The 67,946-nt window shown below is 33.0% G+C and overlaps 3 protein-coding genes across 3 annotated transcripts; 2 read left to right on the top strand and 1 right to left on the bottom strand.

The window, feature by feature from the left end:
• The first annotated feature begins 9,081 nt into the window (after window positions 1–9,081).
• Window positions 9,082–10,085, top strand: LOC132733939 (uncharacterized). The gene has a single exon (XM_060720634.1). The coding sequence runs from the start codon at window positions 9,115–9,117 to the stop codon at window positions 10,015–10,017; it is 903 nt and encodes a 300-aa protein (XP_060576617.1). The 5' UTR covers window positions 9,082–9,114; the 3' UTR covers window positions 10,018–10,085.
• Window positions 10,086–11,004: 919 nt separating this feature from the next.
• Window positions 11,005–17,204, bottom strand: LOC132733938 (uncharacterized). The gene is made up of 2 exons (XM_060720633.1): window positions 17,106–17,204; window positions 11,005–14,237 (listed from the first exon to the last, which is right to left on the bottom strand). The coding sequence occupies exon 2, from the start codon at window positions 14,234–14,236 to the stop codon at window positions 12,128–12,130; it is 2,109 nt and encodes a 702-aa protein (XP_060576616.1). The 5' UTR covers window position 14,237; window positions 17,106–17,204; the 3' UTR covers window positions 11,005–12,127.
• Window positions 17,205–31,235: 14,031 nt separating this feature from the next.
• Window positions 31,236–55,969, top strand: LOC132733937 (protein XRP2-like). The gene is given in 10 exon segments (XM_060720632.1): window positions 31,236–31,310; window positions 43,774–43,809; window positions 43,811–43,891; window positions 46,173–46,264; window positions 47,174–47,346; window positions 48,315–48,418; window positions 49,096–49,224; window positions 50,426–50,506; window positions 50,970–51,069; window positions 52,698–55,969. Coding segments are annotated over 10 exon segments (1,047 nt in total). The 3' UTR covers window positions 52,874–55,969.
• Window positions 55,970–67,946: the final 11,977 nt, after the last annotated feature.

Here is a 67,946-nt window from a genome sequence, read left to right on the forward strand (position 1 = left end):
CAGTTACAAATTATTTATCATTTAATGATTAACGTGTCGTTGCCCTGTCCTTTTTATGTTTGGGGTCCGCCTGGGCTCCTTGCCATTGGTTCTTGTTGCTGGGTCATATGGGGGTTGCGTTCATTGAACGCCGCCTTTCCTTGTTGATCTTGTTTTTCATATTTTCTCTCTTACTCTAGAAGTTCTTCGTGGAAGAAAAGGTGGAGCTTCCGGTCTTAACAAACTATTACCTGTACGTCTTGCAGGAATTACATACTTATCAGATTCCGCGGATACGACTGATGGATTGTCTGAAATAGAGGTTTTAATGGAAGTACTCGAAGACTCAGAAGATTTAGGTGCTGCTGTGTCTGAAAAGGAAAGAGAATTGACAGGAGAACTTTGTTGAAAATTACCATTACTGGGAGAGTGATGTGACAGTCGTTTCGGTTCCTGTAGCGGGAGACCCATGAACGAAAGTAGCATATTACGGTGAAGTAATTTTGGTGCATCATCACTATCTTCCGGCTTAACCTGAAATATAGGTAAATCTAGGTTAGGCTGATCAACTACAATGTAGATAGTTTTACTCCAACGATTAGCTAACTTACACTTGCCTTTTAAACCAACGTTTCTCACCAATACACGGTCACCTGGAACAAGGCGTACTTCCCGAACACGCAGATTGTAACGCTTCTTGTGTCGTTTCGCTTGACGTTTCGCCTCACGACTAGCAACTCTGTAAGCGAAATTCAAGCGCTTCCTTAAGCCTTCAACAAATTCAGCTGGCTTCTTGGTGTGAAAAGAAATGTCTGGGTCGATCCCGAGGAAAGCGTCTAATGCAAGGCGAGGATGGCGCCCAAACATAAGAAAATGTGGTGTCAGACCTGTCGTCTCATGCCGAGTTGAGTTGTATGCATGTACTAGAGCTGGTACATGAGCTTTCCAATTCAGCTTCTTTTTATCCTCCAAAGTACCTTGCATATTCAGAAGTGTCTGGTTGAATCTTTCAGGCATTCCGTTACCCTGGGGATGATAAGGCGTAGTCCTAGACTTAGTGATGTTAGCAAGCTGACATAACTCCTTAATAACCGCTCCATCAAAATTCCTGCCTTGATCACTATGTAGGCGACTGGGGAAACCATAATGACAAATGAAATTATCAAAAAGTGCTTTCGCCGTGGTGCGTGCCGTTTGGTTCCTAGTCGGTATGGCTTGTGCATAATGGGTAAAGTGATCAGTGATTACTAACACGTTCTCATATCCACCTGCTAACATCTCTAAGGTCAAAAAGTCCATGCAGACAAGCTCTAGAGGATAAGAAGAATGGATTGGAATAAGTCCTGCAGAAGTTGACAAAGGTGTTTTCCGCCGAATACAACGAGGACACTTCCGTACTCGAGTTTCAACAAAACCATCTAAACCTGGCCAAAAGAAACGAGATTTGATGAGGGAATTGGTTCTGTCAATACCTTGATGTCCGGCATTGTCATGGAGACCAGTGAAAAACCATATCCTTAAATGAGTCTGGCAGAAACAAGCTGATCTACGGGATGATTACATACCTGACCATGACGATAAAGTATACCATCCTTGATAAAAAGACTGGGCCACTCTCGAAGGTATTGACGAACAGATTCAGTTTCCCGTGAAGAAAGTCTTCTAGTTGGTTTATGACCAGTAGAAAAGATCTGTATAAACCTTGAAATTGTAGGATCTTTTGTCTGTTCCAGCTTCCAATCAACATCACTAAGGTAGTCTGATGAAACATCAGTAGTTATGTCAACAACTTTCTGACTCATAGAGATACATTCAACAGCAGGTAATTCCTTAATATACATACAACCTTGTATAATAGCCTTGACAGCGTCATTGAAAACCACAGTTTCAGATGAATTAGGAACTCTTGAAAGAAAGTCTGCATCTATGTTTGAACGTCCAGCACGATACTGTAAGGTGAAGTTGAAAGATGCTAACGCAGCTAACCATCTATGTGAAGTTGCATCTAGTTTGGCGGAAGAGAGCACATACGTTAATGGGTTGTTATCTGTACGAACTTTGAAGGAGTTACCATACAAATAATCGTTAAATTTGTCAACAACAGCCCATTTCAACGCAAGAAACTCTAACTTATGAGCAGGATAATTTCGCTCATTAATACGTAACCCTCTGCTGGCGTAGGCGATTACGCGTTCTTGACCGTCCTGCTCCTGATAGAGGATCGCTCCTAAACCGGAAGTACTTGCATCGATGTTCAAGATGAACGGCATTGTAAAATCGGCATAGCCAAGAATAGGAGGAGTAGTCAACTTCTCAATGAGTTGTTCATATGCCTCTTGTTGATCTGAATTCCAAGTCCAAGTAGCTGCATCCTTCTTACTCTTACCTTTAGTGTTTGTCGGGTGTCCAGCAAGGAGGTCATTCAAAGGCTTGGCTATACTAGCATAACCGGGAACAAAACGACGATAGTAGCCGGTAAAACCTAAAAAACTGCGAAGATCCTTAAGACACTTCGGAACGGGCCACTCCTTCAAAACTCTGGTCTTCTCCGGGTCAGTCTCCACTCCGTCAGCACTAACAACATGACCGAGATATGTGACACGAGGGAGGAAAAACTCACACTTGCTGCCTTTAAGCTTCAAACCAGCTTCCTTGAGGCGTTGAAAAACAGCATCAAGTCGTTTAAAGTGCTCATCTAACGTCTTGGAATAAACGATGACGTCATCCAAATAAATCAAACACTCCTTTAGATGAAGTTCCCCCATACATCTTTCCATCAGGCGCTGGAAGGTGGCGGGAGCGTTGGTTAGTCCGAATGCCATCCTTTCACACTCATAAAAACCAAGTGGGCCGACCGAAAAAGCAGTCTTGGGCTTGTCAGACTCCTTCATGGCAACTTGCCAGTAACCCGATCGTAGGTCAAGTTTGCTGAAGATTTTGGAACCTGCGAGGGAATCAATGGTTTCATCAATCCTTGGCAAAGAGTAGGCATCAGTAACTGTCCGACTATTCAACTTTCTGAAGTCTATGCAGAACCTGAGCGAATTGTCTTTCTTGCGAACAAGGACGACGTTACTTGAGAAAGGGCTTTTGGATTCCCTAATGGCTCCTGCAGCAAGCATATCTTGGAGATGTTCCCTAACCTCTTCATACATACCAGGAGGGATGCGACGATAGGGGTCCTTGAAAGGCTGTGGATCAGTCAAGTTGATCTCATGCTCAACAAGATTAGTGCAGCCAAGGTCTGTAATACCAGTAGAAAATATACCTTTCCATTTCTCGAGGAATTGTGTAGCGTCTCTAAGATGATCTTGTAATAAAGTGCTCTTGGATAAGTCTACTCCTAAATCTGCCAAAGACATATCTTTAGTACTGATATTAGACGATGTGGCTTCCAAAGGGTCAACTGATCGAACAACTTTCACATCTTGAAGAAGGCAGATTGAACTTTTAGGCATGATACGAACAGGTCTGACACTCATGTTACAAATGCGAACCGGAACTTTAGAGAAGGAACGGCTAGGGTCAACTTCAACAAGGCGAGGGCAAACATTGAAAGAGTGCAAGTTCTCATCATCCTCTGTAACACCATGTCTAATGGAATGACTTCCACGAACAATACCTGGAACAGTACAAACCTGAAAAGGCTGAATATACATAGGTCTGGTGATAAAAGCCTTCACCTGAACTGCAGTGTTATCCGGAATAGAAGAAAAGACTTCACCCCATGGAGATGGAACTGAATCTGGTGTGGTAATACATCTCTTGTAGTGGCTAGTAACATTAGTACCAATAATAAGAGGTATAGACTTGGAATAAGAAGTATCAGGTACTATCAACACAGGAACAGAGACAACAGAATCTGAAGAAAGACAAGGAACAGAAATATCCAGGATAGAGTAACCAATATAAGGAATAGATGAATCATTTGCTCCTTTGACACAGAAATCAGAAATACTCAACAGCTCTGGACAAGGATCTAAAGATGTAAAGTAAGAATGAGCAAGAGTTGTGACCATAGAACCAGAGTCTAAAAGTGCTGTAGCAGGGCATCCATTAACAAGAACATCTGTTTCATTGGAATGTCCAACCAAAGGGATACTTGGTGGGCCTCTCTGACTGGGCGGTCCTCCTACTGGCCCTTTGGTGGAGGAGCCTGCTGGTTTAAAGGCTTATCTGTCTTGGATGGGGTAGCAGAGTTAGAACTTGATGGTGGTTGCGGCTCTGTCTCTTGACTTCGGATGTCAGTACCTCTACCTCGCCATCGGTTCCCATCTGACCTATACCTATTCTTCTTGACATCATCAAGGTCTCTTTCAATGCGAGTGACTCTGCTGTTCAATGTCTTCAACTGAGCTGTAACATCCTGTAACTCCTGTAAAATTTTGGATTCAACAGAGGTGTTACACTGTCTTACATCCTGCACTTTGGACCTGTCTGAAGAATTAGAAGGAAAAGAAGAAGTAGAAGAAGTGGAAGATCTATCCCTGGTAAAGGTACCTGATGATTTAACTCCTTGTTGAGCCAACTTCATCTCCTCTTCAACAAGTCGCAACTCTCGCCTAAACCTTGTATAATCAAGTTCTGCCTCAAACTTGTACCTTGTGGCGTTCTTCAAATCCTGGTTCCTTAGTCCAGACCACAATCTGTTCCTCAACATGTCATCCCGTGTCTTTCTATCGAGTGTGATTTGGGAATCAACAAGAAGATGTTCCAATCGAAGACTATAGTCGACAATTGATTCACCCTCCCGTTGACTTGCAGAGTAGAATTGCTCTTTCAGCCTCTCTGTTGATGCCACATTACCATAAGTTGCATCCATTTCTCGAACGATTTCATCCACAGTCGCCCACTCCCCAAGATGTAACAAAACTGATCTGGCCTTCCCACGCAGACTGCGCCGAATCGATTCCAAAATGGAATGTTCAGAATACATACCGCTTTTGAGAATACAGTTGACTTCATACTTCCAAACAACAAATTCCACATCTTCTTTCTTCAATTCCCTGAAAACTGAGGTAATTTAGGAAGTCTCTGTGGTGGAAAATTGTAAGGACTGCTATAAGAATCATGCTGTGGGAGAGAAGCAGATCTGGGAAAGGATTGTGATAATTCTTCAAACTCAGGCCTAGAATAATAATCAGATTTTCTGGGCAAGCTTGAGCCAAGAGGGGTGGAATCGAAATCAGGACGAAAAGAAACACGACTCTGACGCCTATCAACAAAGGGTGACGGGGCACTTTCATGAATAGAATGCAACCTATGAGGAGATAACACAGGAGGAGAACGATCACGATGTCTATGTCGGGACTCCCTATTAGGTGTATGTGTATCAGGATCAGCATCAGTGGAGAGTGAACGTCTATCAGTTCTAGGTTGCACTGTATCAACAGTATAACCAGAACTCAAAACACGTCTCTAACAATATTCCAGATCTAACTCATCACGACTATCTTTTCCTCTAGGTGTGGTATCGTCATTATCCATATTGATAATAACTGACATAACGTGTCAACAAATCAACAACAACAACTTAGACTGATCAAAATAAATAAAATGAAGGGCACTTCTTACTTGAAATATTATTCCAAATAAAAACTTTCAAATGAAAATAGATAAACTCAACTAATACACAAAAATAAATTTTTGTTCACAAGATGGCATACATTGTACACCATACACAAATATTGCAATTGAAATTTGTAATGGTAATATGTATATCTAGCAGAATTTACACACCAGATGAATTTTATTTACCAAAGACAATTCAGGCCTTCAGTAAATGAATAATTAAAACACACAAAAATGATGTCCCATATTGTACACCATATAATTTTTTTTCTTTACAAACAAAATAAATATCACATAAATAAACTTTCAAATTTGCAGCTTTTATGTGCACCAATTAAATGTCTGTAAATGCAAGCACTATATTCAATGCTGGTAATTCCTTTACACTGTACTAACTTCTATAGTTTTCCAATGTGAGAATGTATGCAATATATAAATATCAAGTCCAGTACTGTATCCAACTTGTAATAAAATTGATTGGATTTCACCTACCAAACAATTCACAAGGGAAATTCAAATAACAATGAAGACAATATATGCACACACTACTTTCATATGACTGCTATTCCCAAATGTCTTCAATAATCACTTGATTTAATTCAAACTAGAGCACAATGTTTCATGTACTTTCCTGGCTAAACCAGTACTGTAAAATTCACAACAACAAGGATTCAATTGTACCACACTATAATACCTGGTCCAACTAGTTGCGGAAAATTACTTCAATTTCCAATCTTCTCCGGAAAACTGCATTCAAAAACCCGAGAAAAGTCTAAACAAAATACAATTGTCACTGCAAGTACACCGCAATTGTAAAATGTTTTGTTTTTATTTCAAAAACAGTTCAATTTTAAATAAATGGAACAATTTTATACACGGACTAGAATATTTAAATAATATAAGAGATTTTATCAAAGGAGTATCTAATCCCTGTGATAAAATGTCAATTATTTTATAGTATTTCTTGTATTTTGATATTTATTAGGCTTTCACTGTTATGACAGAAGTACCAACAAGTTGAACTAAACTATCATTACACTACAAGACTACATTACTGACTTTTTCATACTCAGGCACCTAATACAAAACATTTTCCAAAGACACATAAATTTTATGAAGTGTATGTGAGCCGCCAAAAGATTAATTAATTAATAAAGCTTCCAAAATTAAATTTCTTCCAAAGATGAAATTCTTTTTTTTTTTTTTTTTTTTTTTTTTTTTTTAAATCAGGTAATAGTACAAAAGTATGTCACAAGCTTTTCAATAAAGTGGACTGTTAAAGTGGGGATGTCTTACAGGAGTATAGTAAGAATAAGACAATACAGATGGTAAAATGGAAAGAAATGGCTTCTAAAGTATACATGTAGTATCAGGGACCAGAAGAAAGATATGAAATGGTTATCTCACCAATCACCAGTTACCAAAATGAAAATGTATTAATGCAATGAAATCTGTTATTCTGTTAATGTAGTGCTCAGTGCCAAGGTTGACTTCCACACAATACACACAACTTCAATGCCAAACAACCTGTCAAATATAAACAATAACTGTAGAAATCTATGACAGTGAAGAAAAATATACAATGAACAATTCTTAGATGGTAACTACAAAGGATTTTAAGAAATGTTATATAAATCAATATATCTAAAGGTTAAATCACTAATTAATGTCATTCAAGTCAATGTTTATCACTGTAATCTCCTTCCAATAAAAATGTAAACAAAATGTCCAGAGGTAGAATCCAACGTTGAAAAATAAAGAAATCCTGGTCTGTTGAGTTTATGCACTAGTGTTTCAATGTAGAGTACTGTATATTAATTAAAGAGGCCTATATTTACTTTAGAAAGCTTTCATTTGATTGTTAAAACAAAATATAAAATTTTCGATACAACATGATGGACGGATTTCCTTGTTGACATTCACTATGTGACGTAAGCAGGGTTTCCCAATTCTCATTGGCTGATACAAGCGGGGAGAAAATCCACCCGAACTGAGTTCGTCCTCAACTGTTTCGCACCAAAACGTCCCAAATGTAACACTGGCCACCAAATGTCACGGATATACGTGAGTTCTCACTCGGGAGGATAGGGCGTTCAAAGAGGAACCTGTAAATATATTGTTGGCACACAATAAAATAGAATACGGAGTCAATGAAAAAAACAACAGCTCTCGCTAAAAGTTCTCATTTCTTGTGCTATTGATAATTCCAAGCGAAATACATACACATATCATAGTAATTCATGTTTACAATGTTTTATAACCTCAAATATACCTGTAAATATATTGTTGGCACACAATAAAATAGAATACGGAGTCAATGAAAAAAACAACAGCTCTCGCTAAAAGTTCTCATTTCTTGTGCGCATGCGTAAAGGTTAGCGTGACCGAATTCAAAAATGAAGTGAATGAGGCCCGTCAACGTGTTACAGGTCAAATGAAGTTATAAGTATGAAGTTGAATAATGATATGAATGATTGAAAAAGAGACGATAGGGGAATCATGGGAATGATATAGAGTATGGGTATGAATTACAGAGTATTCTAGCAAAGACAAAATGACCCTGTGACACAAGTCCTACACATCTATATATGTGCATGTATGGAGTAACAAAATTTGGCTCTCAAAAACATTTACTGAAAACTTTTACATCCACTGGTAATTATAAGAATATTAATATTACTGGAACGAACTTCACAGTTAAAAAACTAGAGCTCGTTTCAGATTCAGGTTTCACTGTAAAGGACATGGGTGCAATTGGAGAAAATGGGTGCACAGAGCATATAACAGTTGATCTTGGTCATGAACGCAGCGTCGGTACGATTCGAACACGCCACTGGGCCGGAAGTAATGCGGCAACAAAACTTGTACTTAAAACATCATCAAACGGACATATATGGAATATGGTTGCTGATTTAGACCCAAACGCTGTACACGCCGTCACTACACGTATTCAGCCAGCTGGTATTCGTTACATTACTTTAGAATACAAAGTCCATATGGTTAATCATAAAAAGGTTTATTGTTTTGAAGTGGATGCTTGGGACGAAAACGGCATATGGGGACCTGAAATATCCGCTAAACCACAGGTTAACACATTTCGAGAAATCCTCGAGGTGAACGGGATCTGGGGCTGGGGAACAAAAAGTTACAGTGACAAATTAGGACCTAACGAAGGACCTTTGTTATATAGTGAAGTTGCAAGTCACGCGCGTAATTATCATAATCTCGTCTGGGACGTGACTGATCCCGATCTTGACCCTGAATACGATGCAATGGCAGCCGGGCATGGAACACAAGCAATGTGGTGGTTGAACTGGGATACAGAATACCGTGCATGGAATGCAGCAAATTTAACCGTAGATATTTCCATACAATTCACAAATAAAACAGTACCGGAGAGTAAATGGAACACACCTGAGCAGTCTGCTTTTCACTACGGGCAACAGGTAGCAAAACATTTTGGTTCTGTTCAGTGTTCAGGGCAATGGTCTTGTTCAAGCAGTCGAGGTCGGCAACGAACCATGGGACTATAACGCTGCATTTTATGCCTCGGTCTTAAAAGGAATGGCAAGCGGTCTTAAAAGCATGGATAACAAATTGATTGTTATTCCTGGTACTTTCCAGGCCGAGGATAAAGACCACGAAAATACTTACATTGGTACCCGGGTTCTTCCGGAAGTAGCGGACAACATTGATGTTATTAACTGTCATACTTACAGTTTTATCAACGATGACGCAGGTATACGAAAAGGAACGTATCCAGAAAATAAACTGTCCACATTTAATAACATCCGACCAATAACAAGATGGCGGGACACAAACACACCGAAGAAACCCGTATGGGTTACAGAATGGGGATGGGATTCTGATGGTGTGGGAGAACAGTGTAGAGGAACAGAATGTGTAAGTGAGCGTGCACAAGCTGTGTACGCTGTACGAGGTCTTTTATTGCTGGCAAGGTCAACTATTGAAAGAGCCACGTGGTACTTCTACGCCAACACCGACTGTGATACTTTATTCTGCCGCAGTGGACTCACTTCGTCTAACAAGAATAATTTTCAGAAGAAAGCAGTATTTTACACATTTCAAAAATTCTTACAGTACGTTGGTAACACTTACTTTCTTGGTATTATCCAAGAAAATGACAACGGTTTTGTTTATGCTTTAAGTGACAAGCCACATGCATGTTTGGAAAATGCAAGCGTCTCTGACTTGCTCAAACATGCATCTCACGTAATTGGTTGGCTTCCAGTTGATATTAGCAATCAAAATTCAAGACAGACCACATTACAACTTCCGGCGGAAACACAAGTATCATTTGCATGGAGAATCACCGGAAGTTTAAATGATCGATTATCCAAGACGACAGATTATCAGCAAAGCGGCAATTTACTGGAAATGACTTTAAAAACTGAGCCTTTGGTTTTGAAATTTAACCACAAAACTATCACAAGTATTGTAGGGTGAAAGAAACTATTGTGCTCATCTATTTTTCCATTTATTTTGCTGGTCAAATTATTAAATATATGAACTTATTTTGATTGAGCGTTTTGTCCTTATACTTGTATACTTTTCCCTAAAATATCTCAGACAATCTAAACTCATTTAAAACTCTTGAACCTAAAGTCGTAATGATAAATGGAAAATGGCACCGTAATTTCTGATTTGAAAATAAAACACTTTGAATATTCGTTAATTTTATAAATTGTAATAATACAAATGTTGAAATATTGTTGTATATATATATTTCTACCAAACGACATTTTGTGAGTTATCACGCCTGAATATTATAGTACAATTGTATTGGAATCTTATGTCGATCTCAATAGTGTTCAGTGATGAAAACATTACTGTTCATTACATTACATTACATTACATTACATTACATTAGTTGTTGTTGTTTTTTAACACTGATAAAATTGAATATAAAATGGTTCTGAATATATGTATTAAAGTAAATATACTTCAGTTTACCTTCTTTGTCAAAAAATAAATTCATGCACGGGTTATTACACGTGGGTCTCTAAATTGAGCATCGGTAAAAATATACACGAATTTAAGCTGATCCAAATGTGCACTTTAACCCCCAGACAATATGTGAAACCAAATGAGTTCTGACGTGTCAAAAAAATTCATGCTTAAAAAATCAAACAAACTCCTTTTGAAACATTCATTAAGATTTTGCTTCAAACAACCAAATTGGCTATCAAATTACATCTCGGCTCCATATGTGCTGTAGAGATCCATAGGTGCATAATATAAAAATCATCAAAACAGTTACGGATACCTTTTCATAAACCATTCAATATTTTATTCGTTTTTGTGTCATTCTGAAATAGGAAGTAATATTTGGAAATAATATATATAATTTATTCAGTTGAAAGACGAAAAGATTTTTAACTAAAAACATGTCAACTAATAATTTAAGAAATTCCATATATAAGCGAACCTTTTTTTAATTTTATATTATAAGAAGGCACAAGTACATTTTTTAAGTTTAGGTATAAATATAGCAATACTAGTATTGTATCAGATATATAGATAACAGAGAATGGAAATAAGTCGTATTTTGCTTGAAAATACGTATAGATAATTCTTATGTTGTGTTTTCACTATGTAACTCGGTAAGTCCCTATGAAGAATTAAAACATAAGACTATGGAATTCATACACGAATATCTTTTTTCAGTTTACTTAAGACTGTCCTTATGACATATGATTTATAAACTACAAATATTGACATGACTTTTGTACTTATATATAAAATAAGATATGAATTTCATATTTCATCTCTTCTTTCTTTTCACAATATCTTTGCACAAATATACAATGTTTATTTATTACAAATTGCGGCAAAAGAATTGGACCAATATTATTTTATACATTCAGAAATATTTGAATTCCTATTATATTTATATCATCGTACAATTGGGAAATATTTTCCATAAATGGCTAACTCCTAAATAAATGGAAAATTTTAACTGAACATAGAATCTTTACAAGAATAAAAACATTTTTGAACAATTAAATGATGAAATCTTTCATTGATCATACACATTTGTTCCCAAAATAGAAGATCTAATTGAAAACCCATAACTTCAAACTAATTTATTTAAATATACAATTTTGCATGGCACGTTGACACGTTCGATAAAACTTAAGACAATCAAACAGTTGCATGTTTGCTTAATATTTTAAGATTGGTCATTGAAAGTCTCTGATACATAATTCTTTTCATGAAACTTTAAGACATGACTTTATATACCAGTTTTATCATATTATCATTAGCTAGTAAATTCTATTTTGTTAAAATTTACGTCAGAGAAAATTTTACATAATGCTTTCAAAATATTAAGTCTCCTCACAAGTCTGACAATCTAACTTCTGGTTCAATGCATCCAAATAACCATACACACCGTCTAGAAGTCACATATTTTTATCAAAGATAAAAAAAACTGTGACATTTGTTGCTGTTCCATTTTCAAATTGTATGACAAACTAGGCATTTCTATAAAGGGATCACATGTATTCCTATTTTCAGTTCGAAGTTACGAAGAGTAAATATTTCCACATTTATTTTAATGGAAGCCTTGACTCATAATTGAGCTTACAAGTCTACAGATATGAAACTTTGCAGCGTTATTTCTGCCTCGTATGTTCAGAGAAAGCAGGTAGCACTTAAAAGCAGCATCCATTCTTTTTTCCTGCTCCATACACTGACCTAGAAGGTTTAGTGCTGTTTCTTTATGTCCGAAATTTGGCTCCTCTACAATGCATTTAACAAGATTGGAAATTGCCGCATGTTTATCCGGATGTCTTCTAAGATGAGAATACGTCTTATACTGTAGAAAGTATAAATAGGGTAGAGAATCAATCACAGCTATATCCATCCATTCATCATATTCACCTCTATAAGGGAGGTCTTGTTGTGATGATCTGAACATTTCATGTTGGAGTTCTTGGGGACAACAGTTCATTTCACATTGTAGAAACTTGACACAATATGCAGTTATACTCTGCAGCAATGTATATTCATCATCTGCTTCATAACATAATTTATCAAATGCCCTTTTACATTTTTTATGTTCAAAATCGTAGCAATGGCATATTGGTTCAACTACATCGAGATCATAACTTTCTTCAATATTTTTCAAAATAAGTTCCACCCTCTCAATTTCTCCTGTACAATAGAAAATTGATGCTAGTTTCAGTTTACTCGATATAAGGTCAACGTTCAGACATAACGACATCAAAACGATAGATTCTCGGCATAAACCAACTTGACTATGTACGTTAATTGAAGCTAGAGCGGAACCTAAATGCATGCTTAGAAATTTAGCCAATGCACAACATGCTAATTTATTTTGCCCTTGATTCATATAATCAGTTAATTTCATCAGGTATTTATATAATGTCTGCAATAGAACTCTTATGTGGTTGATTTTATTCGTATCGTTGAGGAAAAAAATATGCATGGTACTGACGAAAATACCAATATTTCTGACGAGATAACCTGAAATCTCACAAGATATATCTTCTGGAACAATATCTACTAACCTCAAAAAAGTGTTTTGAATTCTGAAACCAAGATGATCACATTCTATTTCAAGTAATGCACTTCCATTACTGCTTATAATGTAAGAGAGTGTATCAAGTATGACTTGTTTTGTCACTGGAGTAAAACGTCTAGCCATTAAATTGTTCTCCGGGATGATAAAATGTGGACAGTTATCATTTAAAATACAATTGTAAAGAATTGTCAGACAATAATTCAGACAGATGAGCAAGGTGTTTTCGTTCCAAGCGTTATTGTCTGTACTTGAAATACAATGAAACATGACCGTTTTACACATAAAACTTGAAATGCTATCAGGGCATTGTGTATTTATAAATGATTTTGAAATCATTTTCATTAGAACATAGCATCTGATTTGTGTTATATTCAGATTAAACATTAAATATCGCTCGGCAAGGGAAGTGGATATTCTCCATTCAAGTTCTTCATTTTCACTGTCTTTGCCTCCAACTCCTACAACGAAACACTCCGTATCTTTAGAATATTGTTTCATATCATATGTAGGCCACTGACCTTCACCTTGCTGAATAATCCATTGTCTAGCTTGCAATGGCCACTTTTGACAAGTAATGGCAAAGACAATGTCAGAACTAAAGAAACCAGGTTTTTCATCCAATGATTGTGCTGGACCATGTCTTACAAATTCAGCACCAGCCCGGTAATTTACTATTGTATTCTTTAATAGTACTCTTCCTATTCTATCTCTATACATGTACTGATGGTACACATTATCTTCTGGAAGTGGAGCATCCTGTCTCAGTATCTGTAATAAGCAATATCCTGGTGATACAGTATCGTCCTGTATCATTAACAGTTTTCTGTTACCAGGTTCCCATTCACTCCAGTCTTGTATAACTTTGTACCTGGGATGTTTTAAAAGAATATCCAGGTCAGAGCGAAGTCCAAGGGTTGTAGTGCCTTCTACTCTACTACCTAAGAAATACACATTTACATCTTCATGTATGAATCGGTGTCCTATCGTATGCATTGATTCATTCATTAGCTCTAGTCGCCTTGTTTTTATCACCATTCTTTCGTTCACTCCTATTTCATCAAGTACTTTAGACAGTCTGAGTGACACATTGCGAGTGTAATCCGGAATTTCCGACATCCTGTAAATTTAATTAAAAATTATTATTATCATCATAAATACAAGTTACAATAACTAAAGAAAATGCATTTCTACAATTGACTTTGTAAATATCAAATCAAATTTTCTTCTGGAGATGAAAAATTTAACAGTTTCATACTTGTTAATGTTTCTGTTTTAATTGTTCAATTTTACTATGTTTATTGCAGCTTTAAGGAACCTTGAGGTTTAATCTGAAGCAAGAACAAAGTTGATTTCGTACGTAAGGTCTTATCTAATTCGATTTTTCTATTTTTATCAATATATATATATATATATAATAATCAATACTATCAATCGATATTGGAATCTTCGAATTGGAATTTGTAATTTGATAGAAACGGAACAACTGCAGAAGTAAAAGAGATAATTATCGTTCAAAGATAGTTTCATTATTACAGTTAAAATTAAAGACATAAAGGAACAAAAATAATATTAATTTCTAGGAAATGTTTGAAAAACAAATTTTGATTTTGCCACCATGTGTTTATTTATATGAATTGTACCTTGAGTAATTTACTTCGTTTCTTTACTTCCCTTCAGGAGGCATTAAAGGTCTTCTTTACCTTATAATTCACTTCAAAGGTGATTTTTAAGCATTTTCTTTATTAATCTTGATTGAAAGTTAATAAACCCTGACACGAATTTAGGTGTTCAAATGTCACAACTTAGGAGAGGGGGAAAATCAGAGGATATTCTGGTTACGCTTGATCGACGCAGTATCTTAACATAGTGAGATTACATGCCCATTAAAGATATGTAAATAGAGCGCAGAATAGTGTTTGATGGAGGATCACTCATCTTGTTGATCGTTAATAAGAAAATTACCATCCAGCAGCCGTCTACCTTTTGGATACGTTATTTCTGTTCACCAAAGGGAAATTATTTTATGATAGTTTTACCATTATTGATAAGTCAAGACTGCAGACTTTCCTTGTTGATCTTGTTTATCATAATTTTTGTGACAACATAGCTTGGTTTAATACATATTTATAGGAGAAATTGTGTAAGAATGTATATTTCTTTCCTCAAATGTAGTGTATATTGTTAACCAATATAACGGTTATTTTCATAATGAATTGTTAATATGAGTATTTTAACTTAGAAACTTCGTAATGTTGTTGTTGTTTTTATGATAGATAACATTAAAAATGAACTCACATAAAGAATGTTTAGACTGTAATATCTACTAGAATTAAGTTGTATTACTTTTTATTATATGATCTAAATATAGCTGCAATCTCATTGGTCCAAACAGTAGTCAACAGAACTTTTTATAAAATCATATTTACTGGGTTGGTATCATATTCACTGGCTGAATTGGATTTTCCCAGTCTAAAAATAGATTGAGACTCATATTCAATGACCATACACCTTTGACTGTTAATTACGCGTGTTAATTAAAAAAATATTGTTGCGTTTTGTTCTTTATGGCATATTTCTCGATTAAAATGTCATTACTTTACTATTTTACTTAAAGGCTACAGCGCAATGATGAGTATAAACTTGAATTACTTTTGTATGCGCAGCGTTCGAGTACTCGTTGCACGCCTAACACGTGCGTCTTTTTTCCCGCGCTTCAACGAGGCAAAATGTGTACATGTATATAAGGTTGTACTTTTTGTGATTTTTTTTTAATTCTTAGCCTATTCATATAATAAAACAATTATTGACTTGTGAGCCATTGAATATGATGTGATATTCACCGGCAGAAAGTCATATTGACCTCGGCTATCGCCTCGGTCAATATGTCATCTGCCGGTGAATATCACATCATATTCAATGGCTCACAAGTCAATAATTGTATAATAACTAACACTAGCCAACTAGTAAATAGCCTTCACATTGCATTGAAGTATGACATCCGAAACACCTTAATTATAGATTAATATTTTTAGAAAAAGAATAGCAGGTGACGAAGAATAAAGACATGCAGCTTAATTACTTTTATCATTATTAAAATATACATGATTCAGATCCTGCGTAAGATAATGTGAAACAAATCGAATAATATTGTATAATTTATGCTTGTAAACAGATGAAAATTTTGTAAACAATTGAAATAATTCTTCAACATCAAAGTCAAAACTCATCCGGTAAATGTTATTTATATAGATAATATTTCAGAGAAGAACAACCATGGTTATGTACTGGCACTTACTTACCTACGACTAAAACAATTATTTCAAGAAATAAACTTGAAAATTACTACTTGAGAAATAACCTATTTTCTTAAATATTATACCTGTTGGGGAATTTTCTGCCAAGTATAACAACGATTCAGTGATGAAAGAAATCACAAGATACACCATGTAATCTCTAGTTCAAAGTCTAAAATAATGAATGTCATACCACATCAAATCAACTAATTTCAATCAACCATCAAGTACATTCCTTCTTTTATTCATTTGACATTATTTTTTATCTTTGTCCTAATGTTTTGTTAATGTCTAATGTCAGTCTATTTCGCATGAATTAGGTCAAAGATAAAGAAAGTTAAAAGATATGATATATTAGGCATATTAGAAAAATTGGCGATTTACCAAATTTACGAAATTAAATGTTAAAAAACGGCGCATTTACGAAACTAACCATTTAAGTGTTTGAAACACTCGATTTACAAGCTGGACGATTTACCACAGTAAATGTTTTAACATTTATTTTTAAATGAAATCAAACATTTAAACATCTTTAACAGATAGTGTTGCTCCGACATCAATCCTTTTGAGCTGTTTAAATCGTTTACTTTTTAATAATTATTCATTCGTTTAAACATAGAGTACTTATCGCTAATTAATTAAGAATAAAAGAAGATATAAATACATGAAAAACAATAAATCAAGATAAATACCTGTTACTTAAAGCAACTTGAAAACTTGAACATAAATTGAAATAGAAACTTGGGGATTTCCAACTGTTGATAAAACTACGTATCTAGCAAACAGAACACCTCGATAATCAGTCAATCGTAACATGAATAATCAATATCCGGAGATTGACGTAAAAGGCCGAAGATTTGCGATTATGCTACATATATTAACTTCCTTTAAGAAATCTTGTGTTTTATAAATGATTTTATAGGCTATCTTGCCAATAAGTAGCGTTGTGTAAACTGTAATAGAACCAAATTTAAATAAAAAATATGAAACTAAATATACGCTTTTCTTTATTATAGAGTAATTAAACATTTTCGTAATAACATGTACAGAAAACTTCCGTTTATATAATATCTCATTTACAATACCCAAATGTTTAAATTATTAAGTTAAATATCATTTTATAAAATGACTTTTTTCACAAATTTGAATTATCAATATCCGGAGATTGACGTAAAAGGCCGAAAATTTGCGATTATGCTCCACATATCAACTTCCTTTTATTATACCTTGAAGAAATCTTGTGTTTTATAAATGACTTTATAATTATCTTATCAATAAGTAGCGTTGTATAATCTGTAATAGAACCAAATTCAAATAAAAAATATGAAACTAAATATATGCTTTTCTCTATTATAGAGTAATTAAGCATTTTCGTAATAACATGAACAGAAAACTTTCGTTTATATAATATTTCATTTACAATACCGAAATGGTTAAAATATTAAGTTAAATATCATTTGAGCCTCGTAACGACAAAACAATCTACCTCCGCGCAGTCTGATCAGTATCCATGCTGTTCGCTATCAGTTTCTCTACTTGTAATAGAGTTTGTAAGCGAACAGCATGGATCCTGGTCAGACTGCGTGGATGCGCAGGCTGGTCTGGATCCATGCTGGTCGCAAACGCATTACGTTGGTTTTGTCATGACCCGGCTCATTTTATAAATTGACTTCTTTTCACAAATTCAGATTCGTCCCAAGCCGTTGTTAGGATGATGAACATTTCCTGTCATATATATTTTACCTATCTAAACATTTGTTTAATTCAAATATGTTCCTGCCTCATTGAAACATGTCATATAGTCACATTAATTTAATTAACCATCATCAGATGCTATGTTTATAACTGGGAAGTTGTAGGTTTATAATAATGGCATGTTCCTTTCTTTTACACAATGTTCCTGACATGTAAATAAGTGTCATCCCTACAGATGTGTCCTGATAATAGAACAACAGAGCAATTGTGGTCCTAGAATGTTCAACTGAGATTTATTACAATAGATAAGGTAATGACTTCTCCCATTTCAGACAAAAACAATCTGAAAAAATAGGTGATCCCTAAGAGGCAAACAACAATATCAATGGAAATTACAGTCTCATTTTAAATCATATGTTAAAATGCATCACTCCTCACGCACCCCTTACAACGGCTAAGCGATATTCAATGTTCAACACTTAATCATAAATCTGGAGGGACCAGAAAAATAACATCAAAAAGTGAACTATGGGGCAACTTTGATATCTGCACACTGCACTTAACATTTACTGTTGTAATATATGAAAATTTGGAAAACAGGTGCTCCCGCCAAAGCAACGAAAACAACAATATTAGTTGACAATTACAGACTTTGTCTGATTGGGAATGATAAGAGATAATCTAAAGGTACATCAAGTAACACATTCTGTTACACCTAGAAAAATGTGTCATATTCAATTTCATTCAAACTCAAACTCTAAATTCATTCACCTAAATGGATATTGACCTACAATGGACCCATAATGCTAGCAAAAAGTTGCAACCATGTGTGAATCTGTGAATCGCAGACACAGAGCCTATACACACATCATATTGATAGGCTAGCCAAATGGTTGACATCAATGAAAACAGTATCCCTAAAAACCATCAGGTCAACTCTGCCCATTTTATACTGCTGTCATGCTGGTTATTTTATGTTTTTCAGGACATGTAATTTTATTTTATAACAAAATGAATCTTAATCATGTAAAGTACAATTAAATCAAATTTGATAATTGAAATGTTTTAAATTATATCACAATTACAATATTGTCAAGTTAATGCAACTTTCATTTTAAATGATTATATATAGAGGATATTACATGAGTGTAGTTAGATACTAAATTTATTGAACGAGTTGAATAAAATCATATAATGCGAGCCTCTGGCGAGCATAATATTGTTTTATTCAACGAGTTCAATAAATTTAGTATTGAATCTGCACAAATATAATATTCTTTTTATCACATATATAAAATAAGAACAGTTAACTGTTAAAATAAGTATGTTTTCAATGACGCGCCTATAGTGTAACGCTAACATTAGCGCGCTTTAACGCTATGTTTCTATATAGCGCAAATGACGTCATGTCAAAGTGTTATTACACTAGTGTAATATCGTTTTTATTAAATGGCTTTATTACACTCCTGCGCCGCGTTTTATGTGATAAATTGTGTTACGATATCAAGATCAGATAACTCTGTGCATAACGGGATTTCTTCCCTTTACTTGATATTCATTAATGCTTTATTATATATATGATCATGCCTCTCTGATACCTGGGCATTCTCACTTGAGCTCTGGTCTTTACAACATGGATTAAATGGTTATAATAGAGTAGTAGAATAGTTTGAATCTTGTCATCATCCATACAACATAACATATCGTAAACTAATATTTCAGTTAAAATAACGGGCTTTTTATGAAACCAATAAAAAGGAAATTGGAAATGTTCATTTTTATTTTTGTTCTTAAAAAATTGTGATGACACAGTGAAAAAGTAATTAATGTCCCATAAGCCCGTTCTACAAGTAACAATATTTTTTACATTTTACCAAAATAACAAAAACAATATTCATACTCGTATTCAATCAATCTATTTAATGTCTGATGAAGTATCTAGTTTTAAATCAAGACAGTATCTAGTTTTAAATCAAGACATTGAAAAAGGTCTCTATTTTAATTGTAATATTTGGTCACTTCATGGTCAATATGTTACGCATAATAACCTGCTTTCGTTGTCAGTTTTCTTTTAATTAAAATTTGTGGACATTATGATGTGTACATATTTTTTGTAATAGTTCAGAGACTTAGAATAACATGAATTCGTCTATATATAAAATAAGATAATAAGACTTACTTTTCACTGCAGATCAACTTTTCCCAAAAAGATAGAGATGTATAATTACGACATTTACTCATGGAAGATAAAAAAAACCTCAAATGTGTGAATGTTAAACAAATGAATAAAAAATCTAGAGTTTTTATAATTTGTTACCTTTATTTGATAATTCAACCATAAATTTAAGCATCGAAATATTTTCCTTAAAGCAAAATTTTCAAAAACTTTTTAATGAATGTAAATATATTACAATTACATTTACCAGTTAAATAACTGAATTCCATTTTTGAAAAAAAAAATTTGCTTTTCATAAAAAGTTACAACAATAACAAAACAACAACAACAACAAAAACACAAACAAATGTAAAACAACAGAAATACTTTGTTTAATCTAGCCATTTTTGTCAAAGCTATAATGCTGAAATTTCAATAAGTCATCTTCCTTATTTACTTATTTACTTCAAGCCATGTTTGTATTATTATTTTTTGTTTTGTTGATTGTTCACTCTTATGCCCTTAAGGGTCATGAGTTTGTTTTATAAATAAAAAAAAGAAAAACAAACAAATGCGAATATATACCTGTTAAAATCATTGACAAGTTTATTGAAATATGAAACAGGAACTTTGGGATTCCAACACGTATTTTGACGAATAAAATTAAGAAAAAAACAACAACATGGTTCACAATTATCTCCATTATAATGGACTAGTCTTAAGTGTACGTTAATTCCTACTGGCTTTCTAATTTGAAAGGCAAACAATCAACATTTTCATTAAATATATACATGATATACATTTTTTAATGATTTGATGCAGAACTAGAAGCTTTAAAACTGACTTTAATATGATTTAGAATCCTTAATACAAATTGACAAACTTACATATAGAATCTGGAAAAAAATGTTACAGTGAAAAATAATACTTTGCATAAATATTTAAAACACGATTCCCTCCCTTAAATCAGTATTTAATGAAATTTCAAAATGAATAAGATCTATATACTTTTAATCTAACTGTTTGCATGCATCAAATCGTTAATGCATTACAAAAGAAAAAAACCCAGTCAAATGCTGTCTCCCTTCTTATTATTTCTAAAAACGTCTTGAATAGGAGAACACATGGGGCTGGCCATTTCTTCTCGGCATTACAACGAGACAAAATAAGTTAATAAGGTTATGGATCGGTTGCTCCCTCGAAATGTTATCAGACAAGTAAGTATAATATAAACTGTTTAACACTAATGCTTAAGTTCATGTTTTGCTTTATATTACATTCATAACTTTCACTTTTTCCTTTGAAAATAGTTTATTTATTCTGCTTTCGTTTACATTACATTTTACATAAAACGTCTAAATTACAGAAGGTAACTTTTTATAGGACGATCTATTTATTTATTTATTTATTTAAATTCAAACACACGTATGTTAAGATATAGGGTTTAATTTTTTTTATAACGCATTTTACACATTTATGGTATATAAACTTACACTAAATTTTAATAAACATACACTATTTATAAAAGTTTCTTATTTACATGATTATATATACGTATTTAAATCAATATCAATCACACACCAACAACATTAAATATTTATGACTACATAATAATAAAGTATAGTTTAAACCCAAAAATAAAGTAAATAGTTCATACTGTATTGGTAGCTAATAGTAAGTGTAGTCGGACTTCCTTTCATTCTTTGCTGTATATATTTCGATTAAACTTCTCTCTGTCAATTATAAATCAATAACCAATCACTTCCGAGTAATCGATATATATCCGCCCTATTTTGAATATACATGTAAACAGCCATTTATGCTTTAAAATTATTATAATCCTTTTTGTAGTTATTTATTGATATATCTACTGGTAAATGTATCTATATGGTGTCTTAGATGTGTTTGTGTATTATATTTCCATTGATCTGAATTTGTATTGTTTATATTTTCCGTGTCTTATTATTGTTTATGTATGTCATTACAGGAGCGTACTTGCCTTGTCGAACCAACCCAGTGCAATATCAATCACAAAATATACAGGATCTTTAAGTTAAGGAACCAACGTATATTAATGATTACACTTGAGTTGACTGAAAACATTTTTTGTTATAAACTGAATACTTTAATACTTTATCAATCAAAAAGATTGTGAAAATATTAAAAAAAATCAGACTTTATTTGTATTTCTTTAAAGCAAATTAGTATTCTTATTCATAGATGTAGAACTTGGTAAATGTGATTAAACAACTACTTGCAAATCAGTTTGATAAAACTTTAATCTGACTTCAGCTTGTTAACAAACATCAAGTATACATACATCTTTCCTACTGTAGAAGACATTTTAAAAGTTTGACTTCATTTTATATTTACAATTATGTATTGATATAATGAAAAATATGAACGAAACTAGTCTAAAATATACACATTCAGAATAGAAAAATAATCTTTATTTAAACCACCGTAATAAGTAGAAAAATCTGGACACGAAGTAATCCCTCGGAAGCATTAATCTTAACAAAATTACATAAGAATTGCAGACTTGTTTGATTGAGTCTGTACATGAGGGATAATGAATAAGTGTAACATCCTTCATGTCCACCTAGCACCGGCTTGAGCGGTACTCAATTCTGAACACTTAATGTGCTGGCAACAATGATCCCGAAGGACCAGAAAAATATAATAACACTGAAGTGAAGTACGGGGCAACTTTGTACAGCTGCCACACTGCACTTGACACCTGCTGTTGTGAAGTATAAAAATCTTGAAACAAAGTGATCCCTCGGAAGCATTTATCACAACAAAATTACATAAGAATTGCAGATTCGGTTCTGTACATGAGGGGTAATGAATAAGTGCAATCACGCCAATACAACGTGTTTCAACCCGCCTTTAAGAATATCTAAAATATCACATTTCTATTTGCAATAATTATTTAACAATCTTGTAGATCATCAATATTTTCAAACGTTCTCCTTGATTTAATTTACGGGGTTCTGGTTCTTTTTAATTGATATGTTAATTGTTTAATTTCAACTTCGACTTCTTAGGGTGACGTTGGTAGCCGAAATAAGTCGTATTTTGCTTGATAATACGTATATATAATTTTTATGCTTATTTTTCACTATGTATTCGGTAAGTCCCTATGAAGACTTAAAATATAAGAGTATGGAATTCACACACGAATAACTTTTTTCAGTTTACTTAACACTGTCCTTATAACACAAGATTACTAAATTACTGATTGGTCATTGAAAATACTTAATACATTATCCTCTTTATACAACTACAAGGAATGACTTTACATACACGTATTATAATTATATTGTAATTTCTTTTTTGTTAAAATTTACGTTAAAGAAAACTTTACATCATACTTTCAATATTCTATGTCTCCTTACAAGTCTGACAATTGCATTACGTAACAATATAACTGCTGATTCAAAGCATGCTTATAACCATACACACCGCAAAAAAGTGACATATTTTTATCATAGATAAAAAAACTGTAACATATCTTGCTGTTCCATTTTCGAATTGTATGACAGGCTTGGTATTTCAATAAAGGGATCACATGTATTCATATTTTCAATTCGAAGTCACGAAAAGGAAATATTTCAACATTTATTTTAAGGGAAGCCTGAACCCACCACTGAGCTTACTAGTCTACAGATATGAAACTTTGCAGCGTTATTTCTGCCTCGTATTTTCAGTGATAACAGATAGCACTTTAAAGCAGCATTCATTCTGTTTTCTTGCTCCATACACTGACCTAGAAGGTTAAGTGCTGTTTCTCTGTGTCCAATATTTGACTCCTCTATTATGCATCTAACAAGATTAGAAATTGCCGCCTGTTTATCACGATGCCTTCTGAGATGAGAATATGTCTTATACTGTAGAAAGTATAAATACGACAGAGAATCTACCACAGCCATATCCATCCATTCATCATCTTCACTTCTATAAGAAAGGTCTTGTTGCGATGATCTGAACATTTCATGTTGTATTTCATGGGGACAACAGTTTATTTCACATCGTAGAAACCTAACACAAGATGCATTTATACTCTGTAGCAATGTATATTCATCATCTGCTTCATAACATAATTTATCAAATGCCCTGTTATTACTTTTATTTTGAAAAGCGTAGCATCCGCATATTGGTTCAACTACATTGTGATCATAACTTTCTACAATATTTGTCAAAATAAGTTCAGCCCTCTCAATTTCTCCTGTACAATAGAAAACTGATGCTAGTTTCATTTTACTCGAAAATAGGTCAACGTTTAGACATAACGACATCAAAACGGTAGATTCTCGGCATAAACCAACTTGACTATGTATGTTCATTGAAGCTAGAGCAGAACCTAAATGCATGCTTAGAAATTTAGCAAATGTACTACATGCTAATTTATTTTCCCCTTGATTCATATATTGAGTTAATTTTATAAGGTATTTATATAATGTCTGCAATAGAACTCTTATGTGATTGATTTTATTCGTATCGTTGAGGACACAAATATGCATGCCAATGACGAAAAGACCAATATCTCTTACGAGGGAGCCTGAAATCTCACAAGACATATCTTCAGGAACAATCTCTACAAACCTCAAAAAAATGTTTTGAATTCTAAAACCAAGTTGATCGCATTCTATTTCAAGTAATGCACTTCCGTTACTGCTTATAATGTAAGAGAGTGTATCTAGTATGACTTGTTTTGTCACTGGAGTAAAACGTCTAGCCATTAAATTGTTCTCCGGGATGATAAAATGTGGACAGTTATCATTTAAAACACAATTGTAAAGAATTGTCAGACAATAATTCAGACAGATGAGCAAGGTGTTTTCATTCCAAGCGTTGTTGTCTGTACTTGAAATACAATGAAACATGACCGTTTTACACATAAAACTTGAAATGCTATCAGGGCATTGTGTATTTATAAATGATTTTAAAATCATTTTCATTAGGACATAGCATCTGATTTGTGTTATATTCAGATTAAACATTAAATATCGCTCGGCAAGGGAAGTGGATATTCTCCATTCAAGTTCTTCATTTTCACTGTCTTTGCCTCCAACTCCTACAACGAAAGACCCCATATCTTTACAATATTGTTTCATATCGCATGTAGGCCATTGACCTTCACCTTGCTGAGCAATCCATTGTCTAGCTTGCAATGGCCACTGGTGACAAGAAATTCCTAGGACAAGGTCGGTACTACAGAAACCATGTCTTTCATCCACTGAGTGTGCTGGGCCATGTCTAACAAATTCAGCACCAGCACTGATATGGACTATTGCATTCTTTAATAGTACTCTTCCTATTCTATCTCTATACAAGTTATGATGGAACACATTATCTACTGGGAGTGGAGCATCCTGTCTCAGTATCTGTAATAAGCAATATCCTGGTGATACAGTATCATCCTGTATCATTAACAGGTTTTGTTTACCAGGTTCCCATTCACTCCAGTCTTGTATAACACTAAACCTGGGATTATTGAAAAGAATATCCAGGTCAGAATTAAGTCCAAGTGTTGTAGTTCCTTCTATTCTACTACCTAAAGAATACAAATTTATATCATCAAGTATTAATCGGTGTCCTATCGTACGTATTGATTCTTCCAATAGCCCTAGTCGCCTTCTTTTTAGTACCATTCTTTCGTTCACTCCTATCTCATCAAGTACTTTAGACAGTCTAAGTGACACATTGCGAGTGTATTCAGGAATTTCCGACATCCTGTAAATTTAATTTAATATTATTATTAGTTAAATCTGCAGCAAAAATAAAGTTGAAATCGTTAAGTCCTTATCTTATTCAATTTTTCTATCAATTTATATATATATATATCAATAAAATCAATCAAAATAAACTCTTCGAATTGGAATTTGTAATTTGATAGAAATGAAACTGCAGAAGTTAAAGAGATAATTATCGTTCAAATGTAGTTTCATAATCATAATTAACATTAAATACATAAAGGAACAAAAATGATATTAATTTCTAGGAAATGTTTGAAAAACAAATTTTGATTTTCAAACCATATAGATGTTAATTTATATGAATCTTAAGTAATTTAGTTGGTTCCTTTACTTCACTTCAAGAGGCATTAAACGTCTTCTTTACCTGATAATTCACTTCAAGGGTGATTTTAAAGTTTTGGTTTAGACATTTTCATTATTAATCTTGATTGAATTCTAACAAACCCTGACACGAATTTGACACAGTGATGTAATTAATTACTATTTCATTTGTTCCTTTTATGTAATACGTTTTAAAAGAATAAATAAAATGTAATTTTTAAAATAGAAAATGATAGACATGCATATTTGTTAAAAAGATAATGAAAATATTTCCTGCGAAAAGTGATTTATACACTAAATGCATATCGTGACTTGAAAATGAGTGGCAGATATTTTGGATATTTCTTTAGTAAGAAGAAAATAAATGCTCTTTCAATCAGAACAGAACAAATTTTGTGTTCAAAAGTCACAACAAAGGAGTGAGGGAAAATCAGAGGATTTTCTTGTCACGGTTTCAAATGTTACAACAAAGGAGAGAGGGAATACAGAGGATGTTCTGGTCACGGTTTCAAATGTCTCAACAAAGGAGAGAGGGAAAATTATAGGATGTTCTGGTCACGGTTTCAAATGTCACTACAAAGGCAAGAGGGAAAATCAAAGGATGTTCTGGTCATGATTTTATGTCACAACAAAGGAGAGAGGGAAAATCAGAGGATGTTCTTGTCACGGTTTCAAATGTTACAACAAAGGAGAGAGGGAATACAGAGGATGTTCTGGTCACGGTTTCAAATGTCACAACAAAGCAGAGAGGGAAAATCAGAGGATATTCTTGTCACGGTTTATCGACGCATAATCTTCACATTTTGAGATTACATGTCCATTCAAGATATGTAAATAGAGCGCCGAATTTGTGTTTGATGGAGGATCACTCATCCTGTTGGTCGTCAATAAGAAAATAACCATCCATCCCCCGTCTACTTGTTAGATACCTTATTTTTGTTCACCAAAGGGCAACTATCTTATGAAAATTTTACCATTATTGATTAGTCAAGACTGCAGACTTTCATTGTTGATCTTGTTTATCATATTTTTTGGGATAACATAGTTTTGTTTACTACATATTTATAGGAGAAATTGTCTAAGAATGGTTATCTCTCTCGTTATATCAATATAACGGTTATTTTCATAATGAATTTTGTTATTATGAGTATTTAAACTCAGAAACTTTGAAATTTTGTTGATGTTTTTTTTTACCATTACACACATAATATTAAAAATGAACTCACCTATAGAACGTTCTGACTGTAATATCTACTAAAATTTAGTTGTTATACTTTATAACAAACACTAGTCAACTAGTAGATAACGTGTACATTGCATGAAAGTATGACATCCGAAACACCTTAATTATAAAATTCTGGAAACAAAGTGATCCCTCGGAAGCATTAATCACAACAAAATAACATAAGAATTGCAGACTCGGTTAGATTGAGTCTGTACATGAGGGATAATGAATAAGTGCAACATCCCTCACGCCCCCTAGCACCGGCTTGAGCTGTACTCAATTCTCAACACTTTATAGTGTTGGCATCAATGATCCCGAAGGACCAGAAAATATAACAACACTGAAGTGAAGTACGGGGCAACTTTTTACGGCTGCCACACGGCACTTGACACCTGCTGTTGTGAAGTACAAAATTCTGGAAACAAAGTGATCCCTCGGAAGCATTAATCACAACAAAATAACATAAGAATTGCAGACTCGGTTAGATTGAGTCTGTACTAAACTAACTATTTAAGAATGGCAGATGGTGATGGAAAATTAAGACATTCAGCTTAATTACTTTTATCATTTATAAAAAATACATGATTCAGATCCTGCGTAAGAAAATGTGAAACAAATCGAATAATATTGTATAATTTATGCTTGTTAACAGATGAAAATTTAGTTTGTAAGCAATTGAAATAATTCTTCAACATCAAAGTAAAAAATGATCCGGTAAATGTTATTTATATAGACACTATTTTTAGAGAAAAACAACCATGGTTATGTACTGGCACTTACTTACCTACGACTAAAACAATCATTTCAAGAAATAAACTTGAAAATTACCACTTGAGAAATAACCTATTTTCTTAAATATTATACATGTTGGGGAATTTTCTGTCAATTTATTACAACGATTCAGTGATGAAAGAAATCACAAGATACACATTGTAGTCCTAAAATAATAAATGTCATACCACATCAAATCAACAAATTTAAATCAACCATCAAGTACATTACTTCTTTTATTCATTTCATTTCAAACAGGGACACTATTTTTTTTTATCTTTGTTCTAATGTTTTGTCAAACGAAAATGCCTATTGTAAGTCTATTACGCATGAACTAGGTTAATTATTAAGTAAGTTAAAAGATATGATATATTAGGCCAATAAGAAAAATTGGCGATTTACCAAATTTACGAAATAAAAGGTTAAAAAACGGCGTATTTACAACTAATTTCATTTTGAAAACTAACTATTTAAGTGTTCGAAACGCTCAGTAAATGTTTAACGATTTATTTTTAAATGAAATTAAACATCTTTAACAGATATTGCTGCTCCTACGTCACTCCTTTTGAGCTGTTTAAATGGTTTACTTTTTTCTAATTAGTGCTTTACTATTACTTATTCGTTTAAACATAGATTACTTATCGCTACGTAATTAAGAATGAAACAAGATTTACATACATGAAAAACAAATAATCAAAATAAATACCTTTTTTCTTGAGCAACTTGAAAACTTGAACATAAATTGAAATAGAAACTTGGGGATTTCCAACTGTTGATAAAACTACGTACACCTCGATAATCAGCCAATCGTAACATGAATTATCAATATCCGGAGATTGACGTAAAAGGCCGAAAATATGCGATTATGCTCCACATATTAACTTCCATTTATTATACCGTGAAGAAATATTGTGTTTTATAAATGATTTTATAGGCTTTTTTGACAATAAATAGCGTTGTGTAAACTGTTTTAAAATCAAATTAAAATAAAAAAATATGAAACTAATTATGTGCCTTTTTATTATAAAGTAATTAAGCATTTTCATAATAACATGTACAGAAAACTTCCGTTCATATAATATCTCATTTACAATACCGAAATGTTTAAATTATGAAGTTAACTATCATTTTAGAAAATGACTTTGTTTAAACAAATTCAGATTCGTCCGCCAAGCCCGTTATTGGGATAAATGAAGCATTTCCCTGTCATATATACTTTCACTATTCTAAAACATATTGTTTAAAATTCAAATATGTTCCTTCCTCATTGGGCAAACATGTCTATATATTGACCATTATCTTGATTATAATTTTTATAATCACCAGATGCTATAGTTTATATTACACTGGAAAGGTGTAGGTTTATAATTTAATAGGCATGTTCCTTTCTTTTACACAATGTTCCTGACATGTAAATAAAGTTTCATTCCGCTTACAGATGTGTCCTGATATATAGAACAACAGAGCAATCGCGGTCGCTAAAGAATGTTCAAAACAGATTGAGGTCAATATAACTTAATCCAATTCAGCACAAAAACAATCTGAAAAAAATTGGTGATCCCTCAGAGGCAAACAACAATATCAATGGAAATTAAATTCTCAGTATGAATTATGAAAATGCATCACTCCTCACGCACCCCTTACACCGGCTAATTAAGCGGTATTTAATGTTCAACAGTTAATCAATAATCTGGAGGGACGAGAAAAAAAATAACACTATAAAAGTGAACTATGGGGCAACTTTTATAGCTGCCACACTGCACATAACACCTACCGTTATGGTATATGAAAATTTGGAAAACAGATGCTCCCGCCAAAGCAACGAAAACAACAATATTAATTGATAATTACAGACTCTGTTTGATTGGGACTGATCATGAGAGATAATCTAAAGGTATACCATGTTACACGCCCTCTTACACCTAGAAAACTGTCACTGTGTCATATTCAATTTCATTCAAACTCAAATTCTAAATTCACTCACCTAAATTTACATGTGGTTAAAATAGTGACCGGCTTTGACCGTATATGGGCATGTTATACATAGCTTATGGGCCGAGGGAAACACTCGGGTACCTTCAGTAAAGTGTCACTAGGCAATGCTACATGTGAATGAACAACATTATGATCTAGTTAATGGGCTGGTTGAACGATGACGGAACTTCAGCCAGGATTCATAATTATAACTTTCCGAAACAAGTGAGCACAAATATGATTTGATAAACGATTGATTAAAACTTATATATATATATATATATATATATATATATATATATAAGCAAAAAACGCTATTTAAATTTGCCGTAGCTTTCGGCCTTGCGGCCTTCTTCAGCAGCATTTATTTCACATACAAATATATCAAACAAAACAATGGAAGTGACGTAACGTCAATGAACGACGCCCGCCGTGGCGTTGGTTGCCGTCTACCGCGTTATTCTTTTGTATTAACTCCATACGGTCTATAGGTTCTTAATTTTATTTTTCCACAAATTTTCTATTGTTTTTTCTGTATTGGTCATTCCCGTATAGCTTTTCCAGCCCCATTATCGAAAAATCTTTAACTGTGTGGTCATTCGTGTAAAAATGCGCCGCTAACGGATCGTTGTACTTGGTTCGTATTCTGGATAAATTTAGAAGGTGTCTTTGGTACAACGTATCCCCTGTTTCTCCCACATAAAATATAACGTTCGCAACGCTTACAATAAACTGCATACACAACATTTGTAGATTTGCACGTGATCTGATTTCGAACCTTATACGAGGCCCCGTTCACACCAATGAATGTGTCTGCTTCAATAACGTACGGACAAATCGCACACTTTTTGGATCTGCAAGGAGCACAGGAATTCGGCTGTTTGAAAAAATAGTTTATTTGTGTTTCTTATGAACGAGAATGTCTTGTAGATTATTATCTCTTCTAAATGCCGCAATTGGTGGATTCGGGAATATTTCCTTCATTCTATCTGAGGTGTGTAATTCAGGTAGGTGTTTTCGTACTATTTGTCCTACATTCGGGAGCGCTCTGGAAAATGTCAGTACCAAGGGGATTCTTTCAGTGTTTTCTTTATCTTCATTATACTGTAATAGGTCACTTCTTTTCTTACTATCTACTTTATTTAATTCTGTTTCAATATGTCGATCTTCATAGCCTCGTTTCTGTAACTGAGTTTTAATATTTTCTCTATGTTGTTTGTAAGTCGATTCATTAGTACATATTCGCTTAGCACGGAGGGCAAGTCCATATGGTATTGATTTTTTTGTCGATTCCGGATGAGACGAATTTTTATGCAAGTAAATTTATCCAGAATACGATTTTGTCGATTCCGGATGAGACGAATTTTTATACAAGTAAATTTATCCAGAATACGAACCAAGTACAACGATCCGTTAGCGGCGCATTTTTACACGAATGACCACACAGTTAAAGATTTTTCGATAATGGGGCTGGAAAAGCTATACGGGAATGACCAATACAGAAAAACAATAGAAAATTTGTGGAAAAATAAATTAAGAACCTATAGACCGTATGGAGTTAATACAAAAGAATAACGCGGTAGACGGCAACCAACGCCACGGCGGGCGTCGTTCATTGACGTTACGTCACTTCCATTGTTTTGTTTGATATATTTGTATGTGAAATAAATGCTGCTGAAGAAGGCCGCAAGGCCGAAAGCTACGGCAAATTTAAATAGCGTTTTTGCTTATATACGGCAAGTTAGAGATTTTACTTATATATATATATATATAACTATTGTTATTTATATGACCTTTTAGACATTTTCTATTATTTTATGGCAGATGCTGACATCTCATATATAATATTTCTGAAACCTATAATTCACTAGTGAGAATAAAGTATCAAAACAATTGTTCAATTCATATACTTTTATTCATTAATAAACCACGTAACATATCTACATTGTTTCAACATTAAATTACAGACTAGTTCAACAATTATAAGTATCTCATAAACATTTAATTCACACAATAGCCAAAACCCTTTTGTAACTGATATTGGATAAAGAAAAAATACACAATAATAACAAAAATTTATAACTGGTGGCAGCACATCTATTTATTAAAGATGCATTTTATCAACCGATGAGCCAAAATATTTTTAAAAAATTAAACTTTAAATTTGGTTTCTTAGATTTTAAGTAAGGTGTTCAGATACAAGATTCAACAAATAATCTACAAGTAATGTGCCATTAATGACTGATTTTGCAGTATTACTCATCATATTAATACTGCTATTTCTGCATTTTCTGTAATTTCCATGGACTGGAATGTGTAAATTACTTTCTTAACTTCACAATATTATACTTTAAAGGTCAATGGACATCATATTCACGTGCCATTTCTAATATTTGATCATTTAGAGCAAACATAAGTTAGTTTGTTTTTCATTATTTATGTGTTAAATAATCGGTAATTGCCTAAGTATTTCCCTTACAAATAAGTCCGGTATCACACAGATGTAAGAGTAGCTGTGCTATCTCAAACCATAAGTGACATACATGTATCCCTATGTAAAATATTGATACATGTAGTTCAAGATAACAACATTTGTCTGTGTTTTTTTGTAAATATGATTTGCTTTTACATACATTTTATGGATGAACATAATAAAAATCGCTGATTGTGATCCATTTGTAGTTCATCGTTACATATGATAATTTTATATGTTTGAACTACAGACAAAATCACCTTTAAGCTTTGAAAACGATAGTGATGTCGACAACCATGAATTCAAAATAATGCATGTTTAGAAAATGCAAGCGTCTCTTACTTGCTTAAACATGCATCTCACGTAATCAAATATCAAGAGTTTGACAGACCTAGTTACAATTTCCGACGGAACCACAAGTAACATTTGGTTGGAGAATTACCGGAAGTTCAAGTGATCGATTAATCAAGACGATTGAATATCAGCAAAGTGGCAACTCCCTGGATTGACAGAAAGCCTAGTGTAGTAGTGTGATATAAAAACACTTTCCCATGGACTTTAAGCCAAATATACCACACTTGAATTCTTGTTTAATACTGTTTTAAATGGTTATATTAGGAGCTAGCGTTTATGTACATTTTATGTTTGTTTGTTTGTTTGATTGTGTTTTACGTCACATCGACAGTGTATATGTCATATCGCGACGTTCCAACTTTACTGGTGGAGGAAGACGTCATGTGCCCTTCCGTGCCATTATTTCAGGCACGAACGGGCACCTGAGTATAAACCACCGACGTTCCGTAAGCTAATGGATAGTTCCTCACATGAAAGATTCCAAGGGTCCCTGTCGGGATTCGAACCCACAGCGGTGAGGGACAAGTGGTTTGAAGTCAACGACCCTAACCATCGGCACGGGACGCCCCCTACACCTTTATGTACAAAAGCATACCCAAGTTGGTTAAATGGACACTGGTCCGTAGTTTTGTTGTTTTTCTATTCGCATATGAATCTCTTTCAGCAAATATGCAGCACGAATTGAATATAACCGCCGGTTTCCCACATTTTGAACTAAAATTCTAAATAAATATTTCAATAAGGTTTTTGTTTTGAATATTTAGCTTCGTTTATACGGGCAGTTTTTGAAAATTTTTTGAATCTTATACGATTTTTTGATAAGTTTGAAATACTAGAATCAACTCCAGTTTCAATTTAAAAAATGTAATTATTTTATTTGAAAAATATACAACGTTTCGACTCAAAAGTCTTCATCAGGTATACTTTGTTTACAGGAAATGACGTCAACGTCATATGACGTCAAGGACAACAACGTCAAAATGTAATACATAATTTGGCGTATTAATGCTATATGTAGGATCTTTATAAAAGATACAACATTCGTTTTGTGACATTTTTCTCCTCACATGCTGCATGTTAAGACATACCAGAACCTCAGACGGGAAAAATATCACCAAGAATGCTGCATCCGACACAAACATTGTAAATGTAGAGGATAATCAGGAGGAAGATTTCTCTTTTTTTAAAACTTTTAATTTTATAAAATGTACTGACTTTCAGTAAGAATTGATTGTGCTTAATATTAGTGCATGTTCATTCATTCGCAATTTAAACTTTTTGAAAGAGAAATTGCCATATAGCTTATAAAGTATGAAATTTACTTAGATCATCAATTGATGGAGACCATTAAACGTCCAAAATATTAGCTAAGCCACATACAAAAGTTATAATTATGTATACTTTCTCCAAGGTATTCGTTTCGTTGTTAATACATCTTTCATACATAATAGAGACAAATCAATATAATTTCAAACTAGAACCAGAGACGTTAAAGTACGTACAGAACTGACATCGGTTTAAACTGCATTAAATAAAAATGTAAAAATATCTTGCCGTCGGTCCAAAAAACGAAGCATTCTACAGTTTCATTAACCTTTTTAACAGTATTGTTGTAAATCTCGTCAAATATTGTTCATAAATAACGATTTTAAAAGTTAAATCCCACTGTATGTAGTTTTCTATACGCATTTTAACATGCAAATGCAAGACTATAATCAGCTCGTGTATGTGCTACGTCACATTGTTATAGTTGCTATCCGAACACAGCAATATGAGATTTTCTTGTTGCAGACACACTTTAAATTAACCGTTTTTTAGCTTCACGGTGCATTATGCCTGGCGTTCAGAAAAAATAATCATCTCATAAAAAAGATTAAAATTTGTATGAAAACACCTGTAACAATGCAGAAATATACCGTTAAATGAGGACATGTGTGTTGCATTTAATATTGATGTAACGATAATCCGAAGTAGGAGTTTCTCATGCAAACAGAAATTGTACTTCCGATTCCGCAACACTGAGGTTGCAGATATTTATACTTATAAAACTAATTTTGGTTGTCTGCACACTAAAATAAGATCTGGAGTCGATATGAAACCCAATTTATTAGCGAGCTCGACGAGCTGGCCCGAAGGGCCTGCTCGCAAAGCGAGCTTTACGGTAACGCGAGTACCTGCTAAGTGATGGTTTTGAAAACTTTCGTCCAAAGTACCAAATTGGACACATCGCAACCTTTCGAATTTAAAGATAACGGTAAAAACTGAGGAATTCTGACTGAAAACGGATGTGTAGACTGGTCACCCCCGCACGTCTATGGGAACCATAATTGGACAGGGAACCAGAATAACGGAAGCTGTGTATAAAAAATGAAAATCGAAGGCGCCATTTTGTTTGAAATCTGATAAATAAAAACATTTTTTTGTCGAATTTTGTTGTGAAAACTATCTAGAATGAAAGAAAATGGTCTACTAAGAAAATGAATCCGAACACCAATATCTTTTATTCAGTCGTTAACGCTGTACAGACGTTTAAAGTATTGTTTACGTGACGTCACAATAATGTGCGCCAACAGCACGTGCAAAACGAAACAAATCAAGTCAACTCCTCGCAGCGGTTACTTCCCTGATCTGCTACAGTAACAAAGCGTGACGTAACCACTGTGAGGAGTTTGAAATCAAGTACGCTATTTTAAATGTCGCAAACGTTTTAAGTTTTACATTTATTTCACTTAAAATAATCTTTATTTCGCTTTGAAAAATTATAGAGTGAAATAAAAATAAACAAAGTTTTATCTCGTTATTCATTTCACGACAGGGACGGGTCACGGGGCCATATACAACACAGTACGTGTGACGTCACACGCACTCGTCACTGCATTTGAGATTATTTCATACTATTTCACGTAAAAAGTACATCGAGCTCGCTTTGAGGCTTTGCCTTTTTCATATTAATGAAATGTCACTTTTTCTGTTTTTATGAAATTTATTACATGCAGCTTTAAAAATGTTTTTACTGCATATACTCCTAAAAGCGACGGAATTTGGTTTTCTTATGCCTAAAAGTAAATGTAACTTCGCAAAATTACCATGTACCGGCTTTGGCTGTTTTCAGCCAATCAAAATTGACCGAATTATTCAGCCCGAGACTTGTCAATTTTAGCAACAAGAAATGTCATGTTAAGAAATTGTCTATTTTCAGCAAAATAATGGGTTGTTTACTTGTAAAATTGGGGTTTTAAGTCATCCCATGAAAACATTGGAAGAAAGAACAGCCAAAGGTTTATTCATGGTAAACTTAATATTTTATACTCAAGTACAAAATAGTTAGGGCTTTGCATGGTAGACAGACGTTTCACTATTGAGACGGTTCACACCAAGACGGTTCACACACCCCCCAAGGACATTTCACTTCCCAAATGGGAGTGAAACGTCTTTGAAGACGTTTCACTCCCTTTTTATACCAAAATTATTTTGATACTTATGGTATACTTGGGTCTTTTTCAATATTTGTCATGTATACTCATTTTTTGTGACTAAAATTCATTATTATATAAACAACGTGTAATTAAAACATGGAATAATTTGCCAAAAAATGTAGTAGACTCAAAAAGTGTTCATGAATTTAAAATAAAACTAGACCAACACTGGACCGGAGACACTCCATATAAAGTTTAAAATGTTTATTGAAAAATTATGCTGTTATAATTGTATAGCAGAGTGAACAGAAGTAGATAAAAGTATATATAATTAAACATAGAAGTGGTGAGAGCAATAAGAAGAAGTACTGAAAGATTGTCAAAAGAAGAGGGGCTTAAAAAGGGCTTGGCCCTTCCATCAGAGCCCAAAATCATCCTACAGGTATCCTACAGGTAAAACTTATGGAGAATTTTCTGTGTTTAAATTGGCTGTTGTCAAAAAATATTTTAAATATATTCCAATATACAACTGATTAGTAAACTGTTGATGCTTAGTGCAGTGTTTATACAACTGATTTAATAGTGGTGTCAAACTGTAGTTGATAGTCTCAGTGTTTATACAATTAACTAGGCGATGAGATAACACCACAATTACTTAAGTTTGTTTAATGGCTACTGTTTATTCTAACACGACCCGCATTTTTCCCTATTGAACATAGAAGAACCGAAAGTGTGTGTTATTATGCTATAAAATCGGTGCATAGAAAAACCGGAAAGCACCGGATAGCACCGAAATACCGGAAAGCACTCAAATTTCTAATAAAAACATATGAAAACGTTAATTAATCGGTTTGAAAGTGTTACCAATCGATTTATTAGATCAAAATCTTTCAGAAAAGTCATTTTTTTTTAAATATATATTGATAATTATTACGAGTATTTAGGAAAATAGATATATCGAGTGCTTTCCGGTCCTGCTAAAGATACATGTACATTACCGGATAGCAAATATTGTTTATCAAAGTTATACATGAAAACTTTATTTTATTGGTTTGAAAGTGTTACCAATCGATTCATTAAAAATCAAAATCTTTCAGACAACCCGTTTTTGTAATTATTTATGATTATTTTTACGATTATTTAGGAAAATAAGATATATCGAGTGCTTTCCGGTCCTGCTAAGATACATGTACTTTACCGAATAGCAATATAGTTTATCAAAGTAATACATGAAAACTTTATTTTATTGGTTTGAAAGTGTTACCAATCGATTTATTAGATCAAAATCTTTCAGACAACATGTTTTTATAAATATATAATGATAATTATTACGAGTATTTAGGAAAACTGATATAACGAGTGCTTTCCGGTCCTGCTAAGGATACATGTACATTACCGAATAGCAATATTTTTATCCAATTAATACATGAAAACTTTATTTTATTTTGTTTGAAAGTGTTACCAATCTATTTAGTAGTTGAAAGATCTGTTTATCATGACGTTTTTATAAATATTTTATGTTTCATTACGCGATTTTCAAAAGTTGTTACAAAGTTGTATTGATTGCTTTCCGGTAATGCTAAAGTACATCTACTTTACCGAATAGCACTCGAATATTTATATAAATCACACTAATCCTTCATATTAATTATGTGAAAGTGTTATAAATTGATTAATTAAGTTGATATTATTTCAATTAAAAAATTATGATTAGTTAACACGATTTTTTTCAATCTTGCTCATACCATAGATCTGACAATGTATCATATTTCTAATATTTTATAGGTTGTGTGAAGACAGAAAGAGGATGTGTAAAAAGTACCAATAAGTTATTCAAAGCATCGAACCATAATTTTTCTTATTATATTTTTATATCATGTAAAATAAAAAAAACTTATAAATTTTCGTTCAGTTATGTCTTTATTTTTACCATACTATGTGTACCGAAAAGCAATGTGGTCATCAGTGGAGGACAGTAGTTGTTGTATTGTTTATCACACGTGCTAATCCTTGCTGATTAAAGACCTTGTATATTGTAGCACAAAAAGGTGATGATTTAATCAATTTGTACACAATTATGATAATTGAGAGTACCGACCTGCACATCAAAGTTGCATTAATTAGACACTGTCCTTTACATGCACATTAAATTAGATAATTAGAAATTGCAATTAAACTCTTGTTAATTGTTTACCTCATGTCTTATCCATTGGACAGGTATATATGTTTATATTGTTTATCTGCTATAAACATTGTATAATGTTTCAGGCAATAAAATTTGAAATTGGAATTGGATTGTATATAATAGTGAGTTATTTGTTGATTTTGTTTTTAAAACATCACTGTTTGTAAATACAATTAAATTATAAGTTTAAATGACATTTCAATATCATATATAATACATCAAAAATAATCAATCAGTTAAATACATCCAGTTATTGTGTATTATTAACCCTCTTTAAAATGTGATAATTAAATCAGCGTGTGTCCGTTCAATCAGCGTGTGCCCGTGTAATAAACGAGGCGTGAAGTGTGCCTTGATTGATTTCAAATATCATACTTATTTTTCAATTATGTATGTATATATGTTTGCTAAGTTCTGTTTTATATCTGTTTATTTTTGTTCTTAGTATTAGTTTCGTTTATTTTTATTCATTGCACTGTTTATTTGTCAAAAATAAAAAAAACATCACTGAAAACAATTATTGTTCTTCTCTTTCTGCTATTTTGAATCCTCTTGTCTTCCATATAGCCTACAACAAATAAAATATATTAATATATTAGACAAGGTACATACATTTTAAATATTTATATACCATCTGTATGTCTTGAGGTAAGAGGACCAGTGGCTTTTCGGTGATGTATTACTATTACTTCACAGGACCGGAAAGCAATAATGGAATGTGAAGGACCGGAAAGCACTCGATATATCTATTTTAAATATATATTTTAAACTTTTTTTATTCGTATATTAATTATAAAAAAAAAAATTTTTTTCCTAATAAATCTCTTGGTAACGTTTTCATTCAATACAATGAAGGTTGTACGTTTTTTTTAGGGAAAATTCGAGTGATATTCGGTACATATACTTAACAAAACCGGAAAGCATTCTCAATTTATTTAACATTCCTAAATAATCGTTATAATAATCATATTATAATTATAAAAACATGTTGTCTGGAAGATTTTGATATACTTAATCGATCGGTAACACTTTCAAATCAAATAAATAAAGTTTTTCATGTATTACTTTGATAAACTATATTGCTATTCGGTAAAGTACATGTACCTTAGCAGGACCGGAAAGCACTCGATATATCTTATTTTCCTAATCAAACGTAATAATAATCATATTATAAATTTAAAAACATGTTTTCTGAAAAATTTTGATATAACATATATATTTGTAACATTTTCAAACCAATGAAATAAAGTATCCATGTATAACTTTTATAAACAATATTGCTATCCGGTAATGTACATGTATCTTAGCAGGACCGGAAAGCAACACGATATATCTATTTTCCTAAATAATCGTAAAAATTATCAATATATTTTTATAAAAATGACTTGTCTGTAAGATTTTGATCTAATAAATCGATTGGTAACACTTTCAAACCAATAAAATAAAATTTTCATGTATAACTTTGATAAACAATATTGCTATCCGGTAATGTACATGTATCTTAACAGGACCGGAAAGCACTCGATATATCTATTTTCCTAACTACTCGTAATAATTATCAATATATAAATATAAAAATGACTTGTCTGAAAGATTTTAATCTAATTAATCGATTGGTAACACTTTCAAACCGATTAATTAACGTTTTCATATGTTTTTATGAGAAATTTGAGTGCTTTCCGGTTTTTCGGTGCTATCCGGTGCTTTCCGGTTTTTCTATGCACCCCTATAAAATCACTGTTTGACGTTCTATATTTAGACATGTGACGTAATCATTATACACGTGACGTAACCACTAAAAATGTGACGCGCTGACAATAAGTACGGAAACAAATCAGGCGCAATTAAGCTAATTATAATGTACGGCAGCATTTATTTGTTGATGTCGTGTTAGAATCGAAATAATATATCCAAATCGGTGATTTTATTGCTTGATAACATCACTGTTTGTCGTTCGGATGCGCATCATTATATCACTCGGGCTACGCCCTCGTGATATAAATCCCCGCATCCGAACTCCAAACAGTGATGTTATTGACCAATAAAATCACAGTTTGGGATATATTATTTCTTAAATAAATTGATGAAGAAAATAATTTTAAAAAATAATTTATTTTATACATATGTTTCGCATTTCATTGTTTAAGACTTACAAAAAATAATCATTATATAGTCAATATATTTAATATATTGATATTTTTTATTATTTGAATAATATTAATTACTTTACTGGTAGTGATTACAATATTTAAATTGATACTTATAATATGTCTTAACTCTTTTTTGTTCTTTCTATGTTATTCTTTTTTTTTAATTTACTTTAAATAGAATTTTCTCATCTTGTTACACTTATAATAAAAGTGATATTTCAGAAATTTGTCTTTCATTTACATCTCTTATCACTCAACCCATAATTAAACTAATAATCTTCTAATAATTCGTATTAACAATACCATTGAAATCAACAAAATGAAACATTAACCCTTTACCCCATATATACGCGAAACAACACACTTTCGACCCCCCCCCCCCCCTTTTTTAGGCCTCAAAGAGTGAAAAAAATGTCCTATTTGGGCCCCAAACACATGTTTTCGTTTGAGAAATGTTGCTAAAAAAAATGAGCACTTTTTCGGCGCCGCCCCCATCCAAAAGATACATCAGGGGGTTGCCATAAGGGGGGATGTGCCCTTCTGTTAGGGGGGTTTGAAGGGGGCGGAGTCCCCCTCATCGCCAAGAAAATTTTGGACTTGTGAGAGGCTAAAAATGACCCCAGGTCGATCATAATGAAACGTGTAACCAACGCTGAAAAGCCTTTGACTCTATCTTAATCCCTTGAGAAGTTGCAGCACTTTGAAATAAATTTTGATGGAAAAAATCGAGGCAAAATAGTGATTTTGGGCAATTTTGAGATGCCCCCTCGTTGCCATGGTAACAGGAAATTTAAGACTGAGCATGTTGTTACAAAGGCAATGGACCAGTCAACATTTGTGCCAAGTTTGATTAGTATTGAAGCATTTTTCATAGTTTCATAGCAGTTTGAACTTGTAGCAGGAGGCTTTTCAGTGAAAACGGCCATTTTCCACAATATGCTCATGGGGGAAAGGGTTAAAATGAATTTCCTTTTTACACTGTTTGATATTAATGAAATTAAAATTTTGTTAACTTTCCATGACATCTCTAAAAATTGGGAGTGAAACGTCCATACAATTGACAAAATGGGAGTGAAACGTCTAGGTGTGAACCGTATTGGGAGCGAAACGTCTCAATAGTGAAACGTCTTGGGAGTGAAACGTCTGACATTCGCTTTGCATCATGATGAACTTTTTAAATGGTTCAACCAGGTAAACCCCATGGAAGATTTCGAATTGAAACTAAAATGCTAATTGAAATTATCTTGTCCCAATAGAAGATGCAAAGGCCAAATGAAATTTTGTTATTTAATCGTAGATTTTTTGTGATTTGTCAAATTATAATGAATAGGAAGTGGCTAGCCGTACGAGCCGGTACGGCTAGCCAAAAGTTCTAGCCGTACGTGAGTCATGTATGGCTAGCTTGGACACACTGTATTGTCTAGCCGTACAGCACTTTTTAAAATTATATGAAAGTTGAAAATGCATATGTTCTTTTGTGTCTTTTAACAAGGATTTAAACCAAGGACCCGCGTTTGTCCTCATACTTTATAACAAAAGCTTTGCAAAGAAAAAAGATAAAGAAAGAAAATTATGATAGCGTTTGTCATCGCGATAAAAGTGTCAAAGTTACATAACGCATTATGCAAAGTACATTGTATATGCGTCACATAATGCAAAGTTATAACTATGATTAAATAATAAATAGTTTAAGTTATAACGTTTTTGTTTTTTTATGATTATATAAGATTTGTTGTTGTTTTTTTTTGTATGAAAGATGAATTATTAAATCTTTTATTGTTGACTAAGCACATGGAATGAATAATCATAACGGCCAAAGAAGCTAAAACTGTTTCATAACAGCATGATCTGTCAATGGAATGAATAAAAAAATAGAAAATTGAAAAACAGAACAAAAAAAACAATTTGAGCAACTTGTAGCAATTTTAAATATATAAATTTTGAACATAAAAGCAAAATCAATTGACCTAAATTAAAGCCTATAGTACAGGGATTTATTAGGACTTTTAGAATGCATTTCAAGCAAACTTACCTTACTGTACAATGATGGACAAACTTCTACTGAGGCAATTATCAGAACTCAACAACAATTATTTTTGGTGCTTTTTCGTTTTTAAAGGTGTTGAAAATTAAACTTATTGAACCAAAAAAGGACTATTATAATAATTATATAAATGATGTTATTCAACTGCACTTAAATAGGCCATCTGGAGATGACACAATTGATATGATTCTGTATTTAGCCAACATGGCTATTCATATCTAAAAAGTAAACATACAAAGACAATTGCTGTTTCCTGGTTAAAATCCTCGTTCAAGACATAAAAAACATATGCTTTTTCCACTTTCATATAATTTTGAAAAGTGCCGTACGGCTAGACAATACAGTGTGTCCAGGCTAGCCGTACCTGAGTCACGTACTGTAAAGTACAGTAACTTTTGGCTAGTCTTACCAGCCTGTACGGCTAGCCCTTTCCTAATGAATAATACAGGGAATGCTACTTTTTCAAAGTACATTTTTTTAAACTCAATGTACTGTTTAAACTCATCACTTTGAGAAAATTGCTTGTGAGACCACAGCTTTCATTTGAGAGTTTTGCAAATAGGAAATAAGCTTGTTTTGCCACCAAACTCTCTCCTGAGGCCTGAAATGTCCAAAATGGGTTTAACATTATAGCAAAATCCAAACCATCTTCTTAAAATGCAGAATTTCTGACTAAAAATATATAAAACTGACTGTTTTTAACCTTTGGAAAATGTTTAATGAACTGACCACATGTGTGTACCTTTGTAAAATGTTGAATGAACTTGATTCTTCATTAATTACATTCTTTATATATAACTTTTTAAGGTAAACTTATTTTTATATATTCATCTAGGGAAAGAGACCTAAAGTGGATCCTTCAAATTACATGTTTTGATGGTTTAACAAATCAAACAGTTTGTAAATTACCAGGATCTCTTAATGGCAAACAATTCATTGTACAAAATTGTAAGGTAAGTGTCAAAATGTTCTATAGCTGTATATAGGATCGGGATATATTGATCATGCTAACTGTGAATGGGGCGACAAGGGTCCGATTCACGGACAGTGCAGGTCACTTTCGTTGTGGTTGATCATGAAATCTATTCTACGGTCATTTGCATTGTACCTCTGCTCTTGTATGTACTGAAGATTTGATTCCACAGAATGTGAAGGCGACTAGTACTGGTAAACTGCTTGACAGCCTGCCCAGGAATGATGCTGTGGCTGAACTGTGGTCTGGTATATTCAATGTGGCTTAATGCAGTGATCTGAAGTGAGAACTACCAATATCACTATCATGTAACAGTTACACAGGGCTTTTTTTCCCTTCTGTAGCAGGGGCTGTTTTGGGGCAGTTTCCCCAAGAGAAAAATTCTTTAAAACCATGCAGTTTTCCCCAAAAATAAATTAACATCAATTTTTTTTCCCCTTTTGCAAATAAACTGCATAATTTTTCCACCAACGTTAAGAACAGGGCTGTTTCTGCAACCTATTAAAAGAAAGCCCTGCAGTATAATATTTAGTATGTTTTTATCACAAACAATTCATATTTAAATGATAGTCAAATAATCACATGTAAATTAGTATTTTTAGCTCGACTTTTCTATGAAAAGGGGAGCTATCCTACTCGCCCCGGCGTCGGCGTCGGCGTTGGCGTCACACCTTGGTTAAGTTTTTCGTACCACCCCACTTTATTTCAGAAGTATTACAAAGATATGGCTTTTGAAACTTACCATACTTGTTCACCATCATAACCTCCATCTACAGACAAAGAGTACATAACTCTGTCAAGGTTTTGACAGAATTATGGCCCTTTTTTGACTTAGAAAAGTCGGTATTGAGCTTGGTTAAGTTTTTTGTAGCCACCACTCAGAGATCCCCCAATTGGTAAAAATATACTCAATGTCACGATTTCATGAACATTTAGATGACATTTAAATAATGAATTGAACTTCCTTCATGTAATTCAAATATCAGTTTACAACGCATTATCTACATAGTGGACCCCACGAAAAGTAACCAGTCACCACAGCCTGTGTGAAAGAGATCCACTTGTGACCCAACTGACAACATCTAAAAAAGCTTGATAAAATTTATCTATTACTTGTATTATAAGGTAACTATAATACTTTCACATGACAAAGTCAAATCTATATATTATGCTGATTGTACAAAAATATACTGCTTCCTTGGCATAGATTTCTTGAAAAAAATTATGTTATTATGTCATTTACCAAGGTGTTCTGAGTGACGTAAAAATACCTTATTCTCTCAAAGTGGGTTTAATACTATTAAATTTATTTAAGGCTCAACTCAGTTTTTTTTTCTTTCTTACCAGCCCTCTTTTGACTTAAACATTTCAAACTTTGCTGCAGTGTTCAAGGGTATCACACAATTCAGTAAAATAATTCTTCACTAAATATCTTAATGCTCATGGCCATTGTTCACTTTAAAAATACAGAGATTCTTGTATTGCCTTTTACTGCAAAAACTTTTTTTATTGGCAAGCAATAAAAAAGTCGAGCGCGCTGTCTTACGGACAGCTCTTGTTGGAGTATGATATAAAGTTTATCATATTTAAAGGGTGTAAAAGCTATAAAGATAATGGGACATTTTTTATAATAAATTTTTTTTATAAAAAGTGAAATAATATTACAAGCATTTCCATAATTTTACAATCAATTCTTCAAAGATTTTCAACATAGAATGTCCCTTTATGCATACTTCCCTCTTAAGGAAATATTACTACTAGTATTACAATTGTCCAATGACCCCTCAATACAACAACTTAATTGGCTATCATCAGGCGACACTTGATCACTGATACTGCTCTTGTTCTACGACTATTTTTCTTTTTGTCATTAAAATTAAAGATTAATTATTTATGTACAATCTTAGGGACTATTCATATTACTACACAATTTGTTAGTTAATGACATTTGTCAGGACAACTTTTGTTTATGCACAAATGATTAGAGCTGTCATTGATATCAACAATATTGATGTATCGATGATATTTTTCTGATGATCAAACAAGACACAGAACAGAACATGTATTTTACCAAAATCATTTTAACACATATGAAAGTGATTGGCAGACAAGTAATTGAATTTTAGGTGATTATCAATATAGTGCTGTATCAATGATATTTGTCATCTGATATCGATATATCATTGATATGCTTTGCACTGAATCAATGACAGCTCTACAAATGATTGAAATAGAGATCAATTTTATAATTACCATTTCAGAATTGTAACATATATTTATATGATTACACCAGCACTGTTACTGTAGATGATTGTATAGACTGTAACTTTTTTATTGGACCAATTCAAACCAGGTAACAACCTTTTACCTTATCTTTCATTCACATGTTATCATGCTTTGATAAAACAGTATAGTTTGCTAGTATGCTAACCTATAAGGATAATAGATATTTTATCAGGAACTCTGCTAATGTAGGGTTTTTCCAAGCTCATCCCCTGGTACAAACAAACTTTTACCATCATAGCTTCATGGTGCATTTTCACTCACTTCAGTCACAATAGATTAGTGAACCTCTTGCGCTTATTTTCAAAGCTGTAACCGTAATATAATGCAGTAATTTGTACCCCTGGATGAGCTGGGAAAAACCCAAAATATTCTTAATTCCAGAGTAAGAATATTTCAGGGTACCATTCATGTGTAAAGAGTTAATCAAAATCTGTTTTCGTGTTATAATTTTTGTATTTTACATAACGATTAAAAGACTGCATGCCGGTCAATTGTTGAAGTCCAAAGTCTGAAATCAGTCTTATGACCAAAACTGAAACAATTTTGTGTTTCAGAGAACATGTCCTAACTTATGACTCCTATGTTATAATACTGTAAATTTCTTGATAGCATGGCTGATGGGCATTTAAACATTGCGAATAAAAAGGGTCTGTCATTGTATTTCTCTCTTTTCTCAGGAGAAAGCATTTGTTTATAGCCTACAGTATTTGACTGAAGATAAAAATGGTTATTGAAATGGTCTGAAATTAGTCCAAAAGGATGCACTTGGGACTTCCAATGAAACACAACCTGAAGATAAATTGATTCTTATTCTCCTACCTGACACCCTTCAACCCCAGCTCCTTTTCTACACCCTTCAACCCCCGGTCTCTTTTTAACACCCTTCAACCCCCGGTCTCATTTAAAACAGCTACTGATGATTGTGCTGGGTTTGTTGAAACAATGGAATAATATTATGTCATCATTGTGTTTTCAGTATATTTATACGTGACTGTACGGGTTGTAAGTTTGTTGTGGCTTGTCAACAGTTTCGATTGAGAGATTGCCAGAATTTAGATGCGTTCCTGTGCTGTGCTACGCAACCTATCATAGAGTCGTCGTCCCGTGTAAAACTTGCGTGTTTTACCTATTACTATCCTGAACTTGCTGGTAAGATATCGGTTACAGTTTTATTTTAAGTATTTTGGCATTAAAACTGCATGATAGTAAGAGACGACTTAATGGGTTCGAATTACTGGAATTTATGCATTTCTTAGCTTCAGTAGGTGAGATGGTTTTGACCCCTGGTGTTGCTTTAAATTTGTAACACCCAAGGTTGGCCAAAATCATCTTTCCTATTTCATTGCCATTTGACCTAAACTGTGTTGATGCCCCATAAAAGTAAACTAATAATCATGCATAAATAAGGGAGCCTTAGTCCCAAGTGGCTCTTCCTATTAAGATATCATGATAAAAGAAAATTTACTTGAAACTTACTTGATTTATAAAAAAATTTGTTGAGGTGGGATTCCTTTAAAATATTTTCATGAAATGACAGAAAAAATCATGAAAATCAAAGTTTGTGTATGAAGAAGGACTATTTTATTTTATATATCAAAGTTTTGTAGGTACATCTAATTGTGCTTGTAACTTTTTCATAATAACATGTATTATAAAATTTTTGTAGGGTTAAAAGGGTTCATCAAGCTTTTTGAATAGATTCAATGATTTGATATATATTCTACAGTCAAAGGATTGAGCAGTTAGTAGAGCTGTGAAATGGTATTACATGGGTCCTGGGTTCGAGTCCCTATCATTCCGCACATTTTTCTCACACTTTGACATGTCTGTATGATAAAAAAATAAGCTTAAATTTATATGCCTGAAAATCTGAGGTAATATAGCTGCCAGGAGAGAAATATGTAGTCTCAATATTTCGACTGCAAGACTAACCGATGTTACAATCTGATAGTACATAGAAGGGTGACCATTGTCTATATAATAAAAAGCCCTAAAACGCACAATTTATTGGGCTAAGAAACATGTTGGTTAAACAAATGGCATAGGGTATATTATGTTAAAATTCTGTTTAAGAAATAATATAATCAAATAATGAACATTGGATTGTTTTATTTCAGGCCAGTTTAAAGATGCGAAATTAAGTGTGTTCAATAACAATTGGAGTAATATTCACGATTTTACGCAAGATGACAACATGAAACATTTCACCTTATTACCAGAGGTATTTGTTGGTGTATTTATGTCAAGGGTTTATTTTTATTTTACTCTATTTAAAAAAAAGTTTTTCATAAAAATGTACATTGTCATTTCATTATTTGACAAATAAAATGGATGTTTGTTAGTACCCATAAATCCACTGACGGAGGTTTTTTGTACTCAAAATGATTACAATATGAAGTGACCATTTTCCGATAGGGTCGTACCATAATCAATCGGATCGGAAAAAAAAAATTTGTTTATTACAACTAAAATACAAACAAATTGTCATATCTTGTTATAAGAAACTAATGTAATGTTTAGACTTAAAACAATTTTTTGTTGTTTCTAATATAAGTATTTAAATAATTTTATCTTGGAAAAATGTATTATGTCATTGTGAAGCCTTCCTCATAACAGCATCCTGAGAGATATTTACACATTAGTGATGCTCGTTTCTAAAAATAGAAATCTGCTTTACTTATCTATATATATAGAAAGCGGCTGGTTAATTAGAGGTATCGAGGGGCTTCCTTATAGTTTGTGTTTTATCGGCAGCAAATTTCATATTTCATTGGAATTCTTTTAATTTGACAATTATATGAAATGATTTATCTAAACAAAAAACATATTTAACCTTCGTAAAAGCTGAAGGCTGCTTTAAGGGTTAAAAATGGCAATATTTGATTATTATTTTTCCAGGATTGTAAAGTCGATGATTTTGTGCCATTACCGAGTACAGACGACTTTCAATTCCTTGAGATAAGCCTGGATCCTAAAAAAAGTGTAGTACCAAGGTCGCTAGGTAACAGGAGGAAGACTTCAGATGAGGTAAAAAAAATTCTCTGTGTTTTTCTTACGCCATAAAAAGTAGTTCTGTTACAAGACTCTCTAATAATTGCTGGAACAAGACATTTTGTCTTTCGGATTCTTTAAAGTATTAAAATATATGCATCAGAGTATGTTTAAGTAATTATATTCAAGAAAAAAAGAAGTTCCTATGTAATTACCCTCTTTCTGAATTGAAGACAAGGAACAGAAGTGTTTTTTCCTGCTGAAATGAAAGTGATTAACCTATGGCACCAGATGAGAGCCAGGCTAGTCTGCATATCTGTGCAGTCTGACCATGCTCTTAACCACTGGTAGCTTATAATTGTACTTTAATACTAAAATATGGAGCTGTTCTTGACAGAACTGTTCTTAATTTAAATCTGGGTAAATCATGACACAAATTCAGCTGGTTAAGGCTTAATACACCAATTATATATAACATCATTGAAGGGAATTTGGCTCATATGCATGTGCAGTTAAATTACGCCAAATTATGCGTGACGTTTGAGTTTGTCACTTTTCCTATGTTTTGTATTTTGAAATGTTTAATAATAGTTTTGAATAGACATATAAACCAGACACAATGTGTTGTACATTATTTTCTGCAACATAGTACCCTATTTGATAATCATGTATTACATATACCAAGGTACAGGAGTGTATTACAGCTAGTTAATAAAAATGATACTACATTAGTGTAATAACACTATGACATCATTTTAAGGCTTGTTTATGTTACACTATAGGCTGGTCAATTAAAAACTGTAAACCGTTCTCATTCTCATTTTGGACATGTGAAATATAGAATTGATTGAGCGTTAATTGAAGGATGAATGTTTCTCATGGGACTCTTTCCGAAAATGGCCGCTTTGTGAGCCGCAAGGTAGTTAAAATGAATGGTTACCAATTCCTATCCGCCTGGCAAAGTGGTAGGAGTTGGGAGGTACATGGTATGCAAGCAAAAGGTGTCTCATAAGTCAGAAATGGCTGGCCCTTTCAGTAGGGGTGACACTATAATAAACAAGACCTTTACCTTTTTATTCGTGTAGATTCAATCCTTTATTGAACTCATTGAATAAAACAATAAATAATATGATTTTATTAAACTTGTTCAATAAATTGAGTATTAATTTTACACTCATTCAATATGCTGTATATGACTGTTATATAAAATTTACGTGTATGGATGTTTTATTTTCAGTCATGTCTGATAGTGTTTTTCTTTGATGGGAGTTCACAAGAACGTGCCTTGAAATTTATCGATGAAATGACAAATTCTCATGTAAGTAACTTTTATACTATCTATTCTTTCTAATAACCATTACACAGCCTATGTCAGTATAATGTATTGTTTACAGTTGAATATGTCAATAATAATATTTGTCATATGTTGCTGTTCGGATCGGAATATCCTTCCAGAGGGGACCCACCCATTTGGCACTAATGAGGCTTGCCAAATTGTCATCCATGGGTAAGTCCTTGAGGGATGAATATTCATATCAAAATTGCAAATATATGTCAGATAATTAAATAATATATTCTACCATATTCCATCATATTTTTAATTCTTATTACCATAATTGAACAATTTTCCATGGAAATTTATGGCATTACACCCGTAACTATTTTCTTACAACAGCTTATCAAATTACAACTTAATTCATAACGGCCAAATTATGTCATCCAAAGTAATTTTAAAAGATTGATAAATGTTTAGAGTTTACACTGTGTTTATTGTTTATCAGCCTGACTGTATACTGGTTCAAACAAAAGAGCTGAAGATGTCGCCCCCTGATGCATTACGAGTGTTTGGTTCAGATGCTTACGATGTAGTTGTCAGCCGAGGTAAATGGAAACTCTACAGATTTATTTCTAAATATTTTTTTCAAATATTTTTAATATTAATCAAAGGGTTAATCACAATGTTTTAGTAAAAGATAAAGGATTTTATGACTAATGTGGTAAAATTCAAAAGATTGATCACAGTATTGCGGTAAAAATCATGAGTTATCACAATATTTGTGGTAAATTAAAATCATAGGAATTTTTGCAATAATTTGATGAGATTGCAGCACTGTGGTAAATTTAGAAGCATTTATGATATTCTTGTGTTTATCATAACCCTGTGGCAAAAATCTTAGGATTCATCACAGTTCTGTGGTAAAATATATATCAGGTTTATAACTTCAAAGGTGGACAGGTTCATTTATGAAATTGGATAAGCACAAAAAGGCAGTACAGCATCATTTATGTGAACTGGATTGTTAAGAAAGCTTATTTGAACCATTTGAACTAACCAGAACTAGTTTTTATTAGGGAAAAATGGCTGTGACTCAATTTAGGTTCGAATCCATAATCCCTGGGTTGAGAGGCAAACACTTTAATCACTAGGCCACCACTCCCTTTCAACAATGCTGTATTATTATATTTTAAAGCTTTTTATACCCCCGCACAAGGAAGTTGTAAGGGGGTTATACTGGAATCAGCTTGTCCATCCGGCCATCCGGGCGTCCGGCCATTCGTCGGTTTTTCCTTGTCCGCCCAATAACTTAAGATTCCTTTGACCCACAGTCTTCATATTTGGCATGGAGTTTAGTCATTATCAGTAGATGATCCCTATTGATTTTGAGGTCACTGGATCAAAGTCAAGGTTACAGGGGCCTTGACTGAAAAAAAACTTGTCTGCCAAATAACTTTAGATTCCTTTGACCCACAGTCTTCATATTTGGCATGTTGGTTAGTCATGATTAGTAAATGACCCCTATTGATTTTAAGGTCACTGTTCAAAGGTCAAGGTCACAGGGGTCTTGACTGAAAAAAGCATGTCCACCCAATAACTTAAGATTACTTTGACCCAAAGTCTTCATATTTAGCATGGAGGTTAGCCATGATTAGTAGATGATCCCTATTGATTTTGAGGTCAGTGGGTCAGAGGTCAAGGTCACAGGGGCTTTAATTACAATAAGCTTATCCGCTCAAATGCTTAAGAATGCCTGTATTAAGTGTTCTTGATTTTGACATTTTCACATTTGAAGCATATAATTTTGTTCTCATATATTCATCATAAAACACCCCCAGGCAAAGATGCATGAATGGGGTATTCAAGTCATGCAGTGGCAGTTTCAGGTTTGAAGTCAAAGGTAAAGGTCACTTTGATCTTTGCCACAAAAAACATGTAGAATACATCATTTAGCAATGCTTTGGCACACTACCTTCAGATTTGGCAGGAAGGTTGTCCTTGAGCTCTTAATGACCACTGTTGATTCTGACAAAGTGGTATGCGGGGGTATTCACGCCATGACAGTGGCAGTTCAAAGATTAACTTGTAAAATGTTAATAGAACTGAAATTTTTTATTAACGAAAATATTTTATATGTTAGGAATGTGACATTCTAAATATATTCCTAAAATGGGTTCAGTTAAGTCACAAAAATAGTTTACATGTAAATAAACATTTTTTTTTCACTTCTCAGGCCCAGTGATAGGTTTGGAGTATAATGGCGAGAACTGTATACAGATATGTCAGGAGGTTATTATGGGGATCACGAAGGGATTAACGGGACTCGTGTTCATCAGTCAGTCACGTGAGACAGCTGACGAACAGATTGAAAACTATTATAACTTTGCTGACATGCAGATGGCAGTTTGATAAAGGAGAGTGAAAAGAAGAAAAAAAATGACGATTTTAAAGAAAAAAAGCCGAGTTGAATAAAACCAATACAAAGTCCCTTATGGCGACTACATTCTCAAAGAATTTTGTGTGATCGCTTCAAAATCAATTCATATTGAAACAAATTCTTAATGTTATATAGAATTTTATCTTAGATAAAAAGAGGATAGCTTTGTAATAGGTTTTAAGTGAGCGGCAAATAGTCAAAATGTTGACTTGATTTTTCTTAGGCAAACAGATTGTTTTATTCGCACACCTAGAATGTAATAGTTCCATATATGTGTTGAGAGGACATGTTTGGGTTAATGTATATAATGATGGCATTGTCTTTTTATTCGATTTTTTAAAAATATTTTTGTGACTTAGTTATTGTAAGATAGTTTATTGTAATTTTATGATGAATTTTATAGACAGTTCAGATGAGGCGGACCCTTTTTTTAAAGGGAAGGGCTAAGGCAATACTGTTAGGGTTGGTTGTTGGTTTTTTACAAAAAAGGAACTTCTAAGCACAATGATTTTTGGTAACAGTTATCTGATGAATGAATCTTGAATGTGTCAAAGGTTTAAGAACATGTTCTAAAGTCAGTCACTTAATTTCTAATCAAGTGAATCCAATCATTTTTTTTTTATCAGTTTGCAGTTGACCAACAGAGAAGTCTTACAGTGGGTACACATTTCAATTTTATCCTCATTGTGCAGTAAAAAGTACATATCTTTAAGTTAACCAATTAGAAGGTTGCATTCAGGTACTGGTTGTTACATTGTGTTTAATATATGACCTTTGACCCAAGGACAGATAATTTGACCTAGTCATGGTAGATTGATCTGACAAGTATGGTGTCTCATTTGGACCACATAAGCCGTGTCACGAGAAAACCAACATAATGGGTTTGCGACCAGCATGGATCCAGACCAGCCTGCGCATCCGGGCAGTCTGATCAGGATCCATGCTGTTCGTTTACCAACCCTATAACAAGTAGTGAAACTGATAGCGAACAGCATGGATTCTGATCAGACTGCGCGGATGTGCAGGCTGTTCTGGATTCATGCTGGTCGCAAACCCACTATGTTGGTTTTCTCGTGACATGGCTCAATTATATTTCTTGAAATAAGTCACTTAAGTACTTGAGAAATAATATTGGAAATAACAGTTATATTTGTTACATATCAAATTTTACCCGCTATAAAAATGTCATGTTGGTAGTGAGTTTTTCTCACTCAAATCAAGCCTGGTAAATGGCACCATTTTATAAAAAAAATAATGTATGGCTATTTAACTCCAATAGTGTCCAGTAAACAATTCTTGTTATATCTTGTGTTAGTTTTAGTCATTTAAAGGAAGACTTGTGGTTGTTTCAAATTTCAGTTTCCCAAGAACATGTAATATCTATCTGCATAACAATAATAGTTTGATGTCATTTAAGTTTAATAAGAACAAAAATGTTCCAAAAAGAATGTACCATGTGAAAAATATTTATTATATTCACATAATTTTTTGCAGTGCATAGAAAATTTCTAAAAAAAAATCATTAGTGGGTCATAAACAAATACCTGTATTACTTACTATATTTGTTATATTTGATAACACGCCCAATCCTGGGTCTAACCAGCATAATAAACTATCTACAGCATTTGGTAATTACAATAGTGTAACATGACGTAGTAACTTTGAGGGGGCGGAGTCAGAATAAAGAATCGGGAAGTTAATTATAACTTACTTCCCACAAACCTGTTTTCAACCACGAAAGAAAAAAGTCCTTCAATTAGGAACTAAAAAGTATAGATAAATAGTCTTTAAAAATTTGAAACTTGAAACTCTTGCTCTGTCAGTACTTAAAGTACTTTGATTTGATTACTGAAAATAGAACATGTTTTTCAGACAGTATCGTGATCTGATTGGTTGAAATGTATAATGGTCCTATTGAGACACCGTAGATTATATAATATATATATACATATCATTTTCTCATATGAATTGAGATTTCTTTGCATTCCTTATTGCATAATGTTATTTATTGAATGTTAAAAATATTATTATTCAAATATGTTTCTGTATGTTAAGTATTTGTGTTGTAATTTTGTTGTTGTTTTTTAATACCAAATGTTAATTTCAAATATCATTTCTAAGTGGCGGCATGGCTCAGTGGTTAATAATCCAAGGATAATCCAAGGATTTGATTGGTTATGTAAGGATTGCTAGCCACATAGGTTCAAACCCTGTCATTGGCCTAGTGGTTTACGCACCAGACAAGTTATCAAAGGACTGCGTGTGTTCAAACCATGTCAGGGGCAAGCTTTTGTTTCCTAGAGCAAGTAACTTCACATTTATTGCTTGGTACTGGTTTTCTCCAGGAAGGGATCAATCGTTCATGTGGCCCTAGGCAAAAATACTGGTTGGTTACAGGAACATGTTGCAGAGTGAGCCTATTAGTTTATAGCTTCCTACACATGCTTAAATAAGTTCTGAATAAACTTAATATTATTTTAAACAAGGTTTTGAAGTTGTCTCAATTGGTACTTAGAATTTCAACATGTGAATAAATTTAAATGATAACAGGGAGAAGGACAAATCAATTTACTTCAAAATTATCATCAAGTTGGTAGAATTTACTAGTAAAAAAAAAAGATTTGTTTTATATTTTAAATAGTTGTATGCTTGATGAAAGAAAATGTTCAACTTTTCTTTATATTGAACATGATTATTTAAGTTTAATTTTAAACAAAATCATGAACTTATTTCTAAAGTTCATTACCTTAGTCCTAGACAGCTGTAACATAGACAGATATAAACAGAGAAAACAAGGTGATGGCTAAATTAAGGCTCTTACTCTGAATCCATTTGTTAAGAGGCAGCCAGTATAACCACTAGACCAGATAGCCATTATTAGAAAACTTTGCAAAAAAAAAAGTCAGAATTTATTAAGGAAAAAATATTGCATTTTTTGTTTAAAAAAGTCGTGTTACTGTATATTGCGTATATAGATGTTTTATTTGTGTGTTGTAGTTTCTATCCGTCCATAACAATTTACATTTCTATGTTTTGGTCTCTCTTTAATGTAATAAATATGTTCAAAATATTGTGTTGTCTTATTAGATTTTGTCCTCCCTTTTGTTTACTAGAACAGGTAATTTATTTTCAGTCATAGTGTCCTTGAGTTTTTTATTTGGTTGTCTTATAAGTCATATTGGCTCTATTAAAGGAACTCCACAGAGATTTCTTGACATGAGGGGACGGAAAATAATTTTTTGAAATTATAATTCTGTTTGATGTAGGTCTAGACCAATAACTTGCGTGGAACATTTCAGATCATTTGCTCACTCCTCTTTTGCAGAATAATAATTCTTAATGTGAAAAAATTAGCGTTGCAACATTTTATACTCAATTGGGCGTAGAGAATAGCACAAAAATACAATTTTCTGTGCTTATCACTTAATTATATTTTGCATATTTTTCTGTTTTAAATGCCTCAGCTGACTAGTGTAAGAACTAAAAAAGAAATGTTTTATAGGCTTTTTGGACCTCAGTGGAGTTCCTTTAGCTTGGGTAGAAAAATCAGAAGGAAATGCCATGCATTATTTTCCTGATGATGAAGCACTGGTGTATTACAATCGACTTTCTGTGAGCTTACTGAACAACTTCCTTGCTAAAAGAATATAAGATTTCTAGCTGGATTTATACCAACAATGGTTTGAGGTAGTACAAATGTATTGGTAATTTGAAGACAGCCACTATAATCACTAGTACAGTAAACAGGTTGCATTCAGAAGAAGTTAGTTGTTTATAGACAACAGATAATGAGGCGTTTTCTTTTTAACTATGAAGATGTGAAAAGCGTACCCAGGGCTCCCATCCAAAATGCACACAAGACCCGCATGAAGACGTGAATAACGTAAGGGCTCCCATCCCAAAAACGCATAAGACCCGGATGAAGACGTGAATAAAATAAGGGCTCCCATCCAATAAACGCATAAGACCCGGATGAAAACACCAAAAACTTTAGGGCTCCCATCCTAAATAGCATCAGACGGAAACAACATAAGGCCTCTCCAAAAACGCATCATTCCTGGATTAATACATGAAAAACTTGCGGTTTCCCAATTTAAACGCATCAGACCTAGATGAAAACATGAAAAAAAAACGTAAAGGTTCTAATTCAGAAGTAATCGGACCTAAATCAAAATAATTATATGTATCACTGTAGACCTATGCACCGTCTGGTCAGCGATTCTCGGACGGTGCTGATCACTTTCGTTGTGATTGATCATGCAAACCTTTCGACGGTCATACGCACTGTACTTCTGCTCTGGCTTGTACAGAAGTAATCAGTTGAAAGCAACTAGTTCTTGTAAACTGCTTGATAGCCTGCCCAGGACCGATGCGCTGGCTGGAATGTGCTCTGGTTAATCCAGTGTGGCTTACTGCCGTGAAAACTACCACCACCACCACCGTCCAATTTTAGTAATGGAGAGACCGCTTCTTCGCACCAATATCCTTTGGTGAATACCGTAATAAACCATGAGGACACAATTGAAAATGGAGACAAAAATGGCCAACACCTCACGATTCAAAAAATTTTTGACAGTGCTGATTTGACCATCAGGAACACAGTGTAAACGTAGCATATATGAGCTCTAGCTAATGTTCCTGTCGCAGTACATAATTGTCCATTTACATGAAGAAAAGCAGTGGATTCTGCCAGTTGCATCAGTCCGTAGGAATGCGGAACGGCTTTGCAAGGGACACGTATTTGATACCTAGTCAGGCAACAAAGAGTAATAGTACTAGTAATACAAGCTCGTGGGGGAAAATAGTCAGATGCTTGTGAAGACATGCAACAAGCAAGATCGTGGAGATTTAGTTTAATTGGCTACGTAAAAAATAAATTAAAAATACGTAACTTGGTTTTCCTATGAGTAATGAATCTGTTCAACATCCATGCAGAGTTCTAATTAACCCTTACACTGGTTTAATTTATAAAATGGACTTAATTTTGGAAACTTTCGTTGCTTTTTTTAGGTTGCACTCGAGTCCGGTCGGACTGCGTGGGTATGCTTGGTTGGCCACACCCAGGAAGACGACTTCCAAGGAAACACTCGCATGCAAGTCCCAGCTAATGTTCAAATACTTTCATATATTTATAATAAATAGTACTGTTACTCTACCTGACGTTTTGAAATTTGTGTCAGAACAGTCAGTGCTAGAACGAGCACTGTTCTATGTGGTCGTTGTGTGTTAGTAATGCCTGCTACTAATGCTACCAGTGAAAGAACATTCTCGGCGCTCAGAAGAATAAAGACATACCTGAGATCGACAATGTCTCAAGTACGTTTGAACAATCTAATGGTGTTACATATTCATAAGTACAGGAGAGATTCACCCAACTTACGTGTGATTGCCGGTGAGTTCATTACTACCAGAGAACGACGGCGATGTGTTTTTGGAAAATTTACAAATGAGACTTTGTGTTTTGTAAGATTATTGTTAACAAAATACAAGTTACTGCTAAACAAAAAGCGGTTATTGTTGACTCGTAATGTACTATTCTTCCATCATGGCATCGATTGTTATTTAAGCTTATAGCATTGTGTGATTTATGTTAACCAATAACCCACCTACTGTAATATTTCTTGTAGTTGTTTATTTGTAATTATCAGATAAAAATGCATCTAAAGAATTATAACATCACTTACTGTTTATTTTTCATTTGCCAAATATCAATTACATGTATTCATCTTTTATGTACACCTGCCCGTCCGTTATGCAAATCTTAAATTTCACCCTTAAAACTTACGACGCACTTAAATCTGTTAAAAAATCGTTGACATTTTACTATAACATGTTCTAGCGACAGGCTGTAAACTGTGCCAAATATACGGGAAAACGCCCCGGAGAGCATCCTAGAATAATTTTTTTTCCGGGGGAGCATGCCCCCGTACCCCCCTACATTCTGGCTAAAACTTACCAAAGTGGCCGCACCAATCACAAAATCGTGACGACGGGTCTGTTATTTACCTTTACTACATGGACTTGACTGATACATTACATTTTGTTTCAGATTCTTATATCTGATTAAACTTCCAGTAAAACAAGTGGCTAGCTTCCGTGGTGCATAATCCTAATTTCAAAGCTTCTTTTATTCTACGGTTATAAATACTGCCTCATGTTAGATGTATCTTCCCAATATGATCCCCAGATTCCGCCCACGATTTTACCAACGTGTAACAGTTGGACACGCAATAGTACTTTGATACTATTATTTATAATTACTACTGCAGTAGTTTGATAGAGTCAAGTCTCTCAAATACTGTACTAGCAAAAACAGAAAAAAGAACACAAAAAAACGCCCCCATACACAGTTACACACATTATATATGGATTAATTATCGCAAAGTAACATCTTTGCATTACAATTTAAGGTGCAGTAAAAAGGTTACATCAGTACATAATTATAAATATTTGAAATAACCATGTTCAATTCTTAGTTCTATTACTGTACATACAAATTTTCCCAGATTAACACTTACAGTACTGTTTGTACATTTTCTTTCTAAGTTGAAAAAAAATGTGCATTATATATATATAGATATGCTTTAGTTTCTGTATTTCTGTTTATGACCTCATCATTGTATATAACGAAATACTAAGGTCAATTTTCGATACCGTTTTTTATCAACCTGTCATGTTATATATGTCTTTTAAATTCTTCATATTTTCAGAAAAATTATAACATATGAAGTATATTAGCGTCTCTGATATTTTATGAAAGCATTTGATGCAAATATATTATTAATGAAATAAAACCTGTTATTAGTGAACTGTAAGCGATATATTGTCAATATCACTGAAGGTTGATGGTATACATTATATTGTTATATAAAGCTTGATATTAATCAAAACAATTTGAAAGTAATTTGTGTCTCTTTAAAAAATAATTGTCAGCCCTTGAGATACCATACAGGTCTTTATACATTTTAGTCTGTGGTTGTAAGCCAGCTGTAAATGTATGTAAAGGAAGTTTATCTATCAGACTGTAATATTTCAGGATTTTAAAACGTTGATTTTTAATCATTACCTTCACTCTAACAAATGTTAAGCCCCCTATGATATTAAGTATGCACGAGATGTAGATTTGACAGTTGCCGCTAAAAGTCACGAGCAAGTCACGTAACAAGTGGCTATTCCACGAAATAGCAAAACACAGGTAATAGTCGATAAAGAAAACATATGGTAACATTATCACGATTCTTCGGCATGAATATGTCGCCATACCCTATGCGATCTCTATTTTATATCATAAAGTTATAAAATAATTCTTAATATTTCTAATTTAGTCAAAATATATAACAACTAAAAAAATTTCAATCCTCGTAAATATAAGATAAATATTACTTCCGGTTTGATGTGGGAGTTTAACAGAACAGCGTACACAAAACTTGCCTCGCCCTAGTAATAGTTCGGTCTAATTATTTTGAAGTATTTGGATAATATTAGTGATTTACAGATATACAACATCGGGAATTTAACGCCGAATCATTTTATTTGTAAGTATGGCTACATAAATCAGGTCCATATTTTCACAAAACGAAAGTAAATAACAGAAAGGTGTGACCAATATAACTTTTTTAGAAGTGATCGCCATTTTGTGTCCCAAACGGGTCAGGCTGGTTTAATTTGACATTTTTAATTGTCATTCTGTAGAACTATTAACAGTTTTAAGGTATGCAGATTGCCTTTGAGTTGACTTAACTGTTTTATGTTAAATGTTCTTAAACTTATATTCATTTAACAAAACCTCAATTCCGAAATAGAAAGTTGAGAAGTGTCACTTTATGAAACTAAATTTTTAATTGATATACATTTAAGGAATGTGATGTTAAAATACGTGTCTTTACACAAGTTTATGTTAGACTTATTGTAAATATTAGTGATCAGTTTACATGCGTGTCATTAACTGTGACTTTATCTCCTACCATTACTTTAAACATTTTTTTTTAAAACCCAATTTATTGTACAAATTCCCAAATTCACTACAAACAGAGACATATAATAAGATCTGGTGGTCTCTGGTACAAAATATAGGATCTGTCAGACATTAATATAATTATGTACAATAACCATGCAAAATAGAATAAAGAGTGAATTTGGGTATCTATTTATACAGCCAAATGAAAGATACATGTATAACCCTACATTGGATAACATAATTTTCATTTATGAAATATTTAAGTTAAGTCTAGTCACATAATTGTAATTTCATGTGAAGTGTCATAATGACGCTTAAAATCTACAGCAGATTGTAAGTTACTTTTTGCTTTAAGTCATATTTTTGCAAAGGGGATGTTGACCTTACTAAAAATATGAAAAATTACATGATAGTAATTAGCAACCCATAATTATAGTATCTAAAGTCAACAGCTGCAGTAAGTTAATTGGGACGGTTGAACCTATCGAAATGTGAAAATGTGCTCACACACTTGATTTGTAAGATAATATTTAATGATATGAGTTTGTGATCACTTTTTAAAACCATGAATTTATAATGAGGTTTTAACTTAGATATATGTTCAATTTTCTTGGTTATAAAATCTAACAGTAAACAGACCTTTCTCGCTTTCTGTATGCAGAATTCTCATCAATTGGTCTTTTAAATTGTGTGGTTCTATAGTTCAGCTTCTGCAGCAGTTTATTTAACAAAGGACCTGGATATTCCCAGGCCATCCTTATAAAAATGTTTGTTTGCAGTAACGCGACCGACTCACAAAATTTGCCCCTACTCAAAAGTTTTTTTCATGGTCTGGATAAATTTTTTTTTTTTTTGAATCAGAAAATTGTGCCTTGTGCTTTGTTTTTGTTCTTTTAAAGGTTAATAGAAGAAATAAAATGTAGGTCTTATTAAATTAGAATTCATTTATCAATTTATTAATTGTTATCAGATTATCAAAGCATAAATTGTCCAGCATTTTGAAATTCCATGTTTATTTGGGAGTACAGTTCAAAAAAAAAAAAAAAAAAAAATCGACCTACCTACCCACCTTGAAAATTCTGGGTCGGGTTACTGCAAACAAACATTTTTTTAAGGATGGCCCCACCTGTCAATCACAGATTGTCAATGTGTGTCAGTTTTGTTATTGCAAATTGTTTATTAAGGTTTAAGCTGGCAAGAAGTTTTATTTGTTGCACCAAAAAATACTTTGTTAAAATTCATATCTATGTTGATTAAGTTTGTTGATTACCATTGCGACGACTGTGTCAACAGTAGGGTAAAACTAAAACTAACCTGTCTCAGGACAGTCTAAACCCAGTGTTAGTACTAAGTGAGTATGCTAGTGGCAACTGGCTATACCTCTGTGCCGTCTGATTGTAGTCTGCACTGTCTGCTGTTCAGTCACTGTTTATTTTGAAATTTTGCCTAAAAAATGATAATTGGTTTTGCTCAGATTTCATGATAGACAAGTCCAATTAAGATATTTAGCATGGTTAGGATCAATGCTCCATATTCTGTATATTAAAATGTTTGATTTGAAACTTTGCATTTTAATCAACAAGTTGTAAATGAATTACTTCCTATATTAGTACAGGGCTTCCACTAAGTTCCAAAATTTGGAAGTCAGACACTGCAAAATCTCTGATATTGGAAGTCACATTATATAGGTAAAGAAGGAAAAGTATTAGATGTTGGAAGTTACAAGCCAAAGTCAGGGAGTAAATGACTCCCAAACTTCCATTTTAGTATAAACAATTTTTCGCAATGTGTCATTTGTGAATACCGTATATAAAATTACATTGTAATTCCTCGTCATTGTTATGACATTGATTAATACTTTGATATTTACAGTTGAGTGCTATAGATAAAAATTCAAAATAACATTTTGCAGTTTATAATTGTTTACTTTACAGTTTAAACTACATGACCTTTCTTGCATGTATAGCTTGAAGTATGTTTTAGTACTATGTAATGAAAGTATTTATAATGCCACTTGTTGTAAAGTTGTTTAACTAGATAACCTAACTTAAGCTGTGGCAGTAAATCCCCCTTTAGGGGGCCGGGCAAGACATTGTATCCATGAGGCTTGAGCAAGAAACTTCAGTACTGGTTAGTTCCAGGTACAGATTCAAGAGTGTTTCAATAAGCTTATACATGTAGCTTCCAACATCATCAAACTAAAATAAGTTTTGTAAAAACTAAATGATTAGCTGAAGTTTGATATGATTATAGAGTGATATTGTATAAACCTTTCATCTTAAGCCGTTATCATAGTTTGTCCATGTTGTATGTTGTCAGTACTTTGAGTATCAAGCATGCCCAGTCAGCATGTAATTGTTCTTTTGATCAGACACATTTGGCTATTTCAATTCTTAAATTTTTATACTGAATCTCCCAAATCTAACAGTGGACAGTTCTAATTTCAAAGGCGGATAAATCTACTATGTAAATTTAGCAGGGCGAAGGTTAAGTCATATCTTTATAGAACATGTACTTCAACATAATTGGAGGTGACATGCAAATTTGGTGTCATTTATGAACACTTTTTTACTCCCTTCTTCAGTAGTAATTGGTCTGTTTAGAAGTTATGCTTTGGTCATTTAGTGTGGATTGTTGGTGTTTTTTTTTGTTTGTTTTTTTTTCACATGATTTGCAAGTGACCCGTGTATAGAGTTGTCATATATGTCTCGTCTAATAATGAGATCTGCCTGACAGCATTATGTTGGCTATAGTAGTGATATGTCAATCATACAAACACCTGCCTGCCTACAGCAACCGTGTAACCTGTCACTCCACCCTTACTTTATACACATCTTCATTTTCTCCTTTGTAACCCTGTGTGGAATAGATTAATATTATAATCATACTGGGGGTTGAACAAACTTTGGGTGAAAAAATGACCAAATGTTGGTTTTTTCGTACTAGTTATTGCGATTTCACTTTTTGCTTATTTGAAAATGATTGAATTTAAAGTACTGTTACTGTACATTTGACATTAATTTAGTAATAAAGTTATTAAGGTATACTTTAAACTGACGGTTGACAAGTTTTATGAGTTTATCTAAATTTGATTCCCTTTAAACTGTGTTACTGACTAACTGAGTAATACTCATTGATATTGAGGGCCTTCAGAAGATGGTGTAAATATATATTTTCCCCTATTTCTGATAAGAATCCCCTCCTTAAGTAAAAAATTTGAGATTCATTTTATTGCAATACTGAGATAGAGTAAGACATGAAAATAATGGTTTTTTTTATCTCAATTTGACAAAAATGGACTGTTTTATCAATTTCTAACTTCAGTTTTCCCCTTTGCTTGGGCCATTCCACTGAAGGTAAAGTTACTATATATTGAGTGCTAATCTCCTCAGTAATATAAATGTGAGGGACACAAACAATTTTTTTTGTGATAGTAGTTTGTTAAGTCATAGATTTTCAAAGGATTAGTGAATATCTTTGATATTAAATTTGATGACCCCTTGTTTCAATCTCAGACATTATAATGATTAAATGGTAATCTAATGTCACAGAATAAAACATTAATATGTTCTTTATCATCATTAGGGGCTGATATAAAAGATATGGATAAATTATCTCCTGTTTAACTACGTTAATTTAAGAATGGTACATGGATGCTTGTAAAGACCTCATTAGTGTCTTTGCAACTTTAGATTAGTTGACATGTACTTAACAAGAAATCATGATTTTAGTCATAGTTTATCTGACAAAATGATATGAGACATAGAATTAAATGAAAGAATTAATCAATTTATTGGTATGTTACTTAGAATGCATATTGTATTAGGGATTGTGAATACAATGGAGTTACATGTATACATATTTTAAATTTATACATAAAAAATTATTTTAGATTTAAACATATTTTAAATTTCATAAAACTATTTTCAAAACTTTAATATTTTGAATCTTTGTTTTCTCAAATTCTCATCTAGATGCATGCAGCTTTAACTGAAAAACTTGATGATATTTTTTATACCACTTTATGTACTTGCGCAATGCATGATAAGAAAACCTATAATGCATATTTTAAGTGTGTAGTAAATTATGCAAGCAAATTGATAAGGACTTTGATAAACCGTATTTGACATGTAATTTATCAAATTTTTAAATTGATAAAAAACACTAATGGATGTACATGTGTAACGCTTGCTTATAGGACAGATATAAAGATTTGTTTCTTATGTACTCTTAGCCCCTCAAAAGACCCCCAAAATATTGAGACACTTTTTAGTAACAAAAAACACAGTCCTTGCCAGAGAGGTGAAAAGGTCTTAAATCGTTAGCATCTGTCATCATTGGATCCTTTCAGTATCTTCGGTTACGTTTGTGCAGTTTTTAAATGGAGGTGTACTGTTGAGTATACTAAAAGGCTTCAGGAGTGCGTTTGCGGCAGAATTCAAGGCTCGCAAGTACATTTTGTAGGAACAGTAAAAAACGAATGAAAACTTTTTGTTGGCCTCATAAAATCTTATCCAAATAATTATTAATGTTTTAGTTTACATTTTTTATGAACATAACCTTGATAAAAGTTTTATTGGCTTTGAAATATAAACACTTCCTTGTGGATTTAATATCATTTAAATCAATGTTGGGTAATATTACAATACATAATTTGATAGTAGTTGAACATTGACCAAATTATAAATATATAAGGCTTTTTTCCCCTTCTATCCAAGGGTAGTAGCTAGTTAATTTTTCATGTCACCTTAGTGCAATAACTAATTAACCGCTATTAAATTTAGAAAGACTTATACCATTATTGCAATGGGGTGATTATGAAATGTCTGTTTACTAGTACAAATTAGTAAAAGTTAATAATGGTCGTCAATGGCCGAGTGGTTCAATAGGTGATTGATTTCAAATCACTTGCCCCTCACCGCTGTGGGTTCGAATCCTGCCAAAGACTTTGGATTCTTTCATGACAGACAGCTTTCTGAACGTGGGTGGTTCTGCTCAGGTGCCCGTTCATACCTTAAATAAAGCACAGAGAAAAGCTGGAAAGTTGTCATGTAACATCTACTCTGTTGGTGCGTCTTGAAGTAAAAACCCAACCACAAAAAACTGAAAGTCAAGTACTTTATTTATAAAGAAATTTTCTTTTTTTCCTTAACTGCTACATAACACTTTAGTTGAAGCAGTGGCATACCAGTATAGAGACAGGTCAGTCTGATCATGTTTGATGTTGTTGATTATGTCAATTAAAGAAATTTAAGCATTTTACCCCTCAGCCCTTACCACACTTAATATATGAAATGGACTTGTCCATCTTTTAATCTGGACAAAACCATTCACTTTTTCCAGGGAAGTTTTCAAAATATGCAAAGACTCTGAGTAGTGAACAGTGCAGACCATAATCATACGGTAAGGATGTGTGGGCTGATCTTGGTCTGTACTGTCACATGATGCATGGTTAGAATCTGTTGCCAACAGGAAGCTGTAAGTTACCGTTGCTCTGCACAGTTTTGGGTATAGATCTACATTGTATTTGTAAAACAGTGCAAGTCCATTGTAAAGACCTAATCAGGTAAAGGTTATAAAAATAGTAATGGCATCATTATTATAGAGACTTATATATACTTCACAGGTGACGAAGGGCAACTCCACAATTTGATAAGATAATAACTTCAACTATATCTAACAGTATATGCCAAAGTTACCAATCCAATTTTCACTTTAGAGATATGATTTTCTGAAATTTTAAATTCTTAAAATTAGGTAACTGAAAATTTATTGCTTTCTAGTGTTCCTTTGTTGAATCAGTTTGCATTGACCAAACAATGTACACTGTCTAACAGATAACCACATAACTTTATTAAGATTTTTTTCTCGTCTTTATCAGGTATTGCATTGATTATCACCTCATATTTGCTTTGATAGTTATATCGGAATTTCGTATTGAGGTCAAGCCATCAATGAAGGCAACACACCCATTCAGCCATTCTTTGTATTGGCTTGATATGTCTTGTCATCGGACCGGTGATATATGATTTGATCTACGGGTAAACAGTAGCTTAGATAATAATTGATAACGGTGTCCTAAAAGCCGAGATATAGGTTTAAACGCCTCCAGTTGAATGGTTGGCGAAGAATAGGTCGTTAGAAAATCTGGGTGCTCTTTCTTAATAACAATCATTTGATGAAATGTTCCTATTGTAGCTTTCAAATATAGGTAATATGTTTCAACAAGGTGTTATAAGGTTTAATACAGAAGGGACTTCACTGTGATCCAAAAATGCTAAAGATTTTTTTTTAACAAAATGCTTAAGTGTACTGTAAACATATTTACCTACATGTATAAATGTGAAGACTGGTTAGAGTTGAAAAATTTAATTTTTACATCAATAATTAAAACTAACCTAAACTTTAAGTTGTATTATTAATGTAAATTGTTTGTTCCACTTTATAAATATTGTAAATGCATAAAAATTATAAAAAAAAACACTAAAGATTTTGCCTGGGTGATCTTTTATGTATATTATTTTTGTATAGACTATAAGGGTCAAGCAGCTGTAGTCTTACTTTGGCATTTAGCTTGGTTTTACAAGGAGCTCTCAGTCTTATGTCTGAACTTTTACATGGAGAGGCTGTTTTTGGCTATTTAACTTACTTTATATGTAATATAGGCTTCAAGTTTTCTTCACAATGAAGCTTAAAGATTATTATTGCTTAAAGGTACATTATGCCTCAGAAACATATGAAAATTTTTTTTCTTTGGAAATTAAGTGAAAGCTTGAGTATTATAACATGATGTATTAGAGCATGTTAGATGCTTTTTACTGGAAGAAAGTAGTGCTTAATGTGAAATTATTTGTCATAAAAGTAGCAAAATGTAAAGAAAGTAGTATTTTGACTTCCATATAAAGTATACTACATCACTTCATTAAATTATCGATTGCCAAAAAGTAACGGAAGAAATGGTCAATGGTCAAGTAATTTACCAATGAGTAAAATTGCAGAAACTATAAACATACACCAAAAAATCAAAATCTTATGTTTGGATGCCAGATATATTAGTGTTACATTTGTACATCTACTAAAAATTTTAT

The sequence above is a fragment of the Ruditapes philippinarum genome, unplaced genomic scaffold, assembly GCF_026571515.1.
Source record: "Ruditapes philippinarum isolate M1 unplaced genomic scaffold, ASM2657151v2 ctg5494_1_1_1_1, whole genome shotgun sequence".
NCBI lineage: Eukaryota > Metazoa > Mollusca > Bivalvia > Venerida > Veneridae > Ruditapes > Ruditapes philippinarum.

Bases quoted from the DNA above. Each gene is read 5' to 3' on its own strand.
- LOC132733938 (XM_060720633.1), bottom strand. From the start codon at position 14,236: ATGTCGGAAATTCCGGATTACACTCGCAATGTGTCACTCAGACTGTCT.
- LOC132733939 (XM_060720634.1), top strand. From the start codon at position 9,115: ATGGCAAGCGGTCTTAAAAGCATGGATAACAAATTGATTGTTATTCCT.